Here is a 72,089-nt window from a genome sequence, read left to right as displayed (position 1 = left end):
TACTTGGCTAGATTTTAGGAGTCGGAAAATGATGAAAATTTTTGGAAGGGTTTCTAACACGTATTAGAATTATATCATAGTCGAAACGTCTGGCATGATTCCCGAAGGACAAACCAAGGGCCCTTAAAGAACACCCTTGCTTATGGGGTCAAAGGACTTCCCAAGGGGCACTGATAGCCTCGTCGATGAACACTTAGTCATTTTCATCAAGACTGGTTTTTGAACAGTCTCTGACAAAAATTACGGACCAAAAGGATGGAGGGTCATGTGGCCGTCGTCTCACAGACGGACTGTTGGTCGGGGTCTCGTCAGTAAGGGCTTGAGTTGCTGCATGTTTTATGTTGATTTCAATTAATTTACTATGGGGTTAGTTGATTAGTTGGGGTTAAGGGAGGTCTAATTAAGTTAGTTAACAACCTATATAAAGCCTCTAACCTAATAAGACTAACCTAACTCTCATAATTCTCAAACCCAAAACTCTCTTCCTTCTCACTTCTTTCTCTCTACCTAAGAAACCCCATTGAAGACCAAGCTAGAGGTAGGTTCAAGGGATGAAAAGGGTCTAATTTCTCCATCAATATTCATAAATTATTAAGGTATGGGATTCATTTCACCTTTGATACCTCGTTCCTCAAAGGGTTCGATCAAATTGATTTGAAAAGTTGGGTTTTCATCCAATACGAAATTGATGTTATGAATTAATTTTTTTATGATTTTTTTTGGATAGTATGAATAGATTAACATGTTTTTTAACTCAATTATGTTATATCTTGATGGATTGATCTAGTTTGTAGAAAAGGTAGGTTGTGATCTTGATATGAATTGTTTAATGTTAGTCAATTGAATTGGTTATTGGTTGAATTACTACTATATGATGTTATTGTGTAAATTATGAATATATTAGGGTTAATAATAGTCCTATCATGCTAGTTATTGAGTAATTGATTTACGGTATGAAGTATATTATGGAATTGAACCTAAGTCTCTTATCTTAAGCTATGAACTAGGGATGAATTGTGATGTAGTGATTCCATTAGCATTGTTATCATGTTGGTTACTACTATGTGATGATATTACACCCTTTTTTGTTTGAGTTAAGGGTTGATGGTAAGACCTTGATGATGGATTATGAAGAAGACTTGGTAAGTCTTATAATCTCAACTCTTTACTTTAATTATGGTTACTTGTGGCTAAGTGATGACGTTGTGTTGAAGTATGCTTTGTATTATGATACATAGTTTTGGTATGTTGTTGAAATTTAAATGTCTTTACTATGGTGTGTGAGGTGTTAGGTAAGATGTAAATGTTATAAGAATGGTGATAATTTAATAATGTGCCTTATCATGATGTAAATATGTTAATGTGCTAACCTCGCCTATATAAATTGGAAAGAAAGGACAATACTCATGAAATTCTTATTGAGCTATGATGATGATGATTTATACAAGGGTTAGACCCTATGACCTAAATTAATCTATGATGATTAATAAAGGTATTAAAGACATTTCAAAAGGGACTCTAGCTTAGAACCGAGTGAACTAGAATGAGGAGTGTCCCTTCCTACAAGAGAAGTAGATTCACTTAGGTACTCTTGATATGGATACTCCAATGCATGTAGCATATGGATTGTCCCAACTATATCTCCTAGTTCTTGAACTATTTTCCCCCCGTAGGAATACTAGCTAGTGGATCCACGTAGTTGCTCTGTTCATGTTTCTAAACTACCTTGGCAAGTATTCCACCTTCTTTCAGTGTAGGGTTTCATGACACCGAATTCCATATTAGTTCATGTGGTCTATATCGGTTAAGGCAAGATCTTCCCAAAAGGTAAAATGAACTAAAGGCTGGAACTCTAACAAAGATGACCTAAGGGGTTTAGCTTAGTCTAGGTAGGGGTATGGGACGCTACCTATACATTACACTAGTTAGCCTTAAGGAAAGTCTAAGGAGGTTGTTCTTATGTATATGCTTATAAATGTAAATGATATGTGCATGATGATCTTATATTTTAATGGTACTATATGATGTTAGATTACTCTCATGAACATGTATATGGTCTATATTGCTAAAGTATGATATTATGTACTCTTAATGTTATGTTATGTGAAGTTGGACATTGGTTCTGGTTCTTGATAGGCTTACTTGATTAAGTAAGGTTATGGGGCTTTTTTTAGATATTGCACAAGTGGAATTAAAGAGGGTCATGAGTAATGGTCTTGCTTTTGTTATGTTGGAATGTTCTCTCATTCATGCTTGTTGCTATTGTAACTTGATGATAGGGTTACTCAGACTATGCGTTCAATTATATGATATGCATGTTGACTTGACTATGCTTTGAATTGTTGGTCTTGTGATGTACATGCGTATGACTTGATGAATATGTCTTATTGATTGGTATAGTCTTCTTGTATGTGCATAAAGGTTTTCAAAGTAAATTGCATACTAAATGAAATGTCCATTTTTAGCATGATTTCATGATATGTGTGCACATGGTCTCATATTTTGTACAAGTGGTGTACTAACCTCATTTCTTCCTTTTTCCTAACATTCTAGGTTCTGATAGTTGAAGGGCTTTAAGACAACTTTGGAGAAGACTTGGATTCTCAATCATCCAAGTTGGGTAGGTCCTCTTCCGAGGTCAATGCCACTATCAATCTTATGATGTTATTCCACTTCTAATACTTATGTTCTTTCCTTTACATGAAGTACTAAACATTGTATTACCTATATGTGATCTTATTTCATTGATGTATGGGCTAGACCCACATTGTTATACTCTAATTAGATGGTTATGAGATGAAGACATGTCTTTAGACTAATAAATTTTATATATCTATGTGCAATAAAAGTAGAAGACTAAGTAATCTTCATACACGAACATTCTATGTATACTCGATAGAACTATACTATGTGTATGTAGAGGTCTATGTAAACCTCAATGTAGAAGTAATGAAAAGTTTAAAATTTCTTCTAGTTTTGACATATGAATGTAATGATGTAATCCAAGAGGCTAGTCTTAGTCCTCAAAGAGGACAACGACACCGGTTACGTCTAGGGGGTGCTCCCCGAATGTGATAAACTTGGTATCAAAGCATGAGGTAGAGTATCTTTTAGTAGATGTCTCTCTCAACCATGTATATGCAGATTCTTACTCAAAATTGTAAAGCGCGCCACACTAATGGATAGGAATCTATATGATGCTTAGGAAACTCTCACATTCTTGGAAGTCCAATATCGTGCCTCTAGAGTTTAGCTTTATGTGCTTTTAGCCTCTAATCCTTTTTATTGTGATTATAGGCAATGAATACTCGAAGGAACTTGGCACAAAGACTTGAGGAAGAGATTGCCAATGCAGGAGTTCTTCCCCTTGGTTATCAAGTCCCTCTTCTTGAAGAAGAAAATAATGATGACCAAGATCCAGTCAATCTTCCTTTTATGAAAGGTGACATAATGGCTGCTCTTTTCCAAATGGCCCAAGCCATTACTACTCAAGCACAAGCCGCTACTACACAAGCTCAAGCCATGACAGCCCAAGCTAATCGGGAGGTTGTACCCCAAGCAAACCAATAAGTTGAAAGCATGGCCTCTCGTTTGACAGATTTTGCTAGGATGAATCCTTCTACTTTCTATGGTTCCAAGGTTTAAGAAAACCCCAAGAGTTCATTTATGAAATATACAAGATCCTCTATCATATGGGGTTAACTAATAGTGAGAAGGCCGAGTTAGCCACTTACTAACTCAAAGGTGTGGCCCAAACTTAGTATGTCCAATGGAAGGACAATAGGCCGCTAAGGATTGACCGGTGACTTGGGAAGTTTTCAAGAAGGATATTTTGATATATTCTTTCCTAGGGAGAAGCGGGAAGCCAAAGTGGTGGAGTTTATTAACCTTTGTCAAGGAGGTATGAGTGTGCTTGCTCCTTGATGTTACTCAATTGTCAAAATATGCTCCTTCTTTGGTTTCCAATCGTAGAGATGAAATGAACCGCTTTGTGACAGGTGTTTCGGATGATTTGCAAGAGGAATGGCATTTGCCTATGCTACATGATATTAAGATTTCTCGTCTCATGGTTCATTCTCAACAAGTGGAAGAGGCAAGAGCTAAGAGGAAGAGTACAGATGTCAAGAGGGCAAGATCTTTTGATGGTGGTTCTTCAAAGGGTTGGCTTGATATTGAAGACAAGCCTAGGTTTGAGAAAAGGGTTTCTAACCAAGTTCCTTCCAAATTTCCTAAGGCTAGGGATGATAGGGTATTTAATCCTAAGCCTAAAAAGGGAAGGATACTAGTTCACCAACCAAGAAAACTCGTGAAAGGTGTGGCAAGAGGCATTATGGTGATTGCCTTAAAGGAACATATTATTGTTTTTTCCCTGGTGTAAAGGATTAAGACAAGGGTAGTGATCAATCTCAAGCAATTGGTTGTAATGATGCCCCAAAGAAGAATCACTTTTATGCTCTCTTCTCTAGAGGTGAGCAAGAGACTTCTCTCGATGTGGTGACCAGTATGTTGAAAGTCTTCTCTATTTATGTATATGTTTTACATGATCCGGGCGCTACATTATATTTTGTTACTCCCTTTATATCTAAGAAGTTTGAAATTTTTTCCAACATTCTAAATGATCCCTTCATAGTAACTACCCCGGTGGGTGAGTTGGTGGTTGCAAAGAAGGTATATAGAAATTTTCCTATAATGTTGCCCAATAGAGTTACTTATTTTGAACTAGTAGAACTTGATATGTTTGATTTTGATGTCATATTGTGTATGGATCGGTTACATGCTTGCTTTGCCTCTATAGATTGCAGAACAAAGGTGGTGAAGTTTAACTTTCTAAATGAGCCCATTTTAGAGTGGAAGGGGGGAAATTCTATTCCTAGAGGTCGTATCATTTCTTGTTTGAAATCTTGTAGGATGATCTATAAAGGTTTTTATACCATATAGTAAGAGTCCATGATTTAGACTCCAAAAATTCCTCCCATTGAGTCGGTCCCTGCAATGAGGGAATTTTTGTAAGTCTTTCCTAATGATCTTCCCGGTATTTTGATTTTGGTATCGGCTTGTTAACAAATATAATCTCCGTTTGAATTCCTCCTTATTAGATGGCTCACGCCATATTAAAGGTTTAACTCAAAAATTTACTAGACAAAGGCTTCATTAGACCTAGTTCCATGGGGTGCTCCGGTTTCGTTCGTGAAGAAGAAGGATGGGTCCCTTAGAATGTTCATTGATTAGCACCAACTTAATAAAGTCACTATTAAGAACAAGTATGCTCTCCCTCTGATTGACGACTTGTTTGATCGATCAACTCCAAGGGGCAAGTTACTTTTCTAAGATTGACTTGAGATCGGGATATCACCAATTTAGTGTGAGAGGTGAGGAAATACCAAAAATGGCATTTTGGACTAGATATGGTCACTATGAGTTCTTAGTAATGTCATTTGGTCTCACTAATGCCCTGACGGTGTTTATAGATCTCATGAATAGGGTGTTTCGAAGTTACCTAGATTTATTTATCGTTGTCTTCATTAACGACATCTTGGTATATTCGAAAAATGAGGGTGATCACATGGACCATTTGACGATGGTGTTATAAGTGCTTAAGGAGAATCAACTATTTGCCAAGTACAGTAAATGTGATTTTTGGTTGAGGTCGGTAGTGTTTCTTGGTAATATGATCTCTAGTGAGTGAGTTGAGGTTGATCCAAAGATAATTGAGGCGTTCAAGAATTGTCTTAGTCCATTGACTCCAACCGACATTAGGATTTCTTGGTTCTAATGGGTTATTATTGGAGGTTTGTGGATAGTTTTGCGTCCATTGCATCTCCCTTGACTACTTTGACCCAAAAGAGTAAGAAATTTGAATGGTCGGAGGCATTTGAGAGAATCTTCCAAATCTTGAAGGATAGGCTTACTTCCGCTCTAGTGTTTATTTTACCGAAGGATACCAAGGGTTTTGTTGTATATTGTAATGCATCCCGAGTGGGTTTAGGTTGTGTGCTTATGCAACATGTGAAAGTAGTAGCCTATTACTCTAGGAAACTTAAGGTTCATGACAGGAACTATCTAAATTAAGATCTTAAGTTAGCGGCCGTAGTATTTGCCTTGAAGATATGGAGGCATTACTTGTACTGTGTTCATGTTGATGTGTATACTAATATACTGTGGTTTCACGGGATTTTTAATACTTTTTCCTTAAGTTTAGTGTGTCCAAAAACCTTTTTGTATTTTATGTATGTTTCTCTTTATTTGCAGGAAATCTGTCTAAAAGATGAATGCGGAGGTTTTTGAACAAGAAATACAGAAAAGTACCACCTACAGAGCTTGTGACGGTTTATCGTGCTCGTGACGGTCCGTAGGTGGCATCGTAGTGAAGCTGCTGAAGGAAGTTGGGGAATTCTAACCAAGTGTGGGGTTACGGAGTGAGTGATGGACCGTCGTAGCCTTGACGGTCCGTCCTGCTAGTTCGTCATGAAGATCAGAGAAGTAGTCCCAGTACCCAAATTCCAAGAGTTCATGTTTTTTGGAACGGAGACCCTCGACGGAGCGTTGTTCCTCTGACGATCTGTCATACCTGTCGTCAAGGGTAATGAAAAGAGCAGCAAAAGAGATTGCACAAGTATGCGATGACGGAAGACATGACGGTCCATCATGACCACGATGATCCGTCACGAGGTTCGTTGACCCAGCCGCGTTTTGACAGATTTCCAGCAAATAGAGTCCTTATTTAATTAGGTTTTTATTTTTTATAAATAGTTCGAAAAAACTCATTTTTGGGGTTAGACTCTTGATTATTTTTAGACTCTTTGTTAGACTCTTGATTATTTTTAGCCTCTTTGTTAGACTCTTGAATATTTTTAGACTCTTGTAATTGATTGTTGGTGACTTTTGCTGATTAATCAAGTGAACTTTTGGATTTTATTCTTTCTCATTGAAGTAAGTGCATGAATTCTTATATGACATATTTGAATATTGTGATTATGACTATGGCTAACTAAACTCCATTACTAGGGTTGTGGGAACCATATGTGAATAATGAGGTAAAACCTAATTAAAATAACAATTCTAGAATAGTGTCTTGCATGTTTTGATAATTCTTTCGCTTAGAAGTCCTTTTAGCGGATGGCCAACATTAGTACTCGCCTGAATGCTACTTGCCGGACCAAGGAGGTAGATAATAGGAAAAGAATTATCAACATGGATTTAGTATATACTATCTAATAGGCTAGTATTGATTGGTACGAGGTAATAACTTAGTCAAATACCGAATATGATGCTTAATATGAGGTAAAGGTAAGGGTTAGTATAGCAACACACGTAGCCGAACCAAGGTGCGGAACGAAATTTTCTAGATGCCGGACCAGGATTTAGAAATACATAACTTATCACTTTGCATGCAAGATACTAGGAAAGAATTGTTATAGTTAGAATTATCAAGTTATGAACCTGTGGGAACACGTAAACCCTAGTTACTTTGATTAATTAATTAAAATCCAACATTTAAGCTGTTAGTTGTCTCCTTTAATTTCGCTAGTTATTTTCATTTATTTAGAAATAGAACCCCCCCCCCTTTTATCATTTTTTCTTTCCAAGGAAATAATTGACTGAACACTAGTAATAATAGATTGAAGTTAAGCCTAAACTATTTTCCTCATGGGAACGATCCCAACCTCATTAGTTGGGTATTTACTTGACACGACCGCTTTACTTCTTATTTGAGAAGTAACTTTGAGTGTATAATATACCGACCACAAAAGTCTCCAATATGTGTTTACTCAAAGTAGTTAAATCTCTAACAAAGAAGGTGGTTGGAATTGTTGAAATATTATGACATGAGTGTTCTCTATTATCCCGGTAAGGCCAATGTGGTCGTGGATGCTCTAAGTCATACGACCATGGGTAGTGTATCTCATGTAGATGAACCGAAGAAACACCTAGTGAAAGATGTTCATAGTTTGTCTAGATTGCTTGTTAGGTTTGAAGATTCTCCAAATGGTGGTTTTATGGTCCATCATAACTCCGAGTCATCTTTGGTGGTTGAGGTGATGTCCAAAAAACACTTTGATCAATGATTGATGGATTTGAAGGAACTAGTTTTGCAAAGCTTAATGAGTCATGACCTTATGTATGTTCCCAAAATAGATGGTTTGAGGAACCGGATTCTTGGGGAAGCTTATGGGTCCCGTTACCCAATTCATCCGGGTTCGACAAAGATGTATCATGAACTTAGGGAAGTGTTTTGGTGGGAAGGCTTGAAAAAGGAAAAAGCAGAATTTGTTGGAAAGTGTCGAAATTGCCAACAAGTGAAACCTGAACACCAAAAGTCGGGTGGCTTACTTCAATAAATCCAATTTCCTATTTGGAAGTTGGAAGACATCAATATGAATTTTGTGGTTGGTTTGCCTCAGACACAAAATCAATATGACTATATGGGTGATTGTGGATAGGGTGACCGAATCCGCTCATTTTATTCTCGTCAAGTCTACTTATTCAGCCTAGGATTATGCAAGGATTTTCATAGATGAGATTGTGTTTCGCGATGGTATTCTGTTATCCATTATATCATATAGGGGTGCACAATTCACTATAGGTTTTGGAGGTCATTCCAACAAGGGTTGGGTACCAAAGTGAAGTTGATCACCGATTTTCATCCTCAAATAGATGGTTAGAGCTTGTACTATTGATTTCAAAGGAAATTAAGATAAGCATTTGCCTTTGGGTGGAGTTTGCTTACAATAACAGCTACCATTCATCCATATCCATGGCTACTTATGAAACCTTGTATGGCAGGAGGTGTAGGTCTCCTATTGGGTGGTTTGAAGTTGGTGAGTCTTCACTTTTTGATCCCAATTTTATTAATATGACTTTGGAGAAGGTCCACATCATAAGGAACCGATTGCGAACAGACTGTAGTAAGAAAAAGTCTTATGCCGTTCATAGGAGAAGGAAATTAGAGTTTGAAGAAGGTGATAAGGTGTAGTTGAGAATTTTGCCCATGAAAGGAGTGGTTAGATTTTGCAAGAAAGGGAAGTTGAGTCCGCGTTATGTGGGTCCCTATGAAATCTTGCAAAGGATTTGTAAGGTTGCCTACAAGTTGAGGTTGCGTAGTTAATTGGCTTCGATTCATTCGGTTTTCCATGTTTCTTTGCTTAAGAAGTGTATTAGTGATCCCGAGTTTATTCTTCCTAAGGATAACCTCTCTTATGAGGAGGCTTCGGTTCAAATCCTTGATAGTCAAGTAAAGAAGTTAAGAGGCTTCGGTTCAAATCCTTGATAGCCAAGTAAAGAGGTTAAGGAACAAGTAGGTGGCATCCGTAAAGGTGTTATGAAAGAATCACCTAGTAGAGGGTGCGACATGGGAGGCCGAGGCTGACATGATCTCCAGTTACCCTCATCTATATGAAAACTAAGGCGTTGTTCTTATTAATAATGAACATAATGACTAAAAATTGAAACTTCTTGTTTTTTATGAAGTTTTGCAAATATATGCATTTATGCTGTCATTACAGTAAGTTACAGTGAAATGTGATTTTAACTTGGTAAGTTTGCAATTTTGCTTGTTTTGAGTTATGTAGTACATTTTGATATGGTGAGTCTTTATTAAATGATGTAGCATGTTTTTAAGTTGAACTTTGGCATAATTGACTCATGTAAGGTATGTTGAGCTCATATTGTTGTTGTCAGAAGGATATTCCTCATAATGTGATGTTAAGCCTTATGTGTGCTAATAGAAGTTTAGAATTGGTATGTGTAAATGTCATGATTGATGTTTTTATGTATTGTTGTTGGTTGGGCTTCTATTATAGATTTTAATCCTTCCTTCAAAAGATTTAATGTCATTCAGGGACGAATGTTCCTAAGGGGGGAATAATGTAACATTTCAAAAGCTAAGACATGTTCTAGAGACTAACATGGGTTTCAAGAGGCAGAGATAGTGTTTTAAGGTCTATTTTAATTAATATAAGTCATTTAGGAATTCTAGAAACCAAAATGTTAAAGAACGTCCATGACGTACAGAAACTAGTTCAATGAGGTACTGGCGTGGCTTAGCCTATTTGGCTAGCTTTTAGAAGTTGGAAAATAATGAAAATTGGTGGATGGGTGTCTAACGCGTATTAGAGTTAATTCAAAGTTTAAACGTTTGGTCACGACTCCCCAAGGACCAACCAAGGGCCCTTGAGGACGACTCTTGCTTATGGGTCAAAAGACTGCCCAAGGCAGCGTGACCCACGACTAGTAATCGACGATGCCTGTGACAATTGACAGGGCATCAATTGCCTCATCGATGAACACTTAGTAATTTTCATCATGACTGGTTTGTACCAGTATCTGACCAAAATGACGGACCAACAGGACGGAGATCCTGTTGCCATCGTCTCACAGACAGACTATTGATCGGGGTCTCATCTGTGAGGGACAGAGTTACTGCATGTTTTAGTTGATTTGAATTAATTAATTAAGGGTTTAGTTAGTTAAGGGATATCGAATTAAAATAGTTAACAACCTATATAAAACCTCTAACCTAATTAGACTAACATAAGCTCTCATAATTCCTAAACCCAAAACTCTCTTCCTTCTCTCTTCTTTCTCTCTCCCAAAGAAACCCCATTGAAGACAAAGCTAGAGGTGGGTTCAAGGGATGCAAAGGGTTTAATTTCTACATCAATCATCAAAAATTATTAAGGTATGGGATTCCTTTTACCTTTGAGACCTCTTTCCTCAAAGGGTTCCATCAAATTGATTTTAAAAGATAAATTTTCAAATGGGTTTTCATCCAATACGAAATTGATGTTATGAATTACTTTGTTTACGATTTATTTTGAATATTATGAATATATTAACATTTATTTTAAATAAATTATGTTATATCTTGATAAATTGGTCTAGTTTGTAGAAGATAGCCTATTCCCGTTAACCCAATGTTTAATCTGATATGAATTGTGAAATGTTGGTTCAATTGAATTGGTTATTGACTGAATTACTACTAAATGATGTTATTGTATCGACTATGAATATATTAGGGTGAATTATAGTTCTATCATGCTAGTTCTTGATTAATTGACTTAGGGTATGAAGAATATTATGGAATTGACCTTAGTCTCTTATCTTAAGCTATGAACAAGTGATGATTTGTGATGTAGTGATTCAATTAATCTAGTTATCATGTTAAATACTATTATGTGATGATATTACACCCTTTTTGGGTTGAGTTAAGGGTGTATGGTGAGACCTTGATGATGGATTATGAAGAAGACTTGGTAAGTCTAGTGATCTCAACTCTTAACTTTAATTATGGTTACTGGTGGCTAAGTGATGGCGTTGTGTTGAAGTATGCCTTGTATTAGAATTTATAGGTTTGGTATGATATTGAATTGAAAAATGTATTGACTATGGTGTGTTAGGTGTTGGGTAAGATGTAAATGTTATAAGGATTGTGATAATTTACCAATGTGCCTTATCATGATGTGAATATGTTAGTGTGCTAACCTCACCTATATGAATTGTAACGAAATGACCATACTCATGCAATTCTTATTGAGCTATGATGACGATGATTTTTATACAAGGGTTAGACACTATTACCTACATTAAGCTATGATGATTAATAAAGGTATTGATGACATTTTAAAAAGGGACTCTAGCTTATCACCGAGTAAACTAGAATGATAAGTATCCCTTCCCACATATTCAAGGTAGGATCACTAATGTACTCTTTAGATGGAGACTCTAATGCATGTAGAATACGGATAGTCCCAACTATATCTCCTAGTTTTTGAGCTATGCTGCCCCATAGGAATACTAGCTAGTGGATCCAAGTAGTTGCAATGTTCATGTTTCGATACTACCTTGCCAATTATTCCGCCTTCTTTCGATGTAGGGTTTCATGACACCAGATTCCACATTAGATCATGTGATTTATGTTGGTTAAGTCAAGATGTTCTCAAAAGGTTAAATGAACTAAAGGATGGAACTCTAACTAAGATGACATAAGGGATTTAGCTTAGTCTAGCTAGGGGTATGGGACTCTACCTATACGTTGCACTAGTTAGACTTAAGGGAAGTCTTAAGAGGATGTTCTTATGTATGTTTATTCTTATAAATGTAAATGATGTGTAAATTATGATCTTATATGATAATGGCACTACGTGATGTTGATTACTCTTATGAACATGTATGTGGTTTATATTGCTAAAGTATGATATTGTGTACTCTTAATGTTATGTTATGTGAAGTTGGACATTAGTTATGGTTCTTAATAGGTTTACTTGATTAAGTAAGGTTATGGGGATTTTCTTAGTTATTGCACAAGTGGACTTAAAAAGGGTCATAAGTAATGGTCTTGCTTTGGTTATGTTGGAATGTACTCTCATTCATGCTTGTTGCTATTGTAACTTGATGGTAGGGTTACTTTGACTATGCTTTCAATTATATGATATGCATGTTGACTTGACTATGCTTTGAATTGTTGGTCTTGTGATGTACATGCCTATTACTTGACGAATATGTCTTATTGATTGGTATAGTTTTCTTGTATGTGAATAAACGTTTTCAAAGTAAATTGCATACTTAATGAAATGTCCATTTTTAGCATGATTTCATGATATGTGTGAACATGGTCTCATACTTTGTACAAGTGGTGTACTAACCCCATTTCTTCCTTTTTCCCAACATTTTAGGTTTCGATAGTTGAAGGGCTTTGAAACAACTTTGAAGAAGACTTAGAATTCCCAATCATACAAGTTAGGTGAACATTGTATGACCTATATATGGTCCTATTTCATTGATGTATGGGCTATTCCCAAATTTTTAATACTTTTATTAGATGGTTATGAGATGAGACATGTTTTTCAGACTATGTTATATTCTATATATGTATATGCAATAAAAGTAGAAGACTAAGTAATCTTCATATACAAAGGGTCTATCTATACTCGATACAACTATACTATGTGTATGTAGAGGTCTATGTAAACCTCAATGTAGAAGTAATGAAAAGTTTTAAATTATCGCTAATATTGACCTATGAATGTAATTATGTAAGCTAAGACACTATCCTTAGTCCTCAAAGAGGACGATGACGCCGGTTATGTCTAAGGGGTTCTCTCCGGTTGTGACACAAGTTGTGACCAACCAATCTGGGAAAAAGAGAAGGTTCGATAGGATGTGGCTGAAACATCTAGGATCCATGAGTTCTTAAGGATGAATCCCCTAGATTTCACAGCTTCAAGAATCATAGCTGATCTTAAAAACTCTGTGGAAAAGTTGGAGAAAGTGTTTGAGGTGATACATGTTGTTGATGTTGAGCGAGTGGAACTAGAGGCATACCAACTGATAGGTGTTGTTTGAGTTTTGTATGACCAATGGAAGAAGATTTGAGCTGAGGGTGCACCAATTGGAAGTTTGATTGCGTTTGAAGAGACATTTATGGGGCATTTCTTTTCGATGAAGTTTGAAAGACAAAGGTAAGAGAATTTCTAACTCATACAAAAGAATCAATGAGTGTGCATGAGTATGACCTCAACTTCACTCAACTATCCGTTATGCTCTGTATCTAGTTCCTGGTATGAAAAGCAAGATGAGTTTATTTGTATCTATGTTGTCTCACTTGTCAAGTAAGGAGGCCAAAGGCAGCTATGCTGATAAAAGATATGGACATAGCAAGGCTGATGATGCATGTGCAACATATTGAATAGGATAAGCTGAGAGAGAGAGAAGAGTTCTGGAACAAGAAGGCTAAGACAATAGAAAATGAATCTAGCCAGCAGAAGAGGAATGTGAAACGGTCATCCTTTCAGCAGAAGAGGAATGTGAAACGGTCATCCTTTCAGCAGAAGACAAATGGACCTACTTCATTATCTTCTAGTTAGAACTCTCAGAACTATAGAGTTGTACATGTACATTCTCAAGGAAGTGCGCCACAAGGAGGTAACAGGATTCCTACATATGCTAAGTAGGAACCACCTATGAGAGTTTTATGATGGCTCCACTTGTTGCTTCAATTGTGGTTAGAATTGTCATTTCATGAGAGTGTTCCCAAAGAACAGGTAGCGTAATGGCAGTGGGTGTAACAGAGCCCAATCTTTTTTAATGTCTCTGCCAGGCAGAGTAAGACCTAGAGGAGATACTTTAGGGAAAGGTGGAGGAGAAAATTATTTGTATGCTATCACTATTCACCAAGAGCAAGAGAATTCACTTGACGTTGTCACTTGTATCATCAAAGTCTTTACTTTTGATGTATATACATTTCTAGATCCAGGTTCAATTGTATCATTTAAAACTCCTCATGTTGCTATTGAGTTTCTATATCCTAATTGAGAAACTTCTTTAGTCTTTCAATGTTTCCACACCTTCTAGGGAATCTTTTTTAGCTAAGAGAGATTATTGTGATTGTACAATTTATGTCAATCACAAGGACACCATGTCTGACCTGGTTGAGTTAAACATGGTAGATTTTCATGTTATTCTTGGTATGGACTGACTTCATGCCTATTATGTCTCAATTGATTGTATAACTTTAGTAGTTAAGTTCCATCTTTCAAATGAGTCAGTTATAGAGTGGAGGAGTACTTCAGCAGTGCCTAATAGACGTTTATGTCGTACCTTAAGGCGATAAAGTTAGTTACCATGGGGTGCATCTATCACTTAGTCACCCAAGTTTATAAAACTAATGTTAAGACACCACCTGTTCATTCAATTCCTTTTGTGAGTGAGTTTTCATATGATCTTCTTGGATTCCCTCCTGAGAGAGAAATTGACTTTGGTATAGATATTTCCTAATACTCTTCATCTCTATCCCTATTTCCTAATACTCTTCATCTCCATCCTACCTTATATAATGGCTATAGAGGAGTTAAAAGAGTTAAAAAATCATTCTAAAGACATTCTTTATTAAGGTTTCATTCGGCCAAGTGTCTCACCTTAGGGCACTCCAACCTTATTTGTGAGTAAGAAAGATGGTTCTCTTAGAATGTGTATAGACTACCATTATTTAAACAAGGTTACTATCAAGAATAAGTATACCCTTTCAAGGATTTATAATATTTTCTATCAGCTTGAGGGTGCCATTTTTTTTTTAATGATAGACCTCAGATCAAACTGTCATTAGTTAAGAGTAAGACTACTTTCAAGACCTATTATTGTCATTATGAGTATTTTTTATTTCTTTTGGCCTAACTAATGCTCCTACATTTATAAACCTTATGAACAGAGTGTTTAAGCCTTGTTTAGGTATTCTTGTTATCGTGTTTATTGATAATATTTTGTATTTATTCAAGAAATAAGGAGAATCATTCTAGTCATCTCAAAATAGTTCTTTAAACTCTCAAAGATAGAGATTTGTATTCTAAATTCTCTAAATGTGAGTTTTGGATTGAGTCAATGGAGTTCTTAGGCAACATTATTTCAGGTGATGGGATACAGTTGACCTGAGCCACTTGAGGCAGTGCAGAACTAGCCTAGACCCATTTCTCTAACATATATTAGATGTTTTGTGGGATTGGTTGGCTATTATAGGAGGTTTTTTTATGGGATCTCATCTATTTCATCCTTGTTGACCAAGTCGACTGAAAAAACAGTCAAGTTTCAATGGTGTGAAGCTTATGAAAAAAAGATTTCAAGAATTAAAAACTAGGTTGACTACTGCCCCACTGTTGACCTTACCAGAAGGTACGGAAGACTTTGTATTATATTGTGGTGCGTCCAGAGTTGGACTTGGTTATGTATTGATGTAGAATGTCAAGTTAGCTTATGCCTTTAGACAACTTAAGATTCATGAGAGGAATTACCCAGCCCATGATCTAGAGTTGGTTGATATAATGCTTGGTTCGAAAATATGGCGCAATAATCTTGATGATGTTCATGTCGATGTGTTCACCGCTGAGAAGAGTGTGCAGTATGCATTCAGTCATAAAGAGCTTAATCTCAAACAGATGAGGTGGTTTGAGTCACTCAAGTATTATGACATGAATACTATCACTTGTGTAAGGCTAATATTGTTGTTGATGCTACGAGCAGATTGTATATGAGTAGTACCACCCATGTTGAGGAAGACAAGAAACAATTAGCCAAAGATATGCACAGACTTGCACGATCAAGAGTCAGGTTAAAGGATTCTAATGAAGGAGGAGTGGTGGTTATGAATATGTATGAATCATCATTAGTGTCTAAAGTGAAAGATAAGAAGGATCAACACCCTGTTTTGCTTGAATTGAAGGAAAATGTTCTTAAGAAAAAAGTAATGGCTTTGGAAAAAAGGGGGATGGATTGTGTGTACCAAAGAAGGATGAATTCAAACAAAGGATCGCGTACAAAGCTCATAACTGCAGATATTATATCCAATCGGGTTCCACAAAGATGTATCGTCAATTGAGACAATTCTATTGGTGAAGTGGTATGAAATAGTGTAATGCAAAACTTGTTGCTAAGTGCCCGACTTTCCAATATTTGAAGGTAGGACACAAGATGCCCAGTGGAATTGATCAAAATATAGAAATTCTAGAATGGAAGTGGTAGATGATCAATATAGATTTCATTACTAGTTTACTGCATTCTCGCAAGCAACAAGATTCAATTTTGGGATTCTAGATCGAATCACCAAATCGACCAATTTCTTACAAGTAAAAACTATATATTCAGCAGAGGACTATATTAAGTAATATATTTAATACGTATTTATATTTCATAGAGTTTTGGTGTCCATTATTTTTTATAGAGGTGCACATTTCACTGTACAATTCTGGAAGCCTTTCCAAAAAGGTTTTGGTTCAAAGGTAAATTTGAGTGACTAATGGTCAAGCAAAGCGTATGATTTAGAATTTAGAGGATATGTTGAGGGTGTGTGTTATCAATTTCAAGGGTAATTAGGATAATCACATGCCTCTCATTGAGTTTGGTTACAACAACAGTTACCACTTTAGCATCTAAATGGATCCCAATAAGGCTCTTTATGATAGATAATGTAGATATCCTATTGAACGGTTTGAGGTGGGTGGGGTTGAGTTGATAGGACCAGACTTGGTTTATCAAGCTATATACAAAGTGAAGACTATTTAGGAAAGTTTGGAAACAGCAGAGTTGTCAAAAATCCTATATTGATGTTGAAAAAGACACTTAGAGTTTGACATGGATTGAGTTTAATTTACGGTTTCATCCATGAAGGGATTCATGAGATTCGATAAGAAGGGGAAACTTAGTCTTCGCTACATTAGTCCTTACAAGACTTCCAAGACGATTGGCATGTAGCCTATGAATTACAGATACCATCAAAGTTAGTAGCGGTTCATCCAATATTTCACATATCGATGTTGAATAAGTGTATGGGCGATCCTTCATTGATAATACCAACTGAAAATATTGGTATTAAGGATATCCCATACTATGAAGATATTCACGTGCAGATTTTGGATTGTTAGGTTCGCAACCTGAGAACCAAGGAGGTAGCATTAGTAAGTATCTTATGGCGGAACCATTTTGTTGAGTAAGTTACTTAAGGGGTTAAGGAGGATATGAATTATAGATACCCACATATGTTTTAGTCTTGAGAGCTAAATCAAGGTACTAATTCTTTTCTTGGTACTTCTTAAGTTGAAAAATTGTGTTACTTTGCCTATTGAGTGTTTGAGTTGGGTGTTAGATTTTACCACCATTAGTCTACTTAATGTCGTTGGAGGATGATTGTTCCCAAAGAGAAAATATTATAACACCTTTGTCACACCCCAAGCATAACCTCTCTGCATAACACGTGACATAGGATCATGAGTGAACCCAAGCTAACTTTATGTCTTGCATATATCAAGCATATAGAGAAAAAAAAGAGTTAGACATGTACTATGCAGAATCTAAAACAATGGATGACTAAAAGTGGGGAAAAACCTAAGTAGTCTGAATATATAAAACATACCAAGATTTTAGCGATAATTGAAAAAATCTCTTAACAACTGAAGTATAATCTACTACTATGCCTGTAAAGCCTCCAACTAAGTTGAGTTGTTGGGACATGCCCCCCAGCTAACTCTAACAAAACTGAAAAATGAATAAAGATTAAAATCAAAAGCATTTTTATTGTACTTGAAGTATGACGACTCCCCACTGAAGCTGCTGAAGTTGGCCGAGAATCGATCTAAGCGTGATCTGAGAATGCAACATTTATTTCTGATAATGTAATATTCGATATATGGAGCATATTACCTATTAAACTGACCTATCAAGTGTAATTCATGAACCAAAGAATCTAGACAACTAGGGTCATGAGTTTCATACAAGGACTACAATAGGTAAACATACAGTATATATCCATGGATTTAGAAATCCTCAATCTAAACACGATATGGAGAACCAAACAACTGACTAATTTCTATGGACCTAGTGGATGAAAGTAACCCACTAGTGAAATCCGACATACCTTTTGATGAAATATATAGAGAAATCCTTCGATTTCTGAGTTGAAACTTGAAACAAACCTTTTAGTTATTCTTGGGAAACTGATGCCTTTTTCTTCTCCTTTTTTCTCTTAGATTTATAATTTTTGCTAAATATAGGTTATGTGTATGTCCGACTAAGTTATTAGTCTTACACTTAAAATGATGTAGGTAAGTCATTAAATGATGTGGTTTGGGTGCCCAACAACATAGGAAAAGGACCAAAAATACCCAGAATTAAATCACACGACTTCCACCTACTATAGGACTGACAAGTCGTCATTTGACCTACCAATCATCAGTAGGGGTCGTCAATCAAGCTCTACCCAATAGGTTTCACTAATATGAGCATAATGTTTTACTCCGAGGTGGGATTTTAGAAAACTTGGTGGCGTTGGAAAGAGGATTCAATTTACTTTCATTTGATAGGTCATGGATCACCTAATTAATTTTTTGCTAAAATATATGACCATTTGAAGTTGACCCAAAAACCATTTCCCTCCAATCCTGGTCAACCGTGGATGGCAAAGAGACCATAAAATTTTGGTTCACAATGACAGACCCCACCTAAGCACCGTGTGTCATACCATAGACCATCTGTACTTCTGTGGTTCTTCTACCGGGTCCTGGAAAGTTGTATTTTTTCTATTTTCTCAAATCTGAGCTGTAACAATATCTCCCCCTTGGGAAATTTCGTTTGCAAATTAGGTCTAAACACGTTGATAATGGAGGAAAGGAGCTACAATACCTAACAACTAAGGAAAAGAAACTTAAATCTAACTAAACTAAGGTCAAAGAACATGCAAATATGAAGAAATGCAAGAATAACTGAAGGAACAAGATACTAATGTTGAATTTATGCACAGCAAACTTAGAGACTGGAGAGGAAATATTAGCCGAAGCTGAAACAGAATTGGAAGGAAAGAGAATAGGGTAATTGACCATTATGGTTGCTTCTGCTTCCAAAGTAACTCCCTTTAGTGACTTACTTCTCCACAAAACCATTACTGAAGTAACTTCCTTATTTATCAACTTTCGAACCTGACGGTCAAGAATTACAACTTGAACTTCTTCATAGGTGAGACTATCTTTTACAGCCTCTCTCAAATGGTACAATTGATGTTGGATCTCCCACACTTCTTCATCAAGGAAATGTTAAAGACTAGATGAACTGTTGCTAGTTTTTTTGGAAACTCTAACTCATAAGACACATTACAAACCCTTTTAAGGAATCTATACAGACCTGCATATCTAGGACTAAGCTTCCCTTTCTTGCAAAATCTCATCACCCCCTTCATAGATGATACACTCATGAAAACCCAATCATCAATTTCGAACTCAAAGTACCTTTTCCTCACATCTGCATAGGACTTCTGACGACTCTCGGCTATCTTTAGTTTATCTTTGATGAGTTGAACATTCTCCTTAGCCTCATGAACCAAATATGACCTAATCAAGGCTACTTCACCTAATTCAAACCAACTAATCAGGGACTTGAATCCAAACCAATATAGTGCCTCATACAGGGCCATCTGAATACTTGAATGGAAGTTATTATTATAGCAGAACTCTGTGAGAGGTAGGTAATCATCTTAACTACCCTTGAAATTAGTAACACAAGCTCTTAACATATAATCTAAGGTCTGAAGGGTACGTTCTACCTGACCATATGTGTATGGATAAAATGTTGTACTAAGATATACCTGAGTACCAGACCTTTTTAAAATGATTTCCAGAAATGAGACGTGATTTGAGGACCTTTATCCGATATAACAGACAAGGTAATCCTATCCAGCCTGACTAACTCATTGATGTAGAGTTTGGCATAGTCCTCCGCTGAATTTATGGTCTTGACATCCAATAAGTGAGCGTACTTAGTGACTAAGTTCACTATCACCCAAATAGAGTCATGTTGTCTGCGAGTACAAGGTAAACCCGTAATGAAGCCCACGTTTAAACTTCCCACTTCCATGTTGGAATGTTAATCTCTTGAGTCAAACCTCCTGGTTTTTTATGTTCTACCTTCACCAATGTATAGTTAAGACACTGAGCCATAAATTTTGTGATTTCTCTCTTCTGTCATTCCACCAAAAGACTTCTCGTAGATCATGGTACATCTTAGTGGCACTTGGATGAATGGAAACTTGGAGTTATAATCTTCTACAAAGATTTGCTGCCTCAACTCACCCTCATTAGGAACACATAAGTGACCTTGGTAGTGAAGCATACCATCCCCCCTTGGGAGAAAACCTCAATTTTCTAGTGATAAATTGTACCCTTAACCTATAATAATGTAGGATCACTATCTTGTTTTTCCTTAACCTCAACTACCAATGATGATTAAGAACCATTATGAACTATCACACCACTACCTGATGTGTCAGTAAGGAGAACTCCTAAGTGAGCAAGGTGGGGAACATCTTTGGCTAACTCTTTATTTTCTTTGTCAACATGTTCTACACTACCCATAGACAGACTGCTGAGAGCATCAACCATTACATTGGCTTTACCAGGATGGTAAAACACATTCATGTCATAGTCATTAAGGAATTAAAGACATCACCTCTGATGAAGATTCAACTCTTTATGGGTGAATACATATCGGAGTCTTTAATGATTGTTGAACACATTAACACAAAAATTATATGAGTAATGTCTTCGAATATTTAGAAAAAATACTACGACTGCAAGCTCGAGGTCATGAGTCGGGTAGTTTTTCTCATGGACCTTAAGTTGTCTAGAATCATAAGTTATGACCTTACCTCGTAGCATTAACACATAACCTAGGTCCATGGAAGCATCAGAATAAATCACATAGCCGTCTGAACAATATGGTAGAGTAAAGACAAGAGTTTAATCAACCTAATCTTCAATTTTGAGAAGCTTTTCTCACACTAACATTTAACCTTCCTATGAGTCAACTTGGTCAATGGGGAAGCTATGGATGAAAATCCTTCAAAATATCTCCTTAAATAACCGTCCAACCCCAAGAAATTTCTAATATTTGTTGGAGAGGTGGGTCTAGGCTAGTGTTTCACTACCTCAATTTTCTAAAAGTCCACTCAAATCCCTTCTCTAGATACCACATGACCAAGAAAGTGACCAACTTTAACAAGAACTGACTTTTGTTGAACTTAGCAAATAAGTGGCGATCTTTGAGACTCCAAGAATAAATGAGTATATCAACGATAAAGATGATGACAAACAAGTCCAAATACTGTTTGAAAATCCTGTTCATTAAGTCCGTGAAAGATGCAAGAGAATGTTTTCATCCAAAAGACATAACTACATATTCATAGTTACCATAGCATATCCTAAAGATTGTCCTCAGAATATCACTATCTCCGCTTTGAGTTGATGATAGTCGGGTCTGAAGTCTATCTTAGAAAATCAACTAGCACTCTGAATTTGGATGAAAAAGTCATTAATCCTAGTGACAAGATACTTATTCTTGATGGTGACTTTTTTTAACTAACAATAGTCAATAAACATTTTTAGAGAACCATATTTCATTTTAATGAACAACACTGGAGCACCCCATAGAGAGATACTAGGTCTGATGAAGCCCTTATATAGAAGGTCTTTCAACTTCTTATTCAATTCCTTTAGCTTGGGTGGAGCCATTTACCTGTTTGGAAGTCAGTTTCCCTTTCATAAGGAACTCCGGTAAAATCTTTATGAAAGACTATTGGAAACTCATTTACTACTGAATTGACCTAAGAGTAGGGATTTTGGAGTTTGTATCCTTAACCTGAACAAGATTATAGATATAGCCTTTGTAAATTATTTTTATAGCCTTATGTTAAGAGATGAATCGACCCATAAGCAGTGAGCTATTACCCTTCTATTCTAAGACTAGCTCATTTGGAAATTGAAACCATGCGATTCTAAGTTCTACAACTAACTGAGGCATAACAAGAACGTAACCAATCCAAACCTAGAGTAATATTAACATCTACCATTTCTAACATTACAAGATCTGCGCAGATAACTTTCTAAGAGGTTGTGATATGGAAATTTTTGTATACCTGTTTATCTATAATTGGGTCACTAACTAGTGTAGAGACTCAGAAGGGTTCTGAGATAGTTTATGGGCTGACACTAACTTTTATTTTTAGGAAAGACAGTGTAGCCCCCGGATCTAACTATGCATAAACATCTAGATGAAATATTTATAACCTACAAGTGACAAAATCATGATAATTATATTGGCTACCCTAGAGATCATACTACATGTTCTCGTGTTGATCGCCACCAGTACAATATGAAGCACCCTGCTGAGTTAGGAGACTTGTTGGTGTTGCGGGAGCTATAGAATGATCCCTATTGTTGTTACATCCTTTACCGTGCCTAACATATGGGAAATCCTTCAACCTATGTAAAGACTGACAACCCCCAAAGCACCTTTCCTTACCTGCACGATAGTCGCTCGAATGGTTCTTACCACACTTTGGACAAGGTCATATTACCTGAAGCACTCCCTTAAGACATAGATCCTACTACCCTACCTTTTTTATCCTATAAAAACCTGGGGAATGGAGTACTATCTGATGAAGGTGTTGGGGTAGTAGACCTTTGCTGAAACTATGATTGATTCCCACCACTCGACTTTTGTTGAGAGTATTCATAGTTCCCTATTCGGTCTTCTTGTTGTCCTTAGTCATTGTACTAAGCTTATCTTCCTTAACCTGATTAGCATGAGTCATAAGCCTAGATATATTCATATCCCCTAATAGCATATCACTTCCACACCCGGTCTTCACCAGATCGTATACCAAATAGGAAACTTACACATTTGTGACCTTGAATTAGCAACCGTGTATGGAGCATGCCCGGAGAGTTGGCTAAACTTCAACTCATACTCTCATCGACATTAAATTCTGCTTCAAGTTCATTAATTTTTGTGCCTTAGCTTCTCTTAACTTCCTTGGAAAGAACCTCTCTAGAAAAGATCCATTGAAATGATCCCAAGTCACAGGTGTTGCATCTACACCCATGTTGTGTTTCCAATGAGTGAACAAATATTAGCCACATCGTTAAGTTGATAGGAGGCTAACTCAACACTCTCAGAACCAGCACTTGCATTACTCCAAGAATCTTCTTAACCTTATCAATAATGTTTTGTGGGTCCTCACCAACCTTTGACCCTAAGAAAACTTGAAATTCATCTGGAAAAAATCTCAAACACTAGTTGCAGCTGATCTACTATTATTGTTTACAGGAACTCTGACTTAGTGATTGTTTAGATTGGCTACACTTTGAACCAAGAGATGGATCACAGTTCGCATTCTGCATTCATAACATCATGGTTCGAGAAGAAGGAACTTTGTTAGCAGTACGTACATTAGCATTTCGTGTGTTAGCTCTAAAAGGAGGTATGATCTGAAACGTTAATGAGATTAGAAAGGAGATGTTTGATCATACCCACGCACGATAAGAATAACAAATAAAGTGATGTTTTCTTAAAACATTTTGTAGCCTCCCTCTCATAGATGTAGTGCACGTCTTACCTATGAAAGAGATTTTACCTAGAAAGGCTTTCATACATCCTAGGACTCTTGAATCTAATGCTCTTATATCAAGTTTGCACGCCCCAAGCCTACCCCCTAGATGTAACACGGGACCAAAATCACGAGTGACCCTAAGAAAACCCTATGTCTGACATACATCAAGCATACTGAGAATAAGTGAATAAGACATGTACTATGTGAAAGCTAAAACAATGATTAACTGAAAGTGGGGAAAAACTTAACTAGTCTGAATATATAAAGCATACTAAGATTTAGTTATAATTGAAACAATAGCTTAACAGCTCAAGTTGAATCTACTACTATGTCTGAAAAGCCTCTTATAAAGTTGAGTTGTTGGGACATGCCCTCAGCTAAAGCTAACAAAACTAAAAGATGAATAAAATACTAAAATGAAAAACACGTCTATTGTCCTCAAAGTATGAGGAATCTCCACTGAAGATGTTGATGTCGGACTGAGAATCAATCTAAGCTTGATCTAGATATTGAGTACCTGAACCTACATCAGGACATATATATATACATACATATATATATATATATAACACTTTCAAAAAAAAAACTATATTAAAAGAGAGGACGAATAATTGGCAAGAGGCTTCATAATAATCAACAGTATAAGAAAACAATTGAAAATAATATCATATTAATATAATAAAAAAAAGGTGACAAACAATAGAAAAGGCTAACACCTGAAGCGACAGAAGGGCATATAGACAAGACAAAGGCAAAAAATAGTAAACTAAGCAAAATAAACTAGGAGAAATAATCACCAGTTAAATAGCATCTAAACTTCATACGTTTGACACTCAAAAGTTATAATCCAAAATGTCCATTTAAGTAGGGTGATGTTAGGGGAAATATGACCCAATTAAACCATATATTCAAAAGAATCCTTTTTAATATGACAATTTTTCTAGGTTCTTGAACTGGACGTAGCGTCAATCCACGCGAGAAAGGACAATTCCGCGGTTGGAACAGTACTAGGAAGAAGACGAAGAGAAAATAACAGTAGTAGTGTGTACGTTGTACGTGTCTGTTGATTTTTCCATCTTCTTATGAACGTTGGAGGGGGGAAATTGTTAAATTGTTGTGTATTTTAACGTTGCAATGATGGTGATCTCTTAAGTTGGGTAGGGTTGTGCGTTGCTCAGCGAGCCCGGCGAGTATCTGGGTCGAGGTCAGGGTCGGTTTGGTGTTGTTGTTTTGAACTGGAAAATGAAAAGGAAACTGTTGAATGCATTAAATTGAATAAAACTTGGATTTGCGCTAGAAATCTTGGCCCAATTTCGGGTCTTGCAAAGGGTCAAAGGGAAATTAGCTAAAATTGACATAATAGCCAATTCAATTCCAATTAGAATTTAGTCAGTGGAATTTTCATAAATTAATTAAGGACCTTCTTAATCTCAACAAAATAAAATAATTAACTCAATAAACTAATGTCTCAAAATATGAACTATTAATGTAATAAAATGTTAAGTAAAACTAAAATCTTTTTAAATGGTTTTAAAATATTCATAAAAATATACTAATTATATTAAAAAATATATATTATTTACAAATTATAAAAAATGATAAACCTATTAAAAGTAACTTGAAAAATATTTTGCACTTTATAAAAACTAATTATTTCAAATCATTTGGAATTTAAGAAGCTCACGTATTAAAATCTATATTATTGTGAAGGTCCAAAATTGGATGTCAACAAAATTGACTTTTTGTCTCCGTGCAAGCCGCTATGGAGGAATTAGTGTTTCCACGGGGGCGTTGTCAGGGGTAAGGGTCGCCACAGCGAGACAGTCGCAAAATAAGTCCGTAATAAACCTCCAAAAGGCCATTATTCTGCAATTTCTATTTTTGAGAGCTATGAGACGACCCCATACGAGTTCTTAACAGTTTACCACTAAACTTGATGCTAAAGGTAAGGCTTTTCGGTCCATATTTTGGTTTTTGATTCGTAGAACGTAAAATCGTGATGGATATCGTTGGGGGGGGGTTTGGATAGTGGGGAAAACCCTATATGCACCTTAGGATCATAATTTGGGTATTGGGTCATTGGGTTATTTGTAATCCATATTATTAGACCTTAGTTGTTGATCCTCGCATTTAATTGTTTGTTTGTAGACCTAAAGAAAATAGAAAGAATCTGGAAAGGGAAGAATCAAGTTTCTTAGGCGATTCAGGTTTTGTTAGAGGTAGATGATGTATGTTATTTCATGTGTGTGATATATGTTTGTACTTGCTTCATTATATTGCATTATTGATCACACTAATTGTATGAACGAATAACTATATGCCATACAAATCACCTCTTGATTATATGATTTTGAGAATGTACATTGTGATTGTGATTGTGATTATGATTGTGGTATATTGAATGGATCGGGTAACATGAACCAGCACACTAAATGGGCTTGGTTTTCACATACCGCCATAAAATCTGTATTTGGTGTCACGAATTGGCACACTAACTCGAAATGGGTGTCACGATCCGGCACACTGAGTGTTTGAGTACAGGTTCCATGAGAGGACCAATGAATTTTCATATATGTTTAACATTCATAATGTGGAATTGTGCATTGATCCAAAATGATATTAATATTGTGTATGTTCGGTGTATGCATGTTTTATAATGTGATAATCACTTGTTTATATTGCACTTATTGGGATAGCCGTGTGATCCTACTAGTACATTATGGTTGTGTATTGATACTGCACTTGCTCCTTCTTTTTAAAGTACGGGGCATCTTTAGGCGGCTATTGACAAACCTCGTTTAAAAGATCGGTGATCGATTTGAATTCAACGGTGAACCAGCTCTTTCAGGCTGCCGTGATTTTTCATTATGTTTAGTCCATTGTTATTCAAACTTAGACTAGTGCTTTATATTTTCGTATGTTTAGTTGGGTTGTACACATTTCCTTTAGACTTTTGGTTCCTTGTTAGAGTTTTGGTACAAAGACTTTCAGGTTCTAGGGGTTTATTTCCACATTGGTTTGTTAGTTGATGTTAGATCTTCTGGAACTTTATGGGAACTTCAGTTTTCTGCGTTTAAACTTGCTTCTGTACCTTTAAATACTTAGATTGAGGTTAGTTGATCAATAGTTATGGTTATCCCACCAGAGGGTTAGTGTTGGTGCCACTCACGACGGTTTACGTCGTGACATCGACATTTTGGAAGAAACCTAAGAAACTTAATTAGACTGAAAAATCTTTTTTTCACACATCTGATTCCTCCATCGTGGGCTTATTGTTACTGTCCAAATTTCCATTACTAATGGTACTATGGAAGCAAAGTGGACGTGAAAACTTTCATAAGCCAAGTAGGAAAGTTTTTATAACTTTCATAAGCCAAGTGGGAAAGTTTTTATTTAGGCATAATGTATATACGTACGTATCAATCGATTTGGTCTCATTTGATATGTATGTTCTTTGATTTGAGTGTGCATAAATAAACCGTATGTGGCTTTACTACCAAAAACTGCTCAATTTTTTGCTGTTAACTTGTGTAGAAGTAAAAAAAGTTAACAACAATAAAACATTTAGTTAATTTACAGCTTGGTATGAGCTCAATAGGTAACCTATTTGGCTGAAAATGATAACAAACATCTATAGAGTTACAACTCATAACTTAACTCAAGGAGATAAAACCAATAGCTATAATCTAAGTGTCAAGAAACCTTTTGTACAGAAAGTGTGAAGCTCAAAATGATATAGCATAATGTTATTTCATCATACTCCGACAAAGACAGATTCCATTAACTTAGAGCAACAATAATGTGGTAGCAAAAATAGTATAGCATAAGCATTTTGTATTAATCTAAAATTTAATCTTGGATGATGTATTCCTCTTCTCTAGTGAAGAACATGTACTCAATTGAATAGTTGTGCAGTGGAAGTCTCAACATGAAAGCTAGTAACTTTCACTGCACCTTTATTCCACTCCTTGTTGAGTTGACCGTGAATTAGGAATCAATTGATTTTTTACTATATCTCGTTTAACAATTTAATTTATATAGCTCATTTCTATATAAACAACCAAGATGCTTAGAATATACATAACATATTCAATGTGGCTTACACTTCAATAAAAATCATAAATAGAATATAAGGAAATCTTCAAACTCTAGATAAGTTCATATGATCAACAAGATGCTTAGAATATACATAACATATTCAATGTGGCTTACACTTCTATAAAAATCATAACTAGAATATAAGGAAAGCTTCTAACTCTAGATAATAAGTTCATATGATCAGCAAAATCCAGAAAAACTTGAGAAAACAAACAAATGTGTACTCTCTTACAGAAATAAGTTTGTCTTTTGGAAACAACCTTTGTATCTCCACATAGTAGGGGTAAGGGTCTAGGTGCACTCCACTTCCTCAAACCTCACTTAGGTAAAACAGCTAAGCCAAAAGATAACTTAAACTCTGTTTTTCAAGAATCTTAAACCTCGATTCACAGCCTTTGAGGGATAGAGTTATTAGATGTCTATGCTCGTGAGAGTTAGCAAGTATCCACAAAATTAGTCGAGGTCCATTCTATCAAGCTCAAACACCACAATCATCAAAATTAAAAAATCTTAAAAGTTGGATAAACCCCTTGTAGAATTTCTACATAATAAGCCTAAATCATTACCAGAATCCACTAAAACTTCCACAAAGATCAAATTCCTTCATTTATACGGAAACTAAAAATTTCAAAAATAAAGAACCAGATTACTCACATTGACAAAAGTGGGGTAAAAAATAACTTGAGCTTTGTTATTCAAAACATCAACAACAACTTCTTTAATCCTAGAAAGTCTTTTGGTTGCCTTTAAATGCCTAGCACTATTTTTAAAAAAATTAGTGAACAACCTTAGTGAAAATTCCAAATTTGCCATTGCGTCCAACCCCCGTCCCATCCCTGGACTATCCTACACCAGCTACCCCTAAATCCACACCCATCCATCCCATTATGTTTTGCTGGATCACAACGCCCATAATCCCATCCCTTGACTATCCAATATAAAATGGAACATCTATTCTCCAATGAGTTAGGAGACAATAATTAACATATACTATGTCATCTTATGTATGGAAAAAAAAATGAATACAATCTATGTTGGGTTTTAAATGTGTGAACAGGAAGTGAAGGGTTGTGACTCTCTCGAAGGGATGTGACTTTGTCGAAAGGTTGTGACCTTTATGAATAGTTGTGTCTTTTCTAAAGGGTTTTGATCGTTTGAAAGGTTGTGTCTTTTTCAAAGGGTTGTGACTTTCTTAAAGTTTGTCTTATTTCCAAAAAGTTGCGACCTTTACCCTTTGATACCTATAAATAGAGAGATTTTCTCTCATTTTTCTGCATTGAATTCTTCCATTCTTACGCATATATTTCTCACAAATAAAATCGACCAATTGTGTCTGCGTGTGTGATTTGTTGTTGTCATTTTAAGTTCGTTAAAATTATTGAAGTTTAAGGTATCGCTGCTTCTTTAATGGTTAATCTGTTTCATCTTGGGATGATTAATCTGTAACCTCGGGTGCTTGAGAGGATTAAATTTCTTAAGGATGCACAGTGGGTTCTATGGACTTGAACAGTTCTTTATGTTTTTATTTTCATCTTTTATTTCTTTTGGTTTGCTAATATGAATACATAAGATAACAAGCTTAAGAAATTTAATATTTATGGTATTTTCTGTGGTGAGGTAATTACTTCTATTTTTTGTGTTCTTTTTGTTGGAAAGAAGAAGAAGAAGAAAATTATTTTATCATATGATAAAAGATATTTGAGATGAACTAGTACTACTTTAATATATTAGAGTATATTTTCTGTAGTAAATTTTTCTTGGATGGATAAGATTAATCTTATTTTCTTTCCAAGTGCACTTAAGCATCGCGCCCCTTCAGTTTTCTTTTCAATGAGAAAGTTATTTTGTTCATAGAGGCTAAAATGAGCACCTTAATGAACATGAGTTTAGTTTATCGTTGAAATTCAATATCTTCTAAGGAAAATTTGAATATGATGAAAATTGGAAAGAAAAAAATAATTTACTAGAAAAGTGACTTGAATGGAATCATTTTTGACAGATAAAATATGATTTAATGAGAGGAAAAATCAGGTTCTATTTTTGTTTCCCTTGATTATTATTTTTTCTATCCTTTATTAAGTTATGATATTTCTTCATAAATGTTAAGATAGATTGTCATTATGTGATGATCTCAGAATATATCTTTAACATTACTAATATGTATTCTGTTTAGAGGAGATGGAAAAAAAGTTTTTTGTAGTTTTCTACTTCATGTGAAATTTGATTGTGTCTTACTTTTGGAGACTAAAATTTTCTATTTTTTTACTCCGTTGGTATGAAGAATATAAGAACTTCATGAACAAATCATATTGTGCATTGGTTCGAAGAATATAGAAACTTCACCATCTATTAAATACTCTGTTTGAATGAATATTCCAACTTGAAGATTAAAGGACTTCGTCAAGAATATCAAGGCTAAAGGATTCGAAAAATATTAAGTCTTCTTCATTATCTAGGAGCAGTGTTGTATTTAAGGTTTCTAGAGATTGAAACCTTTTTGGTTTACTACTCTGTTTGATATGAAACTAATTAAAAGAATATAAAAACTTCATCAGAATTCAAAATTCATCCAGTTGACGATTAGAATAATATAAAAATTTCATCGTTAAACTAGAAACAAGTTATATAAAGATTAAATTTTTATTGTTAATATTCTAAATATTAAGTGGTTTGTCTAATTGTAACAGAAAGGGAAAAACACTAGTGGCAAAAATCTTGTAATAATTTTGTAATGAGTGTTTCTATAGATTAAATCTCCAAAAGAAGGTTTCGTGTTGCCAATGTGTATTTGATGTTATACAATTTGAAAGCATGGAAAAAAATATGTGACAAATAATTTCAATTACTTGAAAAATATTTTTGAGAACTTATTCAAAATGTTGGGGTTCTTCACTTGTGATAAAGACAAAATTAGACTTACTATCTAATTAAGTTTGAAAGACAAGATATTAAATATAATGACATTCTAGTAATATATTAGATCCACAAAATTCTTGGAGTATATTTGATATTGTAGTCATTGAGTTTTCTTTACTAGTATATATGATATGACTATAACCACAAAATTATATTACTCATTCGAAAGAATTGTAATCTTTGATGAAAAAGTGTCACTTAAATATTGCAATTTTTTATGAAAAGATATGCTTAATACAATAAATTTATTTGTATAGAAATGAACATTGGTGAAAAGTGATCTTTTTATGTTTGTGTTGTAAAACAAACATTTAGATCATATTTCCCTTATTGGACCTATAAAACGGTCATGGATAATTTTTTTAATAAATTGAATGTTATGAAAAGGTCAGGGACGGATCTATTCAAGTGGTTGGGGATACCATGCCACCGATGAGCTTCGACGAAAACTTTATGTGTATAGGTATAAATATACAGAATCTATGTATTAATAATAAACTCGCCACCCCAGTACAGAAGCACTCTGTGGTGCCTGTGGTAAAAGGCTAAATGTTTAAGCCTCGGGTCGTGACATTGAAAACTGGCCGACGCATTTTTATTTTTATTTTCTTTTTTAAAACTGTTGGCTCCTTTTTTTTTAAGCAACTGCTGGCTCCTCTCAATGATCGTATTAATAGCTTTTCGGCTTCATTCTTTTTTATCATTGTTTCAAATTATTTGCTACTTTCTTTATCTTTAAATAATTTTATAAGCATGAAATTTAGCTTAATTTATCCTACATCTGAAATTAGAAATTATTTTTCTATTCTATATTAATTATCTATATTTTACTAAAAATAATTATTGAAAATTATTTGTTAATTAACAAAATTAAAGAATAGTAAACTATAATTTCTTAAATAAAGAAATGGACGTATATTTTTTCTTATCTTCTCAATAATTTCTTAAACACTTAAATTCATCAAAAATTCTCTGACTAGAAAATATAACAGAAAGGTCATTACTAATTTTAATCAATAATTATATAAGTTTCCGTATTATTTTCATGTAACCCTAAATCGACAACAATTCATAAACTTTGTACATATTCTCTCAATTTATATGATATATTTTTATTCTTGAAATTCAAGCTACGTTAAATTTAACTAATATTCTAAAAAAAATATTATTATTACATTAACATAATAAGAATTGCAACTTATGTTTGTTCATAAATATTACTTTCTCTCTAATTTGAAATTCAACCAAAAACATTATTAGTTGTAATTCTTATCATGTTTATAATTTTGAAAAAGGGAAAAAAATGCCCCCTGTAGCTTGAATTTCGAGAAAAAAAATTGATCACTCAATTAATGGAGAGAGTAAAATGAAAAAGCAAAAATTGGTTAATTATATTTTTGTTTTGTTGATTGGCAATTAATTTCAAATAACTATTTAGGTTTATCCTAAAAATAATACAATTGTTTTTGTACCAGGTTAAAACATATATCTTAGTTTATGTTAGTTTAACTCTTTTTTAAATACGTAATTATTTGACCTTAAATCAAAAAAATATTAATATATTTATCTTCATTTGATTTTTGAAAAATGAAGATTATAAACCACCATAAACTTTTGTAAATAGCATAAAACACTTTTAAAAGTTTTTATACTTGTTTATTCATATTTTATTGATTGATTTATCCTATAAATTGAAAAGATGAATAATTCGAATCAAACACAAAGTTAATTTAGGCGATGAGTCTAGTTGGCACCCACAGACTCTAAATTTTGGATCCGCCTCTGGGAAAGGTCCTTCTGAAAAGGACATCTTGCAAGATGTTGATTTTGAAACAATGTCTGTATTTGACAAAGATATAAAAAAGTAAAGAATAAAATATTTGTAAGAAAAATTTACCTCATGAAGGTCTTTTCAAAACTCAATATTTTTGTCTGTTCTTACTTTCTTGAATCAAAGTGTTTGTGACTTGAACGCCTGAGACATTTCAATTACAAAGACTTGCAAAAACTGATCAACTTAGAAGTATTTGCTAACTTCTAGTGCAATAAATCAAAATATCAAGTATGTGTTGTTGAAAGGCAATTCAAATCCCTTAAAATTGATTTACGTTGGCATTTATGATATGAAGTTAACACCATCTCGTAGTGAAAAAAATATTTCATAGATTTTATTGACAATAGCACTATATATTGTTGTGTCTATTTGTTGAAAAATAAGGATGAAGCAATAGAAACATATAGGTAATATAAAACTGATGTTGAAAATCAGTTGGATAAAAAGATTGTCATGATTAGAAGTGGTAGATGTGGAGAATATGAATATTCTTTTGCAGAAATATATTTGGAAATGGAATCATCCACTAAATTACTACATATACTCACCTCAATCTAATGAAATTGTTGACAAGAAAAAAATAAACTTTGAAGGAAGTGTTGAATGTCCTACTTATAAGTTCAGGTTTACCACAAAATTTGTGGGCGAATGTTATTATTATACCAAAAGAAAACAAAAAAAAGTTAAATGTTCAGAAAGAGAGAAACAAAAAGCTTTATTTGTCAATAAAGGGAGCAACAAATAGAAAACTTTTGTTTGTTAAGAAAGGGGGAAACAAAAAATATTATCAGACTTTGTTGTATCCTAATAGAAAATTGTTTGTCGTCGCTTAATGTTTACACAAGCAATAACTCTTGAAAGGTAGTGATCTAACAATTTCCAAGTACAGTCTATTCTACATGAGAAATGGAAATAAAGGAACTATTCCTAAACAGGTCAAAATAGGACCTAAGATAATGAATTATATGTTCATTGGAAATGCTACAATTAGTAAAGCATGTTGATTTATGGTTCATAAGTCCTAACCATCGGATAACAAAGGAAATGGTCTAAATTACCTTGGAAAGAACCAAAGAAAATGTACTTAATAAGGATATTAAAAGGTGTGGTAAATGTCAATGGACAATTTACTTCCTTAAAATTTTATTTTTTAATATTTCTTCTTGAAAATGAGTCCATATAGTCGAAGAAGATGTCTTTTGTTTATTCATACTTTTTGGAAAGAGTCTAACAATAGTAAGATAGATTCAATCTTGAGTAACCATACTTGAGAGTTGGTTGATCTTCATCCTGGAAATAAATTTTTGGGTTGAAAGTAGATCTACAAAAGGAAACGAAAGTTGATGAAACTATTGACAAATACAAAGCAAGATTGTTATCATAGGCTTAAGACAATAACAAATTCTTAATTATTTTGACATATAATATAACTAGGATTACATCATTTCGGATGTTAATTTCCCTAGTTGCAAATTTGTCAAAATTGATGTACGAATATTTTTTTGGGAAAAAGAAATTTACAGCGAACAACCCAAGGATTTGGTGGTTCCTGGTAAAAAGGGTGTAAACTTGTTAATTACTTTATGGACTAAAAACAAGCGCTCAAATAATGACATGTGAAGTTTGACCAAACTATATCGGCAAATGAATGACATACAAGTTTGACCAAACTATGTTAAGTCAAAGGATAAAGTGTTGTGTCCACTTATAAAAGGCTTAACTAGAGAGGGAGTTGATAAATTATCGAACGGAATGAGACTATGGCCGAGGGAAAGTCATTGCGGCGGTAACTCTACCTAGAAGACTTGAGATCCCAAGATCTAGGTTCAAGGAGATCAAACAAAGTCATTAATGATGGTTCAACATTGTCAAAATATTTTTTATGGTTCATTCTCATGATAAGACAATGTTAAGTAACAAGGATAAAGCAATTGAGACTTTTTAATGGTTTGTAAGTTTGATACAGAGTATATCAAATAATTTATCTATGGCAAAACACATTTAGAAATCACCTTGTAAGTCTGAAGTGTAAGTCGCTTCAAGGGGAATCTGGTATGGCCGCTTCTCTATGCACTTATAAATCGAGACGTGTTCATGGCTTCAATGAACAAGACAAGCAGAACCAAAAACAGTTCAAGGGTTGATTATGTGACTTATTTTGTCTAGGTACACACCAAAGGTTGACGATTCAAAGATATCAAATCTACAGATTGACCGAGTATATCCGAAAAGGAAAACCCACTTATCCAAATGCGATCAATCCTTATTTATGAATCACATTATTTTTCATGCATATATTTTAACAATAGACATTCTCTATTCATGTGGGGGATTGTTGAGTTCTAAAGGTGTGAGTAAGAAATGAAGGATTGTGACTTTGCTGAAAGGTTGCGACCTTTATGAAAAGTTGTGTTTTTTTCTAAAGGGTTGTGACTGTTTGGGAGGTTTTGCCTTTTCCAAAGGGTTGTGGCCTTTTTTGAAAGGTTGTCTTATTTCTAAAGAGATGCAACTTTTACCCTTTGATGTCTATAAATAGAGAGATTTTCTCTCATTTTTCTGCATCTAATTCTTTCCTTCTTATGCATATAGTTCTTACAAATAAAATCGATTGATCATGTCTGTGTGTTTGATTCATTGTTGTCATTTTGAGTTCATTGAAATTATTGAAGTTTGAGGTACCGCTACTTCTTTCATGATTAATCCACTTTATCTTGGGAGGAATTAATTTGTAACCTCGGGTACTTGAGGGGATTAAATTTCTTAATGACGCACAGTGAGTTTGTGGACTCGGATAGTTCTTTATAGTTTTCTTTTTATCTTTTATTTCTTCTGGCTTACTAATCAGAATATAGAAGATAATAATCTCACGCTATGGTCTTCCAATCTATAGTAGATTAACAGTAAGTAAAGAGATATTATGTAAATCCACCAACTATTCATTATTTCTGAAGTCATACAATGTGTGCATCACATGTTAAAGAAATAAAATTAAGTTTATTACTTCTTTTCATGAACATGTACAACTCTTGAGACTCGTCTATTTTGATTTTCTCAAGTAGGTGCTTTAAGAAGCAAAGACGTAGTACAATGAAGGCAGAGCTTAATGAATAATATATGTTAAAATTAGAGATTGTTTGCTATTTATATATCTAAACTTGCACTCTATGAAAAATAAATAACTTATCTTACAAAAAATTCTTCATGTTGAAAGAAAGTCTCCCTTGTAATATAAGCACATTCTAGTTTATGTTTATTATCTATACACACATATATTTGTATTCAACATTATAATCCAACTGCATACCCAACTAGAAAATTAAATCAACTATATATAATATTATTTTATTTTCGTTTTGATGTGTTGGATTATCAAGAGCAGATCAAATGTGCTAGTTATGCTTTCAATCACATATAAAATTGTAACCATAAAGTTGAGCAACAAATCCTCAATTTACCACGAAACTCAAACTGAGTCATATACCATGCCAAACTGTTAGGTCATGGCCATGGATCTCCATCAATAAAAATTACTAGAATGTCCAATTCTGTTTTCTCTTATTCCACTCTTATGCTTAAAAAGACTCATTCATCAACCAATACATAAACAATAAAGTGTTCCACGGTAATTATCACTTTCAAAAAAGCAGACTATGTACTCCAAAAATAGTTATTATTAACAGGAAAAAGATGTAATTTCCATGTTATGCTACCAATCAACTACTCCGTCAGCTCTGTTCAGGTTCAAAATTAATTTCGGTGTACCTGATAATGTTCAAAGTTCTCCAAGTACCTTTAAAGTCCTATTTATGAAAAAATAAAAAATTAAGAAAACACCCACATCAAGAACAAAAGCGGAAGAAACACTACATTTCAAAAATCAAAAACACAAAAAATTGAACAACAAAGCTATAAATAGTGACACGAAGAATAAGAAAGTAAACGACAATAACAAAAACATCCAAATTCATGTTTAGATTGAGTTCATGCAACATTACCACGGCCTAAACACCAAAATTGATAAATTAAAAAAAGTTAAAACTCATCAAATGAAAAATTGACAAAACAAATGTAAAATGAAAAGGAAAAACAAAAATAAGAAGAAAGAAGGAAGGGCTCAAGCAGTGCATGTTGGGTTTTAAAGGTGAAAACAGGAAATAAAGGGTTGTGACTCTCCTGAAGGATTGTCACTTTGTGGAAGGGTTGTGACCTTCATGAAAGGTTGTCTTCTTTCTAAAGGGTTGTGACAGTTTGAAAGGTTGTGTCTTTTCCAAATTGTTGTGACCTTTCTGGAAGGTTGTCTTCTTTCCTAAGATTTGTGACCTTTATCCTTTGTTGGCTATAAATAGAGAAATTGTCTCTCATACTCAGCATTGAATTCTTCCATTCTTTTGCATAAATTTCTTACAAAATATAATCGATTGATCGTGTCTCTGTGTGTGATTCGTTGTTGTCATTTTTGAGTTCGTTGAAATTATTGAAGTTTGATGTACCGCTACTTCTTTAATGGCTAATTTATTTTATCTTGGGAGGAATTAATCTGCAACCTCGGGTACTTGAGGGGATTAAATTTCTTAAGGATACACAGTGGATTATGTGGATTCGGATAGTTTTTTGTATTTTTCTTTCATCTTTTATTATTTTTCTGGTTTTCTAATCTGAGTACAAGAATTAACAAGCTTAAGAAATTTATATTAATGGTATTTTTCTGTGATATGGAAATCACTTTTATTTTCTGTTCTTTTTATTGGAAAGAAAAAGTAGAAAAGAAAATTATTTATCATATGATAAAAGAGTTTTGGGATGAATTGATACTTCCATAATATGTTTGAGTATATCTTCTGTAATAAGTTTTCCTTTAATGGATACGATTATTTTTATTTTCTTCCCAAGTGCATCAAAGCATTGCACCCCAGTAGTCTTATTTTCAATAAGAACAGTTATTTTGTGCAAAAAGGTTAAGATATGCGCTTTAATTCTTTTTCTATATTCTTGGTTTTACATAACTATGAGAAGAAGATAAACAAATATTGTCTTCTAACAATATTTCAAGTTGAGTTTAGTTTCTTGTTGAAATTAAATGTCTTTTAGTAAAAAATAGGAATAAGATGAAAACTAAAAAAAATGAGGAAAACAAAATAGCGAGGAAAGTGATTTGCATGGTTTCATTGCTGACAGATAAAATATGATTCAATGAGAGTAAGAATCAATTTCTATTTTTATTTCCTATCCTTTATAATTTATGAGATTTATCTCATAAATGTTAGGATAGATGATCATTATGTGATGATTATTACTAATATGTATTCTGTTAAGAGGGAAAAACTTTTGTAGTTTTATACTTCATGTGAAATTTGATTGTGTTTGACTTTTGGAGACTAAAATCTTCTGATTTTTTTAACTTCTTTGGTTTGAAGGATATAAGAACTTCACGAACAAATCAGATTGTGCATTGGTTTGAAGAATATGAAAACTTCACCAATTTGTTAGTTACTCTGTTTGAATGAATATTCTAATTTTAAGAGTACAAAATCTTTGTCACGAATATTAAGACTAAAAGATTTGAAAAACATAAAATCTTCAAAGTTACCTAGAAATAGTGTTGTATTTGAGATTTCTGGAGATTAAAGCCTTTTTGGTTTACTACTTTGTTTGAATGTGAAACTGGTTCGAAGGGTATAAAAACTTGATCAGAATTCAAGGTTCATTCGGTTAACGATTACAAAAATATAAGAACTTCATCGTTAAACTAGAAACAAGTTGTATAAATATTGAATCTTTATTGTTAGTATTCTAATTACTAAGTGGTCTGTTTACTTGTGACAGAAAGGGAAAAAAGCACTAGTGACAAAAAAATTAGTGATTTTTGTGTTTGCAAAGGGTGTTTTTATGTATTAAATCTCCTAAAGAAGGCTTCGTATTGTCAATATGTATTTTGATGCTATACAATTTAAAAGCATGGGAAAAATATGTGAAAAATAATTTCAAATACTTGAAAAATATTTTTGAGAACATATTTAAAATGTGGGGATTCTTTACTTGTGATAAATACAAAATTAGACTTGCTATCTAATTTAAATTTGAAAGTATAAGATATGAAATTTGATGACATTCTTGTATTATGTTAGACCCACCAAATTCTTGGAGTATATTTGATATTGTGGTCGTTGAGTCTCTCTTTACTAGTATATGATTTGACTAGAGTATTGAGAAGTATGATATATGTGATGAAGTATACACGATCAGATATAGCATGTGTTATTAGTAAACTAAGTCGGTTCACATGTAATCTCGATCAAACTCATTGGATGACAATGAAAAGAATTTTGAGTATGTAAAAACATACTTAACAAATTATTATTTTGCATTATAACTAGTACTCAAAAGTATTGGAAGAATATAGTGATTCAAATTGAATAACCAAGTCAAATGAAATAAAATCCACGAGTGGATGTGTATTTACTTTTGGTGGAGGAGAAGTCTCTTGAAAATCTTTCAAACAAAAATGTATCACTCACTCTAATATGACATCTGACGTTATCACTCTAGAAAAGGCAGTGAAGAAGTTGAATGACTCCAAAGTTTATTGAAAGGTTTTCGGTCTAAACCTTGAGCTCCAGTATGCATACACCGTGAGAGTTAATTTGCAATAGGTTGGCATGGAGTATGATGTATAACGGAAGGTCTCTTCATAAATGACGTAGACATAATATCGTTAGAAAACTTCACTCTAGTGGAATTATCATAATTGACTATGAAAGTCAAAAGATAATATGTCGGGTCAACTTATAAAAGGCCTAACTTGATAGATTATCAAAGGGAATGGTACTATGGCCGAGAACAAGTCATTGTAGCGGTAACTCTACCTAGAAGACTGAAGATCCCAAGATCCTGATTAAAGGAGATCAAACAAAGTCATTAATGATGGTTCAACATTTTCAAAGTATTATTTTTTATGGTACATTCTCATGATAAGACAATGTTTAGTAACAAGGATAAATGCATTAGAACTTAAATGGTTTCTAAGTTTGACATAAGGTATATCAAATGGTGTATTCTACGGGATAACATATATAGAAATTACCTATTTAAATGTGAAGTGTAAGCCGCTTCAAGGAGAATCCGGTAAGGCCAATTCTCTAAGCACTTATTATTCGAGATGTGTTCGTGGCTGAAATGAACAAAACCATGAGAACCAAGAACAGTTCAACGGTTGATTGTGTGACTTATGTTGTCTAGGTATACACCAAAGATCGATGGTTCAAAGATATCAAATCTACCGATTTACCGAGTATATCCGATATATGTTTTGCTACGGAAAATTTGAAGAGAAACATACTTATCCAAATGCGAATAACCCTTAATTATGATCACACGGTTTTTCATGCATATGTTTTAAAAAAAATAGTCATTCCCTATTTATGTGGGGGTTTGTTGGGTTTTAAAGGTGTGAACGAAAAATGAAGGGTTATGACTCTCCTGAAGTATTGTCACTTTGCCGAAGGGTTGTGACCTTTATGAAAGGTTGTGTCCTTTCTAAAGGGTTGTGACTTTTTGAAATGTTGCATCTTTTCCAGAGTGTTGTGACCTTTCTGGAAGGTTGTCTTCTTTCCTAAGAGTTGTGACCTTTACCCTTTGTTGACTATAAATAGAGAGGTTGTCTCTCATTTTTCAGCATTGAATTCTTCCATTCTTTTGCATATATTTCTTACAAAATAAAATCGATCGATCGTGTCTGTGTGTGTGATTCGTTGTTGTCATTTTGAGTTCGTTTAAATTATTGAAGTTTGAGGTACTGCTACTTCTTTAATGGTTAATCTGGAATTTGCAACCTCGGGTACTTAAGGGGATTAAATTTCTTAAAAACACACAGTGATTTCGGATAGTTCATTGTGTTTTTCTTTCATCTTTTATTATTTTTCTGATTTTCTAATCCTAGGAATTAACAGTGCATACCTTGTTTAACTGAGAATTTCATAGAGGGGCTTGCAAAACCCTTCCATTTTGTAGAGCATTTTTTTCTTGGGACAGAGAATGGATGAAAAGGAACCGTATATATAACGTATCTAGAACACGTGTTTCACAGATGTATATACATATTAGTTAGAAAGCCAGGAGTCAAATTACCAAATCAACCCTCTTGGTACCATTCACTTTACTTTTGGTACAACCTTGTGTTCGTCCTAAGTCTTGTTGGCGTTAATCAAAAATAGCTTCTTACCAGCTATGTATTGATGTATTAGTACATATAACAAATTTTTCTTCTTAATAACAAGTTGCATAATTGTAGGATTCTAACTTATATATGCTAACCTTTTTGAAACTTGGCCGGCACTTTCACTTTTTTTAACATTATTGTTACAGACATCATATAATTAACGGAGAAGGGTCTAAATTGACCATCAACTATTTGAATTGGTACAACACTACCCTCTATCCACTTTTTGACTCTTCAATACTCTTGACGACAACCTTTTGGTTAGAACATATTCTTATTTCTAATGATTCAGACCTATAAAGTGAATGAAGGGTAATATTGTACCAAATCTCATAATTTTTTTATACTTCAGACCCTTTTCATGAAAAGAATTTGATATAAGTTAATACATGGACTCATACCTTTCGCTTGATTATGGATTCACATTTCATTAGAAATAGAAAAAAGGTTAGTCCACTATTTTTTCTTCTTGGATTTTGTCCATTGTAAATTTTAATTTTTTTCAACTTAAAAAACAAGAGAGAAAAAGGAGTAAAATAACGATGACATTCATACATAAATAATTATTTCAATAGAAGACAATTTGATTAAGTTATAATTTTTTTTTGTATGTATCCAAAATTCATAATAAAAAATGAAATAATATTTTCTCATATCCGTCAGCCCCCCCCCCCTCCCCATACACACACCATGATAATACCACAAACTAAAATAATATAATTATATGAATGTGTAGGTTTATTTTAAAGTTAGGGTTCCTGATATCGTGATTAAGTAAGAAATTAGAAAAAGAATAAAAGGAGAGAATGATAAAAAAACGATTGGATATTTGACAGATAATTTATATAAATGAAAAAAGATGAAAAATCATGAGTGAGTATGAATTTTAGTTGAATCCTTTGTTATGAGTTGAGTTAAAATAAATTGAGGGTTGATTTAAAATAACTCAAATTGTAACATATCATGAAATTAATAATATTTTTGATATAATGAATTATATGTGGTTTTTATTATTTATTGGGGACGAGTTTAAATTTGGATAAGTTAGATTAATAAAAATATATATTAAATAATTTTTATTTAGAGGGCTTTGTTAAAAATAAGAGCAAATATGAGATCATCGACAACATCAAGGGTATATTTGAGCTAAAAAGTTAACGTTAAAGATATATGGAGAACAAAAGATGGATGAATGATAATTTTGTACCAATTCAAATAATTGAGGGATATTTTAAGCCTTTCTCTATATAATTAATAAGGTATAAAGATCGTTTAGCATTTGAATAAAATTTTTGTTTAGCGGACATTTATATTCATGTTTTATAATATATAGACAAATAGAATAGATAGGTCTAATCATTAAGTTTATTATAATATTTTGTTGACTAGTTTATTAAAACATAATGAAGAAATTAAAATTGTTTGATATATCACTGAGTGTTACTATTTAGACTTGATAAATTCCTTGTTATGAATATGACGATAATTCATATATATATCCTCTGTGGTTACAAGAATGGTTCACATATATCTTTTCTCTCTAACAAAGATGAAAAGATATTTTTTTGTTTAATTTTATTATTAAAAATTTCATGTAAGCGTGAATTTGATCATTTTTACATGTTTTTTTTCTTTTGATTATTTTTATTCGTCGATTAATTTGAGTTTATTATTTTGATGTTCAACTTTATTTTTTCACTTATTTTCTTGTAAAATGTATCATAGATACTACAAATTGTTTATGGAAATTCAGAGAGTATAGAAGGAAAACTTTTTCTTGCCTTTCATTCATTTATCAATGATGTATATATACAAAATATCCAGAAGAAGAAAACAAAATAACTCCTATACGTGTATGAATTTTAATTGGCTATCACTTCACTACAAAATTATACAGTTGTGTGTGTACTATTTCGTACAAGAAATACACAAATCCGTTACATAGAAATCTGCATATTTGTTGCCTAATGTTCATCCATTTGGCCTCATTTATTTGTCCAAATCATATCTCAAATAAGGCTATCCAGAATTGAATTATGAGCCTTCATTTGTTGTTGGGCTGAGACATTAACTTTTGGTTGAAATTCTGCATTTGGACCAACTAAGATATAGATCCAATATTGTCTCTGAATTTCATTTGATTGAGAAGCTTCCATGTAGTCAAAACTTGAGCTTCCTTAGCTTCTTTCTCCTTTTCACTGACTTTCTTAATTTCAATTCCAACATCCCCCCCCCCATGTTGCAGAGGAGTGAAGCGATCCCTAACTTGCCGATAATTGAATGATGAGAGGGTCCTGATAAAGGTTTGGTGAAGATATCTGCAAACTGAGAGGAAGATGGTACAAATTGAAGAGATATCAACCCCGAGAGAAATTGTTGTCGAACAAAATGGCAATCAATTTCGACGTGTTTGGTTCTTTCGTGAAAAACTGGATCACGGGCAATGTGAATGGCTGCCTGGCTATCAGAGTGAAGGGGAATTGGAACGGAGGGAGAGGCTCCAAGGTATGTGAGTAATCGAGTAAGCCAAGTAATTTCAAAAACTACTCTTCTCATGGATCTGTACTCTGCTTCAGCGGAAGACAGAGAAACAGAAGCTTGTTTTTTTGATTTCCAGGATATTGGTGAGCCTCCAAGACTAATAATGAATCCACTAATGGATTTACAAGAATTGGGGCAAGACCCCCAATCTGCATCGCAGAAAGCTAGTAATTTGAATGAAGGATTAGCAGACAGGAACAACCCTTGGCTTGGATTTGAACGAAGATACCGCAACACTCTTAATGCAGCTGCAAAGTGAGGACCTCTTGGTTGTTGCATGTACTGATTGATATGATGTACAACAAATGAGAGATCTGGTCTAGTGTGAGTAAAATAGTTGAGCTTACCAAGCAGCCTCCGATATGAAGTTGGATCAGTGAGCAACTCACTAGTGGAAAATCCAGTTAGGAAGACGGATCGAGTGGAGAAGTCACAAGAGGTAAATGATCACTATTAAACTCATTCAGAAGTTCTAGAGTAAACTTTCTTTGGCTTACAATCATACCAGTTGGTTCTCTTACGATTTCAAGTCCTAAAAAATAGTGTCGATCACCTAAATCCTTAATCTTGAATTGTGAATTCAAGAAGTCCTTTAGATTTTGTAGCTCTGCTGTGTTGTTTCCTGTTGAGAATAATATCATCAACATACACTGCGACGATACAAATATTAGAACCTTATATTTTGAAGAAAAGTGAATAATCATTCAGTGATGAAGAAAACCCTTTTGAATTCAAAGCTTCTGCCAAATTGGAGTACCATTGTCTTGAAGCTTGTCTAAGTCCATACAAGGACTTTTTGAGGCTGCATACATGTTGCGAATTGATTGATTGCATTCCATTTGGAAGTTTCATGAAAATCTCCTCGTCAATCTCTCCATGTAAAAATGCATTATTCACATCCATTTGTGAAATTTCCCAACCTTTTTTCACTGCTATAGTTAACAAACACCTGATAGTTGTCATTTTGACTATCGGTGAAAAAGTCTCATTAAAGTCAATTCCTTCCTTTTGAATGTCGCCTCTAATCACTAATCGTCCTTTTAGCCTTTCTATACTTCCATCAGAATTGTGCTTGATCTTATACACCCATTTGGATGGTAAAGCTTTCCTTCCTTTTGGTAATTCTACTACTTCCCATGTATCATTCTCAATTAGTACTGCAATTTCAGTCTCCATAGCTAGTTTCCAACCGGGATGTAGTTCTGCTTGGGCATAGGAAGTTGGTTCTGTGATACTAGAAATAGAGTTTAAAACTTGTTGGTTTGAGGTTGAGAGGCTAGCAAAGGAATAACAGCTAAGGGACAACGGGCTGACTGAAATAAGTTTTAGTTAAATTTGCTAGAATTGCACACATATTCTTCTAAGTATGCAGGTCTATTGTGAGTTCTGTCCGACCTTCTTGGGATGACGGTGGAGGTTGAAGTATTTTTCTCTAATGTGTCAGGCAAAGTCCCAGTTTCTAGATTATCTTGTGTGGATCCCACATCAACATGTTGTGGGGCAAGATATGTCTCTCGATCTGACATGTTATGAAATGCACTCATATTGTCATATTGGGAATACTGAACTATGGAAGTATCTTTAGCGAATATAGAAGTTGAAGATGGAGTCTAGGAGGTTGAAACAACATAAAAGGGATATGTGTTTTCATGGAACTTGACATTTCTAGAGACCATGATCTTTTGAGTTTTCAAGTCAAGCACCCTATATCCCTTCTTTCCATAGGGATAACCTATGAAGACACAAGGAATAGATCTAGGCTCAAACTTGTCCCTGTTATGTGAAATTGTGGCAACATAACATAAACACCCAAAACTTCTAAGAGATGAGTAGTTAGGGGGCTTTCCAAATAATATCTCATATGGTGTCTTGTTTTTGAGAATTCTTGAGGGACACCGATTTATTAAGTATGTTGCAGTCAACAAACACTCTGTCCAATAAGAAATAGGCAGTTTTGACTGATGAAGTAAGGCCCTAGATACCTCTAAGAAATGTCTGTGCTTTCTCTCCACAACACCATTTTGTTGTTGAGTGTGAGTACGTGAAGTTTGATGAATGATTCCTTGTGATGCAAAAAATTTAGATGATAGATTGCTTCCACCCAATTCTAGTGCATTATCGGATCTAATTACCTTAACCTTGATATTAAACTGTCTTTCAATTATCACGAGAAAATACTTTAGGATAGTGAAAGCATTGCCCTTTGTTTTCAAAAGATAAATCCAAGTTGATCTACTATAGTCATCCACTATAATTAAAAAATATTTGTATCCATCATGTGAAGGGGTTTTATATGGACCCCAAGTGTCAATATGTATCAGTTCAAAGATCTTCTTAGTACTAATCTCACTAGACTGGAAAGGTAATTTTGTTTGTCTAGCTAAATGACAGATATTGCAATCAGAATGGAAATGAAGAGGATAAATAAGAGTTTAACAAACATTCTTCATTGATTGAAATGGCATATGCCCTAATCTAAGGTGCCACAACCTTACATCAGAACTACTTTTTATAGGAATGGGAAAAGTACTAGAAACAGAAAGACAACTAGAATTCTCTTGTTCAGATAAATCAATTGCTCTTCCATCGAAACCCTTGAGATATTGGAAGCTTGACTTTAAGATATATAGACCTGTCCTCACTTCACCAAATTCCAGAGGCCTCTTCATTGAAGGGCCCTGCATAAAACATCCAAATGAAGAAAAGATGAGTAAACAACTTAATTGTTTGCACATCTTGTAGACTGAAATGAGGTTATATTCGAAACAAGGAACAAACAAGACATCCTTTAAGATGAGTTTAGGATGCAAAGCGATACTTCCAAATTGAGTGACCTTGACCTTATAGGAATTAGGAAGATCAACAAAGATAGGAGACTGAAGATTTCTAAGTTCTAAGAAGATCTTTGAATAAAAACACATGTGTTGTGTAGCACCTGAATCTAGTATCCAGGTTTGGTGTTTGAACTGAACAATTTTATGAGGTGATTTGAAAACATTACCAGCACATGTCACTGCATTAGCTGCTGCATCACATGGTGATTCTTCTGGCTTATTCATTTGCACATTCTGAAGCATCTGAATGAGTTGTGAGCATTGATCTTTGGTGAAATGCTTCCCCTGTCCGTCTCCATTAAAATGCGCTCCATTTTGTTCTTGTGCTCCTTCCATGAAGACAGTATTACTTTTCACATTTCCCTGGAATCTCTTAGATTTGGTAAACTTAAAGTCACTAGGAAAGCCTATTATCCTATAGCATTTGTTCACAGAACCCAGGTTTCTTACAGTTTGAGCACACCAAATTGGTTTTCTTTTGTTTGGCTTCATAATATCCAGATTTCTGATCAAGAGTGGTTCCCTGGATAGTGTGAGCTCATATACACTTCCCTTTTCTTCTCATCTTGCATTAAGAGTGAGTAAGCATGATTCACATAAGGTAATATGAGAGCATCAAAATATTGCTTTTCCCAGCTGCATAGACATCATTTAAACCCATTAGAAACAGAATCAGTCTTTCATCTTGAAGAGACTTACCCATTTTTGTTTTTCCACCACACTAGCAATCACATGTGCAGTTGACAGAAGTGTTTAGAGCATCAAGCTCATCCCACAACCTCTTGATTTTTGTGAAATACCCAGCAATATCATTTGATCATTGCACTAAATCACTCAACTCCTTTTGTAGGTGATAGAGTTGAGCACCATTACTTTGCCCAAACCTGTCCTCAAGTTCCTACCAGAGATCTTTGGCTGTTCTGGAGTAGATGACACTGTCAGCTATCTCCTTTGAGAGAGAGTTGAGCAACCATGACAACACCATGTCATTGCACCTGCTCCATAGTTTGAAATCAGTGAAGTAGGAGCTAGTTCCTTTTGAGTACCATCAATGAACCCAATCTTATTTTTTGCTGAAAGGGTTATCAAGATTGACCTCTTCCATCCCCCATATCCCTTTCCATTAAAGGGTCAGTTCACAAGGTTCATTCCAGGGGAATCAGAAGCATGAAGAAAGAAAGGATGAGTGTGATCTGATAGAGGGTTTGAGGTATTTCCAGTTGTTTGAATGTTATCAGGAGTTACTACAGTTCCTGTCACCATTGTTGGACAGTGAAAAAGAAGAATAGTGAGAAAAATGGAAAAGAAGAAAAGCTAACAGAGAAAGAGGATCTCAGATTTGCTCTGATACCATGTGGAAATTTAGAGAGTATATAAGGAAAACTTTTTCTTGTCTTTCATTCATTTATCAATGATGTATATATACAAAATATCCAGAAGAAGAAAACAAAATAACTCCTATACGTGTATGAATTTTAATTTGCTATCACTTCACTACAAAATTATACAACTGTGTATATACTATTTCGTACAAGAAATACACAAATCCGTTACATAAAAATCTGCACATTTGTTGCCTAATGTTCATCCATTTGTCCTCATTTATTTGTCCAAATCATCTCTCAAATAAGGCTGTCAAGAATTGAATTATGGGCCTTCATTTGTTGTTGGGCTGAGACATTAACTTTTGGTTGAAAATTCTGCATTTGGACGAACTAAGATATAGACCCAATATTGTCTCTGAATTTCATTTGATTGAGAAGCTTCCAAGTAGTCAAAACTTGAGCTTCCTTAGCTTCTTTCTCCTCTTCACTGACATTCTTAATTTCAATTCCAACATTGTTTTTACGGATATTAAAACTAAAATTATATACAGTTGCAAAAAGATATATTTTTAGAACTTTTAAATCTTTTTTCATTCACACTTTTTCTTTTAATTTATGTTATTTTTATACTAAAGAATAAAAAAAATTCAAATAATAATAATTAAATAAATCAAAAAATAATTTATATGTGCAAAAGATAAAATACATGACTTTCTAAAAGTTAATTTAAATTTAAATTTTTTAACTTTGAAGCGGTCTCGAAACATGTAAGTCATTTTTTTAATAATAATAAAAATATATGTGAATCAATAAAAATATTTGTGATAAACCGAACATCGGAACTCAAAACACAGTTACATTTCAACTAATTCAACTTTTCCCGGGTTCCGGTTTCTTATAAAGCAGTAAAAATTTGATATTTCAAAACGCATGCGAAACACCACCATCTTCTTCATCGAGCGAATCAGCTATAGTCTCAACATCTCTGCATACTCTCTCCATGCTGAAAATGACACAATTCAAGTAAATTTCCAATTCGTGTTTTTGATAGATTTAGTTTGTTATTTTTCTCTGATTCTAATGTGTATTTGATTTCAGATCTTAAAAAGTGTTGCAGCTAGTTGAAGCTACTGATAAACGTAAGAAATTTTCTTTTGAATTTCACTTTTTCAGCTGTGCTTTCGTTTTGTTAATATAGTTTCCGTTTCCTCATAATTCAAGCCATTTGTTCAAAAATTCAATCAATGCTAGTGTGCGTTTGTTGACCTTATCTTAGTGGAGAATGTTAGGGTTTCCAGTTTCCTCTACTTACTGCTATAGTAGAGATATAAGATTTTCATATGCGTCAACAAGATATTTAGCTGTGGTTTGGAGATAAAATATCTGAATAACATAAATATCAAAGAAAGCTCACATTAATTTGAGATAATAGATTGTTTTCTGCGTTTCTCATAGTGATGGCTCATTATTTTATATAGTGTGATCCTATTTTTCATCAGCGCCTTGTGTATCTCTCTGTTTTGATCTCATCTTTATAGCATAATTTGCAATGTTTCAGTTTTCTCTTCTGCTTGTTAGATTTTCATTGCTGATCATATGTATCATAATCCTTTAATTTTAAGATGTTGTGAATGTATTTTAGTAGAGTTCAAATAAAATTTGTAGTATTATGTTCCTCCTGATGTCTGTCTACTTTGAGGTATAGGATGATGCTATAGTGTGTGCTGCAAATATAAATTCATGTAAGATTCTGATAAACTTCCAAAAATGATTGAAAGTTGAATTAGAAATTTGTTCCAAATTTATTCAGTGATCTCTCCCGGAATCAATGTTGGGGATGTGAAGAAGTTTCAAGAGGCAGGTATCTACACCTGCAATGGCTTGATGATGCATATGAAGAAGGTAAAAGGGAAAAAAACAACTCATGTTGTTATGCATAAAGTTCTATGTCTTCAATCTCTGTTCTTCTGATAAGTATCATTGTTACAGAAGTTCACTCTTTAATCCTGATAGTCAGTCATATTCATGTTGATGATACACCATATGTTTCTACTGCTACTCACTTTCTCTTTTCATTAGTTAGGGTATATTACTGAACCTAATAGATGCTCTTCTACTCAAAGTATATGTTTTCTTTCCTCTGCACACATGAACTTACTAAAGTTTGTTGGACTGATTCTATTATAATTAGTAATCCACAGAGGTTACTCAATAATTAAATACGGTCAAGGTGGTGAGAAATAAAATCACTATTTTTGTTTTCGTTGTCCATCCACTCTTTCATTCGTTTGCTTGTGTGACATGCCATAATGAGTCTGTCCCATTTGGATATGTTACAGAGGGAGGCAGTTGTTAGCAACACAACTAGAAGCCAATCTTTGGACAATGTCTTGAGAGGTAAACTTTTTGGTCCCATATATATGATTGAATCCTCATTGTTTTTACTTACAAAAAATCACTCCTAATTCTGTTCTTTCTTCTATGTGAACTTTTGAAGGAGGGAAGAAAGAAACTTCAGCAATCACTAAACCTTTTGGTGAATCTAGGTAACAGTCAAGTATTGATTATTGCTTTAGCTTTGCGGTAGAAGCACTATTAGAAAACTTAACCTAACTCTACTGAGTGAACAATTTGTTCAGATCTGGAAAGACACAACTTCCGGATACTCTCTGTGTGTCTATCAGGTTCACCTCTGATCTTAGTCGGAAGAAATGAAACATCTCCTTTATATGCTTTATTTACACATAATAATGGCATCATCCAGGATTTGACAAGATCGTCAATTGATTTGTCTGATTTATTGCCTCTTCCTACTAGTTATAGGGATTATATGATGAAAATGATTAGTAAAGCTCCATTTCTTTTAGAAAGCTAACAGAGATCCTTCTAGCTTTCACCCTTAGTAGACTATAGTGTGTCAACTTTAAAAATTTTATTCTCTAACTTGTGGCTTAAAGTTGGGTGTGTCGTACAATAGCTAAATTATCACTGTGACTATATAAACTATTGTAAATTTCTAACCTTAAAGTGTTACAGAATTCTAATTTAAATACGCATGGAGGTTACCTGTCTTTTCCAGAGGAAAGAATGAATTTGAATTCCGGAAACCCTTTTAGTAGAAATAAAGTTAGTATTACAATGCAAGGCCTATAGTTTCTTTATTGAATGTTATTGAAAATAATTAGTTGGATTGTTCACATATATAGTAGATGTACTATATCTTCGGAAACAAAAGCAGTACTATATTAACCATCATGTTCACATACACCACCCTTGAATGTCTCTGTTTCGATTCACAATCTTTGAAACTTCACCATATAAACATTCTAAGTAGTTATACTTCCTATCTATTCTGCAGGCTGAAGCAGGGGATGGTTTTTTCCTTAGTCCTCCACTTATCCGCTGGGAAAACATCAAGAAGAAGTTCTTTGTAGATCATATACCTCCATCTTGGACTCCGAACCTTGTACTTGTTCATCCCAATTGAAACACCTGCCAGCTATTTGACCCTGAACAGTAAAAAGCATTAGCAAATATCAAACAAATGACAATAACTGAGCTCAGAGAATCAGCCACATGTGAGGAGATGTTTGAAGAACTAAAAGAGCTCAAAGAATTAACACTTGATGATTACCAAGAAGTAGCAACCTATGAGATCGAACATGATCTCAGAGGTTTCAAGCTGATCGGATCATTCCCGAATGGGTGACTTATCCTGGAAAATTATGCTAAAGAATCACTTCATCTCTATGAGATGTCGGGCAGTAAATGGCAAACATTGATAGCTTATCCAGGATGAACTCCAAATAAGAACTTTATCGGGGTATGCGATGGCGTGGAAATTATTTTGTTACTGGAAATGTCGGATGGAGAGACCATATTTCATATCTTTCAGATTCAAGGCTTTGATATAGTAGTTCACCATCAGAAGTTTCAGATTGAATTGGAGGGAAAAGTTTAAAATGCCCTCTTGTGTAAGAATCAATTGTATGTAGTTGTTTCTAAGGGAACAACCACCTATTTGAGCTCAATGAGATTGGATTGTGTAGGTGGAAAAGTTATTCCACGAACCAGTGATCTAACAACAAAGGCCTTAAAGTTGCAGGAAACATGGTTCACCAGTATGGTATTATCTCCTGTCTGTACGCCTCTACTGATAGTATTTCCTCTTGAGATGCAGTTCACGGTTTTCGAAGTGTACGGTGAAGGTGTTAACCTTGGCATACAGAAAGTGACTTATATTCACCTGCTTAACCTGTAACTCTACCTGGCACCTAATGGGTGAGGGTGTACACTTCAGGAAGAACATACAGTATGTCTATCTACCCATGCAGGTGTTAACCTTGGCATACAGAAAGTGACTTATATTCACCTGCTTAACCTGCAACTCTACCTGGCACCTAATGAGGGAGGGTGTACACTTCAGGAAGAACATACAGTATGTCTATCTACCCATGCAGGTGCAGATTGTCTTAGGGGTACCACCGAATTACATCATGATTATGAAGAGGACGACTATGAATCTGATGAAGAGGCCACTGATGAGGCTGATGAAGAGGCGCCTGATGAAGCTGATGAAAAGTCACCTGATGAGGCTGAGGCTGATGAAGAGGCGCCTGGGGAGGCTGATGAAGAGGCGTCTGATGAAGATGATGAAGAGTCGCCTGATGAAGCTGATGAAAAGGTACCTGATGAGGCTGATGAAGATGTTCCTGCTCAGGCTGCTGAATATGAGGATGATGAAGATTTGTCTGATCAAGCTGCTAATGAAATGGAAGATGATGAATATTTTACCATTTGGCAGCGTATTAGAGAATGTCCATGGGATTCTCCATCGAAAGCTTGCCCTTGTAAACCAGTTTGGGTGATGTTTCCCCCGATAGATATGAAAAAGTTTTTGGCTGTTCCTAGTTATATAGGTTAATAATTTTTTGATGCAAATGAAGTTCAAACTATGACATATATGTGAAAGACTCAAATGCATGGTTCATATATTGCCAGGTTTTAAATATGTGAAAAATTCATTCCAGGGAAGTTGATTACAATTTGCCTGTATTTCTTAGTCAATGTTGCTTCCTAGTTTGGTGTTCAGCATTTTATATTCTTTTCTTCTTGAATGCTGAAAGACAAGATGACGTTGAGTATAACCAGTACCAATTTCCAGGTTTATAATATGATACTTAGGATAGCATAATTGGATCAACCTTACAAAGAGATTCAAGCTTTACCTGCGTGTAAAATTGGTTATAACGTAATTTAAAACGGTAGTAACATTTGAAGGTATGCCACTATTTAGCAACTAAGACTACGAAAATAGGTTTTGCTACATTAAGCAAAATCTGTTTATTATACTCATTACAGATGCAGGTTTATTATAACAAGGGGGAATTGCAATCGAGTTTTAACTTGAGCAGGAAATACTCATCCAAAACGATAGCAGCTAACAACCTTACAGAGAACATGACGGAAAACAGAAGTAGCCAGTAATGAACTCAATGTGCCCGAGTAACAGCAGCATGGATGGCATATATCTGTCAGGTGTGGAACTGTCCTGGAGCTTAGACCTGCCATGCATGCTAATGCGTCTGCAAATATAGACATATAATGTGATTCACGTCAAAAGCAAATCTGATAGTCAAGCTTTATATAGAGAGGTTACCACAATTATATACCAACTAGTAAGAATCACGCTCTAGAAATGTTCGTGAAAGCTAAGCTAAGGTAGAAAGTAACTACAAAATAAGTGATGACTGATAAGAGTTTAACATGCATGTGTCCCTTCACACTTTCTGTTTTACCTTCCTTCCAAGATAGTCACAGTCACTTTACTAGCTAATAAAATCACATATCAGTTGATGAGGAGACATAATATTTTGTCTAATATGACATGACGAACAGAACTTTGTGACCTACAAAAAACATATTACCCATCTCATGTCATGTAGATGTGGCTGTTCTTTGTTAAGTCCTGTGGAAGTGAACATTCCGATCTGCTTAGAAATAGATATACTGTGATCATGTGATGTTTGACATTTAAATGGATTAAAGAGTGCTTGGCCAGAACTAAACTTATAGAGACGAGATCATGATTCTAACACCTAATGTGTTATCTTTTTTAATATAATGCGGATGGATGGTGCTCAAATCAAAAACCTTGAGAGGAATATAGAAAGACAACTTGATCTATAGTTTCACTTTCACCTCACCACATAAAGATGCACTTGGGGATGGTTTTCTAAGGGTAGAAAATCAGTTCAGACGTCGTTATGGCTCATGGGGTATTAGTTCCATTAGAACGAGCAATATTTGATGCAGGGAGATCGAATTACATTAGGACTTGATGAGAGCACTAAGGAAGATATATCCAGATGTGTTATGTTTTGGAGAAATGATTAAAATTCCAGGTTAAAATTGCTTTTACTTTTTCCTGGTAAATAATACTTAGGATACCATTCCAAATAGTGAACAAACCAAAATTTTGGCAGATGACACACAAAGTAAGGTACTAGACTGACCTAAGCCTTTTAGTATTATCAATAGTATAACTAAAACACTTATGTATCTGCATCAAGATTCACAATTGAGAATAATTCACATAGGCCTGATAGTTAACAACACTATGAGACAAGGACATGAATTCAAAGATCAGATTTCGATTTGTATAAACTAGAAATAACATATGAAATTACAAACATCACAAGTGCAAATAATTATACAAATCATATTTATATAAATTCAAAATTATACAAATTTCAAATTATACAAACGCGTGAATTATACAAAATTAAAAAGTTGAGCTGCGTAATTATAGCTAAAAGTAGGTCATCATAGATATATTATAACTAATTAACTAGTATATGTTTGCTTATACACGTAATTTTCCCTTATATTATAAGCTACAACTGAAGGCTAAAGTTTACAGTTTACACATTTAGCATGCAAATTGTAAGAATATTAAACATATTAAGCAAAACTTTCTTTTTTATACCAAAAATGAAGACCTCCCCTTAATATTTCTATTCCATTTTTCTTAAAGATTAAATAAGAAAATTACAACTTACTATCTCAAATTTAAAATCTAAAAGTTTCTGTTTCAAAATGACCATGTAATCCAGAACTAAAATTAAATTCTTATGAAAAATATTATTTATAAATTAAATAACAAAGCAAAATTGTTTTGAGATGGCTCAAAATAATGCATAAAAATGAAAGTTTTTTTGATTCACAATTTGGTGTGACTTAACTAATTAATAGATGGTGCGGGTTTAGAGATTTATTCGTCAAGTTTATTATAAAAGCTTTAATCTTTGTAGAATATTATTTAATGCATGATTTCATCCTAATTTCTAACTATAATAATATAATATTGTTAATTTCTTTCGGATATGTTTGAAATGTTGTTAAAAAGTTTACAACTTTTGAGGTACTGATTTTTTGTTTAATCAAATTTTAATTTTGTAATAGCCGATAAGTAGTATACTAATTAAAATGAACAAATATGGTGAAAAAAATAATTTTCTTTTATGTGGGACGGGTTTACGTGGGTTGGTGCGGAAAGGGTAGAAATTAAATTTTTTTATTATGCGGTGTGGGGTGGTGGGAAGTGGCGGATCCAAGATTTCCAGGTTGTGGGTGCTCACTTCCTTTAACATAAACCTGTTAGAAATCACATAATGTAAACGTATAACTAACTCAAACTCTTTAATTTTAAAAAATAAACTTATATTAACTCAAACTCTTTAGTAAAAAAATGTAAAAAAAAAATAAAACAATGATTAATATTATCATCATAAAAAACAACCTCTAGAAAAAAAATTAAAAAAGGGTGCCAAATTAGCTGGAAAAATTAAAAAAATGGGACTGATGGGATTCGAACCTCCGCCAATGTGCTACACTCACCATATATTTCAAGGCATAAACTAGTGAACCCACACTACTTTCATTCTATGGGTGCTCATTTAATCTTAATAACGTATTTATCATATATATATATATATATATATATATATATATATATATATATATATATATATATTCGAAATCAATGAGTGCTCGAGCACCAAAAATTAATTACGTGGATTCGCCCCTGGTGGGGGGGGGGGGGTTAAATTTTTGTAGGTTGAAGCTCAACCCGCCCCCGCAACCGCTCCGACACACCTCACTGTCATCCCTACCTGAAATTTAACAACATTATGCTAGACAAGGACATGATTCCAATGATCAGGTTTCAGTTTGGAAAAAATATGTGAAGAGGATTATATTAAAGCCAAGACGCACCGAGTTGTTGGAACTTAATAAGAACTTTCTATACTCGGTAGTTTTTTGAACCTAAGAAGATGTTAACTCCTGTAGTTAGAATAGTAAACAAAAAACAATAAAGTTGAAAAGAAATAAATTATACGAGTCCATAGAAATTACGATGTGCCCTTAAGAAATTTAGTTTTCTCACTGTATCCGAGATTGTGGATTATTTCTTCCCAAATAAAACTGATAAACTATTAAAGAAGTAGTGATACCTCAAACATTAATAACTTCAGCAAACTCAAAAGGCAACAACAAAATCACACAAAGACTCTACTTTTATTTGCAAGAAAATGTATGCATAAGTAGGAAATTCAATGCAGAAAAACGAGAGAACTTCCCTCTAATCATATGGAGGTTTTAACCAAACTAAGTCATTATATAAAGCCATTCACCAAAATAATATGTTTTTCTAAAATTTTACAGAACTAGTATAAACGTATTTCACAGTAACGTTTTAGGATATATTTTATTTTTTAAAAGTTGATGGCGTCAGATTGATATACGTTACTCACAGTAATGTTTTACTCCTATAACATTACTCATAGTAACGTTTTAGGAGTAAAACGTTACTGAAAATAACGTTTTAGGAGTAAAACGTTACTTACAGTAACGTATATCAATCTAATGCTGTTATTTTTAAAAAAATATATATCTTAAAACGTTACCGTGAAATACGTTTATACTAGTTTTGTAAAATTTTAGAAAAATGTATTACTTTGGTAAATTATTTTATAAAATGGCTTGGTTTGGTTAAAAATTCAATTATATGTCAACAAAGGGTAGTATGAAAATGGAAGTTTTGACCAAAATGAGCTATTTTTAAAACTAATTCACCAAAATAATACATTTTTAACTTTTTTCATAAAACTAGTATAAACGTACTTTATGGTAACATTTTAGGATATTTTCATTATAAAAATTCAACGGACAAAAAGTTAACGGATTGGCGACGTTAAACGCATAAACGTAACTATGAGTAACGTTTTAGGTGTAAAACGTTACTCAAGAGTACGTTTTTGGAGAATCCAATCACGGGACACTGACTCCAATCCTGCAAAGGCGGAGCCAAATCATTCAAATGTAAAACGTTACTATGAGTAACGTTTTACACTTAAAAGGTTACTTTGAGTCCCGTTTCTTAAGAATCCAATCACGGGCCTTCGACTTCTGCAAATTTAGAATATATTTAGCTATAAAATGTTACTCACAGTGACGTTTTACCTTAAAAACATTGCTATCAATTACAACACTCTGTTAAAGTTATATTTCTCCATTTTTCAAATTGACCAAAGTGACTATAAATAAATGTTGTTGTAATATTTTGCATGTTCAAATATAATTCAGCAAAATTTTTCCTTGTGTGGTCCATTTCAAAAATAATATTCACAAAATTTCATCAGGTATGAATTAAATAAGTGAAGTTTATCCTTTGTTATGTTCTTATTATAGCTTTAAAATTATCTTTCTAATTTAATAATATTGTTTTAAAAAATATTTTATCTTTATGTGTAGGATTAAGATGACGAGCTTTGAACATAATGTGATGGTTGCTTAGTATTGGGGTGGAGAAATAATTACTGATATGAACGGATTTAGGTATAGTGAATGTGCTAGAACGATTATTAGCATGTCGACTTCAACTACCTATGTTGAATTGGTTGGATTGTTGCATGAGAAAATGGGAACATATAGTGAAAATATTCATATGGATATTTCTGGAAAATATCCATGTTCAATTCAAGGTAACAATACAAGGTTCATTGAGTTTAAAATTGAGAATGACCAATCTTTGTTACAATATCTTTTCATACCTCAAAAATTTGCGGATAAGATTGATATAAATGTTTTGGAGATGTATGTAAAGACTGTATCGACAGACCAAAATGTTGCATTTCAAGTTAGTGGTCATCATGGTTATCAAATAAATTTGTTGGCTCAAAATTATGGCCTTACACGATCAATCAACCTCATTTTGTAGAACCGATTGTTCAACCACCATTTCAACAATTGTTGATGCATGATCATCGATCATTTGGTGAAGGCTCAAGTAGTCAAATGCATATTGATAATAGTCACATGGAATATGAGGCTAGGTAAACAACAAATCTTTATTTTATTAAATTTTAGTCTAACAATTTAATAAGATAATTTTTATTGTCAGTATACACAAATTATCTCTTATAAATAGAAGAAATAATATTTTAGAATATTTATTATCGCTTTTAAAACAAGTTTGTATATTTATAATTTTGCTAGAATTTGACTAATATTTTTTTTACAGAGATATTGATATCAACGTTGATCTATATAATGATGTAAATGCTGAAATTAGTGATGAAAGTTCGGAGGAAGATGAACCTCCGAAAAATGGTGATGAAAGTGAACTTGATGAAGATATCGATGATATTAGAGATTTTTCTCAAAATGGTGTAAATCTTCATAATCATGATCAGGGTGTGTCTCATGACATACCCTATTTCAGGACATTAGAGAATGAGGAAGACATTTTCATGTCTACATGTGAATCTGAGATGGAATGTTGTTCAGTTTGGTCTGAGCAAGCAAAAAAAGATTTAAAAAAGGTATGCTTTTTAGTAGTTAAGAAAAAATTAAAAATGGCTGTAACGATTTGGATTTTGCACAAAAATAAGGAGTTCAAGGTGGTAACATCTACCAAAAGTCTATGGGTTGTGAGATGTAAGTTTTATAATTTATTGGGTTACATGTGGTTTCTTCGAGGACGACAAGTTGGAGATAAATTTTGGAAGATAGGAAAATATGTTGAAAACCATAGATGTGAGACTGAGGGGCTTTCTAGCGGTCATGCCAATCTAAATACCAATTTGATTGCATCACTACTTCTAAATCAAATTAGAAAAAAATCCTAAGTTCTTGGTAGTAGATGTCATTTCAAAGGTTCATGAAAATTTTGGTCACCAAGTGACATATAGAAAAGCATGGCTTGGACGTCAACGCGCATTTGAATTGGTGTATGGTGACTTTGAGAAATCATTTAGTGACCTACCTAAATTTTTTGCAGCTTTTCAACACTTTAACCATGGAACAATTGTGGAATGGAAACACGAAGAGTCTATGAGTTCATCGGAGGTAAAAACTTTTAAATTTGTATTTTGGGCTTTCAAGCCATACATTGATGGATTCCAAACATGTCGCCCAGTTATTTCAGTAGATGGAACTCATATTTATGGAAAATATGAGATCAAATTATTAATTGCTATTGGAATTGATGGAAATGATAACATTCTCCCTTTAGCGTTTGTTATTGTAGACAAAGAATCAAAAGAGGCATGTAAATGGTTTTTTAGAAATTTGAGTGCACATGTGATAAAAAGTAGACAAAATGTATGTGTTATATCTGATAGGGCAAAAGGAATCTTGATTAGTTTGCAGGAGTTGCGGCGGTTTCAAGAGCCTCGAGTCTTCCATCGATTTTGCATAAGACATATTAGGAGCAACTTTTAATCTAAATTTCCAAACAAGGACCTCAGCAGATTGATGTGGAGGGCTGCTTCAGCCCATCAAGTAAGGAAGTTTGAGTCCATGATGTGGCAAATTAAAGAAGAAAATATCGAAGCACATTCATACCTCATGGAAATTCCCTTGAATAAATGGACCGTTAGCCATGATGATGGAAAAATATGGGGATTGTTGACAACAAATCTTTCAGAATCATTCAATGGAGTGTTGAAAAAAGCACGAGGTTTACCTGTCACTGCTATGATTAGACTTTCATTGGAGCAAACTATTGAACGGTATAACCGTAGGTCTCAAATAGCACACCAACTTGCAGAGCAAAATGAATTATGGACCGGAAGGTTCAAAATAAAGTGGGAGAAGAATTATGAAAGTTCAAAGAGGCACTTTGTTTTTGATTGGAATATACCCACAGGAGTATACGAGGTTAGATCTATACAAGTTGATGGTACTGGTGGTAATTCTCATAGTGTTTCACTAGATGAAAGAAAATGTTATTGTGGAAAATGAGTTAATCTGCACTTCCCGTGTTCACATGTCATGAAGGTAACTGATAGAATAGGAGGGCTAGCTAGAAATTTTGTTAGCGAGCATTTCACAATAGAGAATTATGTTGCAACATATTCTGGGTCATTCTCACCAATTGGTCATGAGTCATATTGGCCATCTCCAATTTTACAATGAGAAGTAATGAATTCTATCGTCGTCCTAATCGGCCAAGGACAACTAGAATACATAATGAAATGGATCGTAGTTCTACACTGTATGAGCGAGCTTGTGGATTATGCAGGCAGACAGGACATGATAGGCGTCAATGTCCCAATCACAATTAAATTTAAGTGAATAATTGTGGGTCAATGTCTAATGGTGTTAATTTTCTTTATGTTATCTAATGTAATGTGAATTTTTCCAGATTGCTAATAAAGAAAAATTATTAATGTTAATTTCCAAACTCAGATTACTAACTTAGAATCTGCAGCTGAACAAAATTTCATATTTGTTGCCAACCTTGGTGATTCCCAAGCTGCCAACCTTGGTGATTCCCGAACAAAATTTCATATTTCATTTAGATACATTATATCTAGAATAAATTATATCTAATTTTGATTCAATATATCCACACACACACACACACACACACACACACACACACATATATAAAATCTAATAAAATTCGTAATATTAGTGTATCTTAAAATTTAATGTGATTTTTGTAAATTTGTTATCAATTAAACTCATCCTTTTTTATCATGAACTCTTTGTAGTTTCTACCTCACTTTGACCAAGTACACACATAGTCGGCAACATTCCCCTAATTAGTAAATGTTGAGAAGGAAATAAACAACACAAAATCCACTTTTTTCACAAACAAATTAAATTAGATTTTAATTATTGTTTCTTGTATGGTCCTATAAATACACATGATCTCAAACAAAGTATTAAGCACTACTCAATAAGCTTAATTAAAATCAATTACATTTTATTCAATTAATGATGGCCAAGGCTAGCAATAATTCCTTGAACTTAGCCTTAATCCTTACTTTTCTACTCATTTTGGGTACTCCATCTATGGTACGACGAATTCTTAGTATGGACATTTATTTATTTCATTGCATAAATTTTACTACTTGTTACATAAATATCATTCCTTCGTCTCTAAACTCACATTCCATTTTTTTATTTGTTTTTGTTTACTCCAGGATCTAATAACGTTGCATCTCAAGCTGTTCCTTGTACGGTCAGTTATAATGTAGATACTGGTGATACTTGTGATAGTACTATCAAGTCATTTGAAGCAGAGAAATTCAGTTCTTTGAATCCAAACCTCAACTGTGACAATCTTTTTGTGGGTGAATATGTATGTCTCAATGGTACCTTATCTACTTGAAGATGGACATGAATATTAGTGCATAAAATTATCTATCACTTTTCACAATCTTGAAGTTACATTAAGGAATTGAAAAACACAAACTAAATAGAAAATAATTGAAACATTCATGTATTCATAGAACATGTTGCTTTACAAAATAATGACTAGTAGCTTCATTCTTCACAAAAAATCTCTACTATTCACCAAGGGTTATCCAGAATATCAACAAGCTGCATCAACCTAAGAAAAAATGATTAAGAAAACTTTGATGAGTTACATTCACCAAGAATCACAATCTATACTGAAAGCACAAACTCAGTGGCATAAGCTAGCACGCCGAGTTTCATTATTTTTATATATTTCCAGAATTTACAGATGTTCATTTGGCTGCCCAAATAACTTTTGCTACTCTTTGTCGTGTCATCAGATTTCCATTGCATAGTATGTTTGTAGTAAATTGTGAAAAAGATAAGCATAAGTATTGTGTTCTAATTTTTTACTTATCACAAAAGAAATTTTATCTTCTTTTCTGCAAGAAAAAGGCAAATTCGTCGAACTTAATGATTTAGCTAAGCATATTTTACTTCATGACTCAACCCCTCCTAAAGATTTTAATGAACCTATGGATCCAGAAAAAAAAAGGCAGTTGGTACACAAAGGAACAAGAGACGTTTTAGGGAAAGAGAAGTTGATTCCTGTTGTAAAATACAGTTGAGTACAGCAGCAGTATGGATGGAAACTTGATGTACAACACACAAAAAGCAAATATTTCCAAGATATCTAAAAGGCTAACGACGCAAGCATTCATATAACTTGGAAAAACTAAAGAATTTCAGTTTTCCAAAAGGCTAAAACTCGACGCAAATCAATTTTCCAATATCTATCGAGAGATGAAACAACACAAACATTAAATTAACTCGGAACAATTGAAGCATTTCAGATTCGGAACAACTCTGTTTTACCAAAACATGGAAGAAACAACCTGTGACTAGTTTGAGATGGTCCTTTAAATCCCACATTCTTTCCTACTCACTTAATATAAGATTAGCAACACTAAGCCTCCTGACTAGTTTGTATCACTTATGTGGGTCATTTACTTCCATTACTATTAGAACCAGTATCAAAAATTCTGTTTCTTGGCATTTTTTCGATTAGGCAACCTGTGAACAATTGTTTTTATACAAGCTACCTTCCAAACTAAAAAAGGACTGATTCCAAAAGGCTGTAGGTCTTCTAAGTCAATTTCTCTCCATGACATTTTATATACTTCCAGAATTTACAGATGTTCATTTGGCTGCCCAAATAACTTTTGCTACTCTTTGTCGTGTCATCAGATTTCCATTGCATAGTATGTATGTAGTAAATTGTGAAAAAGATAAGCATTAGTATTGTGTTCTAATTTTTTACTTATCACAAAAGAAATTTCATCTTCTTTTCTACAAGAAAAAGGCAAATTCATGGAACTTAATGATTTAGCTAAGCATATTTTACTTCATGACTCAACCTCAAGGGGTGTAAATAGACAACCTAACCTAATCCAAGCATTAAGGGTTGCTTCCAAGCTCGAATCCGTGACCTATAGGTCACAGAAAGACAACTTTATCGGTGATCCTAGAACCTCAAAATTTTATAAACCTTACATGGATAAAGGCCAAAACCAGAGAATCTAAACATCTTACAAGAAAGTGGGAACTGACACTGAAACCATAATTCCTCCAGCTTTGGACATCTTCATCTGTTAACTGCTTGTTAGACATGGGAATTCAATATTTTTAGGACTTGAAATCTTCATTAAGGATCTATTGAACAGCTAGCAAGGACGGTATATGAAGAAAAGGATGAAGATGATACCGAAGCTTATTCCTTTATGCATCATTTGGACAGTTTGGCAACAAAGGAACAAGAGACGTTTTAAGCGAAAGAGAAGTTGATTCCTGTTATAAAATACAGTTTATTACAAAATTTGTTTCGCTGGCATAAAAATGATACTGTAATTAGAATAGATGACATCCCAGACTGGCTAGATTAAGTTTCTGGTTAGTCTTTGTAGAAATCCAATATTTATGTACTTGTCTAGGTCTTGTAGAAGACTTGATGTACAGCAGCAGTATGGATGGAAACTTGATGTACAACAACAGTAGAGTACAATGGTTCTAAAACTTATATTTATTCTAAAACTTATATTTGCTAGCACACAAAAAGCAACAATTTCCAAGATATCTAAAAGGCTAACGAAGCAGGCATTCAAATAACTTGGAAAAACTAAATAATTTCAGTTTTCCAAAAGGCTAAAACTCGACGCAAATCAATTTTTCAATATCTATCGAGAGATGAAACAACACAAACATTAAATCAACTCGGAACAATTGAAGCATTTCAGATTCGGAACAACTCTGTTTTACCAAAATATGGAAGAAACAATAATTTAACAAGGAGTACCAAATTTGGATACCTAAACCTTTCAATTACAGTTCTTTGTTTCTCGTTGCTTGTTTTGTTTTTGCCATGCTGGTAAAGATAGTGACTCCCTGACAAACAAGAATAATTTTCAGTTGTTCGACTAAACAGAGGAGTATTTATGTTAAAAAAATAAAATAAAGATGTTAATAGTACCAGTCCCACAACGCTTAGGAAAAATCCTACGCTTCTCCTTCACTGATGGTTCACCATATTCGTTTGCATTCTACACTTCATCGTTGGAGTCCTCTAAATGATTAACAACATAGGGGGTCTAAATGGACATTGGCAGCCCAGGTGATGAATTAAAGTTGGGGGCATTCTCAAAATGTTGAGGTCGAAAACCACCAAATACATTCTCAAGTGATGAAAGACTAGAATTCCTTAATATTTGTGATGTCGTGTATGGAACAATATTAGTATTTGTTGGTTGATATGTCATACCTGATGCCCCGGGAGTGAATTCTTGAGTTTGGCCCCTTGAAATGGAACCAAAATCACAAGTTGTGTGATCATCTTCGGAGACTGATTCATCCATTTCAATAAGCGCCCGTCCTATCTCAGCAGCACGAGCCCTCCTACCGGCAACACCACCTTTTCCTCGCCTACAAACCGGATGATGTAAATGATCATCATGTACCTCATCTCTTCTATAATCGGCTTGTACATTAATCCTAGCAGCCTCGTGCACATATGTCAAGCACTTTTCTCCTTCATTTCAGACCATTGCACGAAATATGTATAAATCCTCCATTGATGGCTGATCACCAAGGTCTTTTGCTCTATAAACCATGGAATGAATATGACGCACCTACACAAAGATCAATTTTTTTTTCTTACAAACATTTTCCATTCTTTTTTCTAACAGATGCTCAAACAAAGATCAAACTAAAGCACTAATTTTATTCATGCAATAAGGTATATATTCAAATGCTGCAATATCACACCATCTTTTTATGTCAAAAAAGTAAACAATTAATTTTGCACCACAAACATATTCTTAAAAAAAAGGGCACATTAACTAACAAAACTGCTAGAGTGAAAGAGGTATGCCCTACCACTACAAAAAATAAAATAGAACAACACTTTTAAGCCCATAACAAGATGTCTACTCTGTGTTTTTCTTATTTCCCTATTCCCAAATCTTGAATATAAAGACTCTGTCTTTGCATAATTTTCAGCATTGGCAGTCTAGGCATTCGCAATTCCCGGGCATGTGTATCCAACATTACAGTTGAAGATTCAACTATTAAGTATTCAGACAATGGTGTTAGGATCAAGACATGGCAAGGAGGATTTGGAACAGTATCCAACATTAATTTCAACAACATTAGAATGGAAAGTGTTCAAAATCCGATAATTTTAGATCAACATTACTGCAGCACAAAGAGCTGTGCAAATCAGTAGCTTAATTTAACCATTTAAGATGTAGCTTAATTTAACCACACACATAGGTAACAATTTTCCAAGTCACAATTTTCGAGAAGAAGCAATATTATCCTCAAAAGATAAATCACAAACACACTAAATCTAATACATACCATTGTTTCATATGTCGTTGAATTGGGCACATAACCTTCTTGTTGTTGAGGACGCTGAGTAGGATTACCAATAACAAGACGAGTAATATATCTAAACCAAATAAGGTAAGGGTCGTCATATCAAAGTGGTTCACGATTGACCGGAGCATCACAAACATATTGAAGTCGTTGGTTCCAAAGAGGCAACCTTTGTGCATGCTCCATGTTCCAATTTGTATTTCGTCTGCCCTTACGATCATGGTGAAAATGTGTGGCATCAAATAGAAATGGAGTTGGTATCGTTTGTTTTAATCCAAATTGTCTCATAACTCGATCAGGCAAGTGAACCTCAACGATATCCCAACAAAAAATTGGAGCTCTTACACGCCATATGTCTCGTTCAATTCGACAATAATCAGGAAGACTCTCAATTAAGTCATCCGAATATGGTTCCCAAATAAACTACATAAAGAAAAATACATGAGTTTCAACTACAATATATGCATAATTTTGTAAAGAAAAACAATATAACATCATACCTGATCCTCTGTCATGGAATCAAGTGCATCTCTAAAAACTTTCAACACATGCTATTGAAATGTGCAAACCATCTAGTAGCACGTGGACCCCTAGGTAAACAAGCAAGAAAATTATTTTCGATGTTCTTTTGTGCTATTACCTGAGGTTTGAGGACGGTTACTCTCTCCCATGCCCAAATCTAAACATAATATATAAATATATAATTATGATATTATAAACTAGAAGAAATATTTATAAAGAATTGATGTAATTATTAAGTATACCTGAAGCAGTGGTAGAAAGCCAGCTATCTCATTTTGGTTACTCTGTGAGGCCTTACAGAGAAAGCGATACAAGCACGCTAAGGTCGCACTACCCCAACTATAAGAGCTAACTACATTGAGATCCTCGAGCATAAGAAGGTACATAAGCTCTAGATAGTTGCCAGATGTATCTGTCATCATCATACCAGCAATCATGCAAAACATGTAACACCTAGCCATTTGATCGATTATTTCTTGTGTTGTCAAGTTAGGTAACTGTAGTTGCTCGAGCATATCCGCATTAAGTGCAGTTACCTTGAGGCTACTACAGTTGAAGTTTTGAGGACGTGAAATAAAACCTAACAATCTTTGACAAATATTTTTCCAATCCCCTATGGTCCTTATCGACTCATCACCAAGTACTGGATTACCATTCACAGGTAAGACATACAACACTTCTACATTTTGCAAGGTGATTGTCTCCTCACCCGTTCTAAAGTGAAATGTATGAGTCTCGGGACGCCATCTCTCTACTAGTGAAGTGATCAAGCTACGATCAATAGAAGGTCGATTTGATCTATAAACACCATATAGTCCTGATAATTCAATCATTTCTAAGACTCGTGGATGAATGAGATATTTCTTTACGAGGTCCCAAAATTTTCCATCACACCTCCTCGTATTTAAAATCATATTAACACTTCCATTCCATATATCCCGTGACCTATGGGTAAGTTGTTGAGTTAGTACCAATGGTTCAAGTGGATCGGGATCCAATCGATATGCACTATACCAGTCATATACGTATCTATTAAACTGAAAAATCCATATGAAAGTAAATTAAATATAATTGTTAGTCCAAAATATAACAACCAAATCCAAGTAATGTACTGTCACCAATGTTTTATTAAAATATTAAAAAATAAACTCAATTTCAGTAGAAGCGCATTGCAGGTCAACCTATTATAGTCTTCCTTCCATTTTCATGTGAATAATTTTTTTCTTCTTTTCATTGTTTCTCTTTGCATCAACGAGATGCATGAATTCAAAATAAAAACAGAACATGCAGATTAGAATTTCTTGAGTGATTATTCCATATAACCAAAACGATATAAATACGAGAAGATAGAAATTCTAAAATTCAAGCATTCCATCTACTAGTTTGTAAGGGAAAAAAACATACCTCAAGACTCTAAAACAGGAAATTAACTTGATTCCAAGCTTTCCAGAAGATTGATAGCCGCAATTTATCGTGAAACTCTATATAACAAGAAATCCCCAAAATTGATTTGAAAAAACTACCGCTACCGTTTATCCACGAAATGAGGTTTTGATCCATTCATTGTCTTCCTGTGTTTTTGTTCTTTCACACCTCCTCTTCGTCCACAAATTACCGATCGAAAATGGAATTAGAAACTAACAATTGCGGCTGCCAATTTTTTTTTACAGGGAAAGGGCTGAAAGGGTGAAAGGGGTGAAAGTGAAAGGGTTAATTGTTTAGCAGCCAAATTAACATTTAAGTTCATAACAAAGTGACGTCGTTTAGTGAGGATGGGGCTTTGTCACGTTTTAACATAAAATCATTATTGCCAGTAACGTTTATTAAGTTAAAGGCGTTAATTTTTTTTAAAATCAAATAAAGCCTAAAACATTACCATAAAGTACGTTTATACTATTTTTGTAAAAAAAATTAAAACGTATTAATTAGGTAAATTGATTTTTAAAATAGCTCATTTTGGTCAAAAACTCATGAAAATGTGCTAATTGTGTCTTGTCAGAGAGATCACAACCCTTTAGAAAAAACACAATCTTTCGTAAAGGTTACAACCTTTTGAAAAAGTCACAACCCATCAGGAGAGTCACAACTTTTCATTTCCATTCGCACATTTAAAACACAACAACCCCAATTGATTTTGTACAAGGTTATGTTTGATAAGACTTGAGGGTCGGATCGGTTTTACATTTACAAACTAATGATGCTTCTAGTACAATGAATTAACTACGACTACGCGGTGATATAGTTGGACAAGCCTAAAAAATAAGGATGGCAACAAGATGCAAAATAGTCCAACAGGGGCGGGAGAGGTATTTGTAGAGATTATCATGGAAATGTTGTGATGGATTTCTCATTTTCATTTGGTAATGATAGTAATTATTTGAAAGATGCATCGTGCTATGCAAATCAGATATGAAAAAGTAATCGTCGGGAAGATGGCATGGTGCTACCCAAATTAGTATGAAAAAATACTCACTCGAAGATATACTATGACCTAACTTTTGCTAGTATAATCATTGACCAAATTGACGACACATATGGATCTACATTATCACATTGAGACCCTATTCATAGACACTACATTGGACTTCTTTTCCAACTAGGACACTAATACAATCATTTTTCAAGTAGAACTATATATATTATTCCTATTCTAAGTAAAATTATATATTATTCTTGTTACTATTCCTATTCTAACAAAAATAATAACTAAAAATAGTAGAAATAATAAATGATACAATAATCGAATCAAAGAAAACAATATTTAATACTAATATAAAAATAAGCTAATAGGAGAGTACTAATAAAATACAAAGAAAAAACTAGACGACACGTTGACTACCTACTAACCTTCTGCCATAATATTTTCCTTCGTAAACATCTCTTACAGGTAGAAGTGGTTAAAATATAATCCCGAGTTTAAAGATTAGAACCCATGTTGATAAAGTCAACATAAAAGAGTTAGTACTATATATCAAAATATTAAAGCAAAAACAAGATATGAGTTCTTATATCTCTATTTGTAGTCAGTGGCGAGACTAAAAATTTTCACGAAGGAGGTTCAAAATATGAAGAAGTAAACATACGAACTAGTCAATGTGTTTCAATATCCACTTTATATACATAAAAAAATTTACTATATGTAAATAGTGTAATTTTTCTCCAAAAGGGGTTGGGATGAACCTCCTAGCCTCAAGATGACTATGCCCCCTGTTTACAATGTTACATAGAGACAAACAAAAGATGACATTAAACTAGGGGTCTCAAATGGGTGGGTTGAGTTGAAATTAAAAATATTAAAATGGGTTGAGTAGAAATTGGGTTGAGTCTTGATCCGCCCAAGTTTACCTTAGGCTCAAATGGGTTGGGCTCAAATAAGCTATGGGTCTTGACCAGCCCAATTTGACCCGATAAATCTTAATTACATAACATATTGATATTTAACTTTTATAATCAAAATTTGAATTCTGCTTAAGAATTTTTTGTTAAAAAACAACAAATGGATAGATAAATCATAAAAAATGTTACATAGATAATAATTAATACCTTCAATGTCATAACATATCTTAATAAAAAATTTTAGAATAGGTTGAAATTTAAAATTGAATCGGGCTCAATTGAGAATTTTCTTCAAATGAGTTGAGATTGAACCCAATTGAAATCATCTTAAGCCCAACTCCTAAAATTTTGAGCGGTTGGACGGGTTACCAAGGTTTGGTTTTATTTTTTGACATCCCTACATTAAACATTGGAGATCATGAAGAAGGTGAGACACACTACACCAAATTTGATTGTTAGCGGTAAATAATATTGTCACTAGAAATTCATATTTCGTCACACAAAAAAAAATTTGTGACGAAAAATAGTGTCAGTCATTCGTCTCTAAAGCATGGGTCACTAAACGTATATAGAGACAATTTTGTTTTCGTCACCAAATAAAAATGTATAAACTACGCGAATATTTTGTGTTCCAAAATGCTTCGTATTTATGACAAATTTGTTCGTCATAAAAAATATTAAAATTTGTAGATAAAGATATATTTTTGTCACTAAATAGGTTTATAGCCGACAAAAATAATTTATCACTAACTATTTAGTTTAATTTGTGAAGATGCAATTTTTCACTAATATTTTTTGTATTACGTAGTCAAGCAAATAATATTTCGTCACTAAAAATTATTTTTTACATAAAACTTTTTCTTTGTACCTAAAGGTAAAAAATTAGTGACAATTTTATATTAAAATAAAGTAAAATGGTCTGATGAACCCTTGTACTTGTATGAATTTATATTATAAACTCTTCTACTTAATCTTTTATTAACTGAACCCTTAAACTCAATTAAATTGAGATTTGTAAACCCTTTGACCGTTGATTAAGCTTATGTGGCATTTATTTTGTTGACTCAATTATAGGGCATGGTGTCACACTTAAAAAAGCGAGTGAAAGCAATTCATTTTCTTATAAAAGAATTAGATAATAAAAAGAAGAAAAAAAAACAAATTAAGGTTCCCCCCCCCCCCCCTTTTCTTCTCCCTTGCTTCAACGTTCTCCTTTTCTTCTCCCTTTGCTCCAACGTTCTGAGAAACCAACATAGATCTCGACGGCCCTTGCGACTGCGTTTTCATCTGCATCTCCTTTCATTTTGTCCATTGAACTTCCGATAATGATTGAGTGTCAATGGAAGTTTCAGATGTTTAACAAGAAGGCTGATTTCGCTCTGGTGATTATTAGTCTTCTATGTTTATTATGTGATGATATTGTTTTGGTGTCAATTTTGTTCCGATGGCTTGCTTCGCCCATTCTATTCATAGATTTCTTTTTTCTATTTTGAGATTTGGGTTTGATTCTGTGTGTCGTATTGTTCGAGACTGAAAAATCTTCCATAAAATTCAACTTTAAGAAACGTTGGCTGCTCATATGAGTTTTGAGATATGAATTTGACGTTTTTTTAAGTTTCATACTCATTTTCAAAGAAGAAAAAAATTAGGAGAGGGAGATTTTTTGTTAGTCTATATAGCACCATAACAATTTAAGAGTGTTCATTTAAGCTGTAGAAGTAAAATCTGGTGAATTTGCTTAGCTTGAGCATTTTATATCAATGAAAAAAATTCTAATTTGTGTATGTTTGATTTACTGTGTAGTAGCTTGTCCAGATTATCAATTGAACTGAAGTTAAAGGAAGAAGAAAAGTGATGTATATAGGATAATAGCAATGCCATACTAGATAATTTGAGAAATTAATTTTGTGTTTTGATTTTTTGTCTCTGCATTTGGTGGTGGTTGGTTGAAGGAGGTGGAGGAAAATTTTGGTGGTTGTGGATTGAGGGAGGTGGAGGAAAAGTGAGAGAAATAGAAAATTTATTTTTTTTATTTTTTATTTAAGTGTCTTTTTAGTTAATAATTTAAAAATAGGTATGAAATAATTATGACATGACATTAATATATATGATGTGGATATGACATGTCATTTAAGTTAGGGAGAGTGAACTACACACATGGTTGGGAGGGTTCAAAAGTTTCATTTTAATTGACTTTAAGAGTGTAGTAGATAAATGATTAAGTAAAAGGGTCTAGAATACAAACACATACAAGTATAAGAGTCTATTGGACCATTTCGCCTTAAAATAATTTTTTCGTTGAAAATATCATGTCTTCACAAAAAATAATTTTTTTTGCTGACAAAATAAAATAAGTAGGCAATTTTTGAGACAAAAATAATTTTTTTCATAGAAATTCATACTTTAATGACAAAAACGTTACCATCTTCAAAAAAACAATGTATCCGTCACTAATAATTGAGCTTTTCAAGAAAAAATATTTCGTGAGTAATGACATTTAAACTTGTAGCAAAACTATTTACAATTTGTATTGAACTAGATCTCCGTAAATTTTTTTAAAAATTATTAATTAATACAAATATATTAAACTTAATACCATGGAGTAGTTTTTTTTTAATAATGAGAATCATACACTATACAAATTAAAATTAACAACATACTAAACAAGCAAGATAATGATGAAAAAATACACAGTAATATATTAATTAAGAACATCTAAAATGACATTCACGAGATAATACCCCTCAAGGAAAAATATATTAAGTAAAAATTATCCTACTTGAAAGTCTAACTAAGATATACTAAATATTAACAAAATCGGGGCAGTAATCTAGAAGTCCCTTCTCAAAATACCATTGCAAAAGCACTT

The 72,089-nt window shown here is 33.7% G+C and overlaps 1 protein-coding gene across 1 annotated transcript; it reads left to right on the top strand.

Annotated features, from left to right (window-relative positions):
• The first annotated feature begins 48,584 nt into the window (after nucleotides 1-48,584).
• On the top strand, nucleotides 48,585-52,744 carry LOC104645255 (meiotic recombination protein DMC1 homolog). The gene is made up of 7 exons (XM_069287900.1): nucleotides 48,585-48,700; nucleotides 48,776-48,816; nucleotides 49,488-49,579; nucleotides 50,017-50,074; nucleotides 50,175-50,223; nucleotides 50,317-50,361; nucleotides 51,036-52,744. The coding sequence occupies exons 3-7, from the start codon at nucleotides 49,562-49,564 to the stop codon at nucleotides 51,109-51,111; spliced, it is 246 nt and encodes an 81-aa protein (XP_069144001.1). The 5' UTR covers nucleotides 48,585-48,700; nucleotides 48,776-48,816; nucleotides 49,488-49,561; the 3' UTR covers nucleotides 51,112-52,744.
• Nucleotides 52,745-72,089: the final 19,345 nt, after the last annotated feature.

The sequence above is a fragment of the Solanum lycopersicum genome, chromosome 8, assembly GCF_036512215.1.
Source record: "Solanum lycopersicum chromosome 8, SLM_r2.1".
Lineage (NCBI taxonomy): Eukaryota > Viridiplantae > Streptophyta > Magnoliopsida > Solanales > Solanaceae > Solanum > Solanum lycopersicum.
Note: the sequence above shows the minus strand (reverse complement) of the source record. Positions and strands in the feature narration are given on the sequence as shown.

Coding starts and splice junctions, on each gene's coding strand:
- LOC104645255 (XM_069287900.1), top strand. Junction 50,224..50,316: donor AAACCTTTTGGTGAATCTAG/GTAACAGTCAAG, acceptor CAATTTGTTCAG/ATCTGGAAAGACACAACTTC. Junction 50,362..51,035: donor ACTCTCTGTGTGTCTATCAG/GTTCACCTCTGA, acceptor TCTATTCTGCAG/GCTGAAGCAGGGGATGGTTT.